We start from the raw sequence: 72,089 nt of genomic DNA, 5'->3' as shown, positions 1-72,089 counted from the left end.
TTTTTCGTGGTTTTGCCGCCGCCACGAGGCGGAACTTGAGAAGATCCAATCTAGAGCTCCGGCAGGACGATCCTGCCGGGGAAACTTCCCTCCCGGAGGGGGAAATCGTTGCCATCGTCATAACCAACTCTCCTCTCGTCGAAGGGGAGGCATCTTCATCAACATCTTCATCATCACCATCTCCTCTCCAATCCCTAGTTCATCTCTTGTAACCAATCTTTGTCTCACGACTCCGATTGGTACTTGTAAGGTTACTAGTAGTGTTGATTACTCTTTGTAGTTGATGCTAATTGGATTACTTGGTGGAAGAGTTTATGTTCAGATCCTTGATGCTATTCATTACACCTATGATCATGATTATGATTATGCTTTGTGAGTAGTTACTTTTGTTCCTGAGGACATGGCATAAGTCTTGCTGATAATAGTCATGTGAATTTGATATCCGTTCGGTATTTTGATATATTGTATGTTGTGTTTTCCTCTAGTGGTGTTATGTGAACGTCGACTACATAACACTTCAACATATTTGGGCCTAGAGGAAGGAATTGGGGAGTAGTAAGTAGATGATGGGTTGCTGGAGTGACAGAAGCTTAAACCCCAGTCTATGCGTTGCTTCGTGAGGGGCTGATTTGGATCCACTAGTTTAATGCTATGGTTAGACTTTGTCTTAATTCTTGTTTTGTAGTTCCGGATGCTTGCGAGAGAGGTTAATCATAAGTGGGATGCTTGTCCAAGTAAGGGCAGTACCCAAGCACCGGTCCACCCACATATCAAACTATCAAAGTAACGAACGCGAATCATATGAACATGATGAAACTAGCATGACAGAAATTCCCGTGTGTCATCGGGAGCGTTTTTCCTCCTATAGGACTTTGTTTAGGCTTGTCCCTTGCTGCAAAAGGGATTGGGCCACTTGCTGCACCGTTGCTACTACTTGTTACTTGTTACTTTTTGCTTGCTACGTTTCACCTCGCTACACAATCACTTGTTACCACTACTTTCAGTGCTTGCAGTTATTACCTTGCTGAAAACCGTTTATCAGAGCCTTCTGCTCCTCGTTGGGTTCGACACTCTTACTTATCGAAAGGACTACGATTGATCCCCTATACTTGTGGGTCATCAAGACTCTTTTCTCGCGCCGTTGCCGGGGAGTGAAGCGCCTTTGGTAAGTGGAAATTGGTAAGGAAACATTTATATACTGTGCTGAAATTTATTTTCACTTGTCACTATGGAAACTGTTCCTTTGAGGAGTTTGTTCGGGGTATCTTCATCACGAACGGAAGCACGAGGAGTTGTTCCTCAACCTGAGGTACCTACTGAAAATATCTTTTATGAAATTCCTTCGGGTATGCTTGAAAACTGCTAGCTAATCTTTTCACAGGAGATGGATCTTCACATCCAGACTTGCATCTGATCTATGTAGATGAAGTTTGTGGTTTATTTAAGCTTGCAGGTTTGCCCGAAGATGAGGTAAATAAGAAAGTCTTTCCTTTATCTTTGAAGGATAAGACGTTGACATGGTATAGGCTATGTGATGATACTGGATCATGGGGCTACAATCGGTTGAAATTGGAATTTCATCAAAAGCTTTATCCTATGCATTTAGTACATCGTGATCGGAACTTTATTTATAACTTTTGGCCTCGTGACAGGGAAAGCATAGCTCAAGCTTGAGGGAGGCTTAAATCAATGCTATATTCATGCCCCAATCATGAGCTCTCGAGAGAAATCATCACTCAAAACTTTTATGCTCGGCTTTCTCATGAAGATCGTACCATGCTTGACACTTCTTGTACCGGTTCTTTTATGAAGAAGGATATTGATCACAAGTGGAATTTATTGGAAAGAATCAGACACAACTCTGAAGATTGGGAGCTGGAGGAAGGTAAGGAGTCAGGTATGAATTTCCAGTTTGATTGCGTTAAATCTTTTGTTGAGACAAACACTTTTAGAGATTTTAGCGCTAAGTATGGACTTGACTCTGAGATAGTAGCTTCTCTATGTGAATCTTTTGCTGCTCATGTTGATCTTCCCAAAGAGAAGTGGTTTAAATATCATCCTCCTATAGAAAGCAATATAGCCAAAACCAATCTAGTTGAGGAGAAAATCATTGATTTTAGTGATCCTGTTGTTCCTTGTGCTTACATTGAGAAACCACCATACCCTGCTAGGATAAAGGATTATTCTAAAGCTCCAACTGTCATTCGTAGGGGTTACATTAGACCACTTGCACCCCCTAAGGAGATTAGAGTTGAACCTAGTGTTGATATTATCAAAGATCTCTTAGCCGAAGACATAGACGGGCATGTTATCAAATTCTGTGAGGACTCTGCTAGAATTGCTAAACCTCACGCCAAAGACAAACACGGACTTGTAGTTGTCCTGCCCGTTGTTTCTGTCAAGATAGGAGATCACTGTTACCATGGTTTATGTGATATGGGAGCCAGTGTTAGTGCAATACCCCATTCCTTATATGATGAAATCAAAGATGAGATTGCACCTGCTGAGTTAGAACCCATTGATGTCACTATTACGCTAGCTAATAGGGACACTATCTGTCCTCTGGGAATTGTGAGAGACGTAGAAGTCCTCTGTGGTAAGACGAAGTATCCTACTGATTTCCTTGTCCTTGGTACTGCGCAAGATAGCTTTTGTCCCATCATATTTGGTAGACCCTTTCTCAACACTGTGAATGCTCACATTGATTGCACTAAGCAGACCGTCACTGTTAGTTTCGAGGGTGTGTCTCATGAATTTAACTTCTCCAAGTTTGGAAGACAACCCCATGAAAAAGAGTCGTCTGGTAGGGATGAAATCATTGCTCTTGCCTCTATTGTCGTACCTCCTACGGATCCTTTAGAGAAATATATGCTTGAGCATGAAAATGATATGCATATGGAGGAGAGAGATGAGATAGATAAAATTCTCTTAGAACAATATCCTATTCTCAAGAATAATCTGCATGTTGAACTGCTTGGGGATCCCCCCCCACCAAAGGGTGATCCTGTGTTCGAGCTTAAACAGTTGCCTGATACTCTTAAGTACGCCTATCTTGACGAGAAGGAGATATATCCTATCATTATTAGTGCTCTCCTCTCAGAGCACGAAGAGAAGAAGTTACTAAGAACTCTGAGGAAGCACTATGCTGCTATCGGATATACTCTTGATGATCTTAAGGTTATTAGTCCTACTCTATGTCAGCACAAGATTAAAACTGATCCTGACTTCAAACCAGTTGCTGATCATCAAAGGAGATTGAATCCTAAGATGAAAGAGGTCGTTAGAAAAGAAATATTAAAGCTTCTGGAAGCAGGAATCATTTATCAAGTTGCTCATAGTGATTGGGTAAGTCCAGTACATTGCGTACCTAAGAAGGGAGGTATCACCGTCGTTCCTAATGATAAGGATGAACTAATCCCACAAAGGATTACTACCAGCTATAGGATGGTGATAGACTTCCGGAAACTGAACAAGGCAACCAGGAAAGATCATTATCCTTTGCCGTTTATTGACCAAATGCTAGAAAGGCTATCAAAACACACACACTTCTGCTTCCTAGACGGTTATTCAGGTTTCTCGCAAATACCTATTGCGCAATCTGATCAGGAGAAAACCACTTTCACCTGCCCCTTCGGTACCTTTGCCTATACACGTATGCCTTTTGGCTTATGCAATGCACCTCCCACCTTTCAAAGATGTATGATGGCTATATTCTCTGACTTTTGTGAAAAGATTGTCGAGGTTTTCATGGATGACTTCTCCGTTTACGGGTCTACCTTTGATGATTGCCTTAGCAACCTTGATCGAGTCTTACAGAGATGCGAAGATACCAACCTCGTCTTGAATTGGGAGAAGTGCCACTTTATGGTTAATGAAGGTATCGTCTTAGGACACAAAATTTCTGAATGAGGCATTGAAGTTGATAAGGCTAAGGTTGATGCAATTGAGAAAATGCCTTGCCCCACAGATATCATATGTATACGAAGTTTCCTAGGTCATGCTGGTTTCTATAGAAGGTTCATTAAAGACTTCTCTAAGATTTCTAGGCCTCTTACCAACCTCTTGCAGAAGGATGTTCCTTTTGTTTTTGATGAGGATTGTGAGGAAGCCTTTGAAATACTTAAGAAGGCTTTGATAACCGCACCTATTGTTCAACCACCTGACTGGAACTTGCCCTTTGAAATCATGTGCGATGCTAGTGATTATGCTGTTGGTGCTGTTCTAGGACAGAGAGTTGACAAGAAGTTGAATGTTATTCACTACACTAGTAAAACTCTAAACAGTGCCCAAGGAAACTATGCCACTACAGAAAAGGAGTTTTTAGCAGTCGTGTTAACATGTGAAAAGTTCAGATCTTACATAGTTGACTCCAAAGTCACTATTCACTCTGATCATGCTGCTATTAAGTACCTCATGGAGAAGAAGGACGCTAAGCCTAGGCTGATCAGATGGGTTCTCGTGCTACAGGAATTTGATTTGCACGTCGTTGACCGAAAGGGTGCTGATAACCCTGTAGCAGATAACTTGTCTAGGCTAGAGAATGTCCTTGATGACCCACTACCTATTGATGACAGCTTTCCTGATGAGCAACTAATGTCATCCGCACTTCACATAGTGCACCATGGTATGCCGATTATGCAAACTATAGCGTAGCCATATACATACCACCCAGTTTCACCTATCAGCAAAAGAAGAAATTCTTCTTTGATTTGAGACACTACTTTTGGGATGATCCTCACCTTTATAAGGAAGGAGTGGATGGTGTTATTAGACGTTGTGTGCCTGAAGATGAACAGGGACAGATCTTGAAGAAGTGTCATTCTGAAGCCTACGGAGGACACCACGCTGGAGATAGAACTGCCCATAAGGTATTGCAATCAGGTTTCTATTGGCCCACTCTCTTCAAGGATGCCCGTAAGTTTGTCTTGTCTTGCGACGAATGCCAAAGAATAGGGAATATCAGCAAGCATCAGGAAATGCCTATGAACTATTCACTTGTCATTGAACCATTTGATGTCTGGGGCTTTGTTTATATGGGACCCTTCCCAAGTTCCAATGGGTACGCTCACATCTTAGTTGCTGTGGATTACGTCACTAAGTGGATAGAAGCTATCCCCACTAAAAATGTTGATCACCACACCTCCATTAAGATGCTTAAAGAAGTCATATTCCCAAGATTTGGAGTCCCTAGATATCTGATGACTGATGGCGGTTCACACTTCATTCATGGTGTTTTCCGCAAGATGCTCGCTAAGTATGATGTCAACCATAGAGTTGCATCTCCTTATCATCCTCAGTCTAGTGGTCAAGTGGAGTTGAGTAATAGGGAGATCAAATTGATCTTACAAAAGACCGTCAATAGATCTCGAAAGAATTGGTCTAGCAAACTTGACGATGCACTATGGGCTTATAGGACTGCTTATAAGAATCCCATGGGCATGTCACCGTATAAAATGGTTTACGGTAAGGCCTGTCATTTACCTCTTGAGCTGGAACACAAAGCTTATTGGGCAATCAAAGAGCTCAACTTTGATTTCAAACATGCCGGTGAGAAGCGGTTGTTTGATATCAGCTCGTTAGATGAATGGAGGGCCCAGGCATATGAGAATGCCAAGTTGTTCAAGGAAAAGGTTAAGAGATGGCACGACAAACGAATACAGAAACGAGAGTTCAATGTAGGTGATTCTGTCTTGCTATACAATTCTCGTTTGAGATTCTTCGCAGGCAAGCTTCTCTCTAAATGGGAAGTTCCTTATGTTATCGAGGAAGTATATCGTTCCGGTGCCATAGAAATCAATAACATGGAAGGAAATTTTCCTAGAGTGGTAAATGGGCAAAGAATGAAGCATTACATCTCTGGTACTCCCATAAATGTTGAGACCAATATCATCAGTGTCATAACTCCAGAGGAGTACATAAGGGATGTTTATCAGCATGTTTCGGACCCTGAAAACGAAGAGGTATCTGTTTCGGCAAGAAATTGCACTCCGATGCTTTTCCAATAGAAAATTTCCTCCGTTTTGGAATTTTTGGAAAATTAGAAAAATAAAAAGCAGTCCGGAGAGCGCACGAGGCGGCCACAAGCTTGGACACTGGCCCTACCCCCCTGGTGGCGGAGGGAGGGCTTGTGGGCACCTCATGTGCCTCCCAGACTCCGTTTTCTTGCGGAGCACTCCTTCAGGTCCAGAAAAAATCAATATATATTCGCCCGAAGGTTTTGATCTCCGTATCGCGCAGTTTTCCTTTGTTTTCGTTTCGAGCTTGTTGTCTGCTGCAAATTTAGAGCAAAGATGTCTCAGGAATCTGTTGGGGAGAATGATCTTCACCAAGTTCATGAAGAAGTAGATGCTGAGCTGAAAAGAGTAGAAGTCACGGAAGCCAGGGACCAAGCTAAGGAGAAAATCCAAGCTAGGGAGGAAGTTCAACCTATGTTCAACGTTGAAGACGTTGAAGGAGTAGATTTTCTCCAACCCTTCCTCAACGTGCTGTCTCCATCCTTGATTGAACTCTTGAGGTTTTGCGAAACAACTCGTGCTCGCAATATTTCCCTTTCTCGTGAAGTTGTTTTGCTTGAAAACCATGTCACAGATCTCAAAGGTATAAATCAAAGATTGATAGCTCTCTTGGAATCAAAGGCAACAACTCCACCACCATCACCACCAAAGGAAGACAACTAAGCATTGGTATGGGCAATCCCCTTGGCTTTTGCCAAGCTTGGGGGAGTTGCCCTGGTATCGTATCACCTTTATATATTTTTCTTTTACCTTTGTTTTAGTTCTTTCCTTTTCAGTTTTTATTTCTTTTCTTAGAGGATTAAGTCTTTAGTGTTTAGTTTGAGTCTTTTGCTTTTGTCTCTCCCCCGATGGATTCGAGCTTACAAGCTATATAATAAAGAGTATCTTAGTCAAGGGCTTTGCTTTGTGTCGTGATCAAAAGTATGAAAATAACGATGGCATGAAAGATCATGAGACGATCTTATGGAAAGTGATAACTTCACATATGACACGTATGATGATTGAAACTTGTTGAGAATAAATCAACATAGACCTCAGTAATTGTTGGAATTAATAAGAAGTAATAAGGAAAGAGAGGTTCACATATAAATATATCATCTTAGACACTTTTTACAATTGTGAGCACTCACCAAACTATTGCATGCTTAGGAGTAGATGTTGGACAAGGAAGACAACATAATGAATTGTGTTTGCTTGGTTCCAAACAATGTTATATGATTAGAGATCCCTTAGCATGTGACGATTGCTTCCACCTCATATTAGCCAAAACTCCCGCACCAAGTAGAGATACTACTTGTGCATGCATAAACCTTCAACCCAGTTTTGCCATGAGAGTCCACCATACCTACCTATGTATTGAATAAGATCCTTCAAGTAAGTTGTCATCGGTGCAAGCAATAAAAAATGCTCTATAATATGTATGATCTATTAGTGTGTGGAAAATAAGCTTTGTACGAACCTGTGATGAGGAAGACATAAAAGCGACAGACCACATAATAAATTTCTTTATCATAGGAGGCAATATAAAGTGACGTTCCTCCGCACTAAGAGGACACGCATTCAAACCTCAAAAGCGCATGACAACCTCTGCTTCCCTCTGCGAAGGGCCTATCTTGTACCTTTACTTTTTGCCCTTGTAAGAGTCATGGTGATCTTCACCAATTCCCTATTTTTGCCTTTGTCTTGGCTACCGTCACATGTTTGGGAAAGATCTATATTCATATATCAACTTGGAGTTGAGTACTTATGCTTTATTATTGTTGACTTTACCCTTGAGATAAATCGTTGGGAGGCAAAACTATAAGCCCCTATCTTCCTCTGTGTCCAGCTGAAACTTTGACATCATGAGTACCACGTGAGTTGTAACAATTGTGGAAAACAAAAGAGATGATTGAGTATGCCGGTTTGCATTACAAGCTCTTATTTGACTCTTTCTGATGTGATGATAAATTGCAATTGCTTCAATGACTATGGACTATTGTTGGTTACTTCTCGGTAAGGTTTTTGCTTCATGCTTTGCTTTGTGAAGGAAGTATTACTTTCCCATAAGAATCTTTATGATGTATTGTTGTTCTATGTGTGATCATGATGCCCTCATGTCCGTATTATGTTTTATCGACACCTTCGTCCCTAAACATGTGGATATGTTTATGGACCTTGGTTTTCGCTTGAGGACAAGCGAGGTCTAAGCTTGGGGGAGTTGATAGGTCCATTTTGCATCATGCTTTCATGCTGATATTTATTGCTTTATGGGCTGTTATATTACTTTGTGGTACCATATTTATGCCTTTTCTCTCTTATTTAGCAAGGTTTATTTGAAGAGGGAGAATTCAGGCAGCTGGAATTCTGGACTGAAAAATGGGCAAATATTAGTCCACTATTCTGCACATCTCCAAATGCCCTGAAAAGTTGCGTGGAATTTTTTGGGATTATATAAAAAATATTGGGCGAAAGAAGTACCAGAGGGGGTCACCAGGGCGCCACAAGCCCTGCCACCGCCCCTTACCCCCTGGTGGCGGAGGGCAAGCTTGTGGGCTGCCTGACGGCCCACTAGCTCCCCTCTTATGCTATATGAAGGGTTTCGTTCCAGAAAAAATCATTCGGGAGCTTTTTCATGGTTTTGCCGCCGCCACGAGGCGGAACTTGAGCAGATCCAATCTAGAGCTCCGGCAGGACGATCCTGCAGGGGAAACTTCCGTCCCGAAGGGGGAAATCGTCGCCATCGTCATCACCAACACTCCTCTCGTCGGTGGGGAGGCATCTTCATCAACATCTTCATCAGCTCCATCTCCTCTCCAATCCCTAGTTCATCTCTTGTAACCAAACTTCGTCTCACGACTCCGATTGGTACTTGTAAGGTTACTAGTAGTGTTGATTACTCTTTGTAGTTGATGCTAGTTGGATTACTTGGTGGAACAATTTATGTTCAGATCCTTGATGCTATTCATTGCACCTCTGATCATGATTATGATTATGCTTTGTGAGTAGTTACTTTTGTTCCCTAGGACATGGGATAAGTCATGCTGATAATAGTCATGTGAATTTGATATCCGTTCGGTATTTTGATATGATGTATGTTGTCTTTTCCTCTAGTGGTGTCATGTGAACGTCGACTACATAACACTTCACCATATTTGGGCCTAGAGGAAGGCATTGGGGAGTAGTAAGTAGATGATGGTTTGCTGGAGTGACAGAAGCTTAAACCCTAGTCTATGTGTTGCTTCGTGAGGGGCTGATTTGGATCCACTAGTTTAATGCTATGGTTAGACTTTGTCTTAATTCTTCTTTTTTAGTTGTGGATGCTTGCGAGAGAGGTTAATCATAAGTGGGATGCTTGCCCAAGTAAGGGCAGTACCCAAGCGCCGGTCCACCCACATATCAAACTATCATAGTAACGAGCGCGAATCATACGAACATGATGTAACTAGCATGACAGAAATTCTCATGTGTCCTCGGGAGTGTTTTTCCTCCTATAAGACTTTGTTCAGGCTTGTCCCTTGCTGCAAAAGGGATTGGGCCACTTGCTGCATAGTTGCTACTACTTGTTACTTGTTACTTTTTGCTTGCTACGTTTCACCTCGCTACACAATCACTTGTTACCGCTACTTTCAGTGCTTGCAGTTATTACCTTGCTGAAAACCGTTTATCAGAGCCTTCTGCTCCTCGCTGGGTTCGACACTCTTACTTATCAAAAGGACTACGATTGATCCCCTATACTTGTGGGTCATCAATGGGCACCAAAGGACAGCAACATAACCACAAGCAAATTAAACCAATCATAGCAATTCATCAATCACCGATAGGACAACGATAATCTACTCAGACATCATAGGATAGCAACACATGATTGGATAATAATATGTAGCATAAATCACCATGTTCAAGTAGAGGGTAAAGCGGGTTGCGGGAGAGTGAACCGCTGAATATAGATGGGGGAAGATGATGGAGATGTTGGTGAAAATGACGGAGGTGTTGGTGTAGATCGCCGTCACACGATGATGTCCCGGGTGGCGTTCCGGCGCCGCCGGCAGAGAGCCCCCCTCCTTCTTCTTCCTCCTTGACCTCCTCCCTAGATGGGAGAAGGGTTTCCTCTCTGTTCCATGGTCTCCATGGTGGTGGAGGGGCGAGAGCCCCTCCGAGATTAGACCTCTCTCTCTCTGTGTCCTTCTGTTTCTGCACTCCCAAATTCTGTGTTTCACCGTTTCTTCAATTCCCGGAGATCCATAACTCCGATTGGGTTGAAATTTTAACACGATTTTCTTCCGGATATTATCTTTCTTGTGGCGAAATAAGGGCTCCAACCGCCTTAAGGAGTGGCCACAAGCCTGCCTGCCGCGGGCCCACCCCCTAGCCGCGGCAACAGGGCTTGTGGGCACTCCATGCATCGCCTCGCGTTGATTCTTCTTCCCAAAAATCAGAAATATTCCAAAAAAAATCCCCATAAGTTTTTATTTCGTTTGGACGTCGTTTGGTATGGATATTCTGCGAAACAAAAAAACATGCAACAAACAGGAACTGGCACTGGGCACTGGATCAATATGTTAGTCCCAAAAATAATATAAAAAGTTGCCAAAAGTATATGAAAGTTGTGGAATATTGGCATGAAACAATAAAAAATTATAGATACGACGGAGACGTATCAGCATCCCCAAGCTTAATTCCTGCTCGTCCTCGAGTAGGTAAATGATAAAAAAGATAATTTTTGATGTGGAATGTTACCTAGCATAATCTTGATCATATAATCTAATCATGGCATGAATACTAAAACATGAGTGATTCGAAGCAATAGTCTATCATTTGACATAAAGACAATAATATTTCAAGCATACTAACAAAGCAATCATGTCTTCTCAAAATATCATGGCCAAAGAAAGTTATCCCTACAAAATCATATAGTCTGACTATGCTCCATCTTCCCCGCACAATGTATTTAAATCATGCACAACCCCGGTTTTAGCCAAGCAATTGTTTCATACTTTAGTGTTCTCAAACCTTTTCAACTTTCACGCAATACATGAGTGTGAGCCATGGACATAGCACTATAGGTGGAATAGAATATGGTGGTCGTGGAGAAGATAAAAAAGGAGGAGATAGTATCACATCAATTAGGCGTATCAACGGGCTATGGAGATGCCCGTCAATAGATATCAATGTGAGTGAGTAGGGATTGCCACGCAACGGATGCACTAGAGCTTATAAGTGTATGAAAGCTCACAAAAGAAACTAGTGGGTGTGCATCCAACTTGCTTGCTCACGAAGACCTAGGGCAATTTTAAGGAAGCCCGTCATTGGAATATACAAGCCAAGTTATATAATGAAAATTTCCCACTAGTATATGGAAGTGACAACATAGGAGACTCTCTGTCATGAAGATCATAGTGCTATTTGAAGCACAAGTGTTGAAAGAGGATAGTAGCAATTGTCCCTTCTCTCTTTTCTCTCATTTTTTTGTGGGCTCTTTGGCCTCTTTATTTATTTATTTATTTATATATATATTTATTTATTTATTTTGGTGGGCATCTTTGGCCTCTTTTTTGTAAATGGGCTTCGCTGGCCTCTTTTATTTTCTCACATGGGACAATGCTCTATTAATGATGATCATCACACTTACAACTCAATACTTAGAGAAATTATGACTCCGTATGAAATGCCTTCGGTAATGTACCGTGACAATGATCTAGCATAGCAATGACATCAAAAATCGGACAAGCCATGGAAACATCATGCTAGCTATCTTCCCGATCATGCAATGGCAATATGGAAGTGGTGGCACATGTCATGAGACGGAACGGTGGTAGTTGCATGGCAATATATCTCGGAATGGCTATGAAAATCCCATAATAGGTAGGTATGGTGTCTATTTTGAGGGAGGCTATATGGTGGGTGTAATGCACCGGCGAAAGTTGCGCGGTACTAGAGAGGCTAGCAATGGTGGAAGGGTGAGAGTGCGTATAATCCATGGATTCAACATTAGTCATAAAGAATTCACACACTTATTGCAAAAGTCTATTAGTCATCGAAACAAGGTACTACACGCATGCTCCTAGGGGAAAGGTTGGTAGGAGTTAACCATCGCGCGATCCCGACCTCCACACAAAGGATGATAATCAATAAATAAGTCATGCTCCGACTTTATCACATAACGGTTCGCCATACGTGCATGCAACGGGAATCACAGACCTTAACACAAGTATTTCTAAAAATACATAATTTCTCACTAGCATGACTCTAACATCACATATTCATGTCGCAAAACTGTTGCAAGGAATCAAACATATCATATTCAGTGATCTACAAGTTTTATGTAGGATTTAATGACTAACCATGTGAATGACCAACTCTTGTTAACTCTCTAAATAGGTATAAGTGAATCAGGAGAGTTTAATTCTTTCTACAAAATATATGCCCTGCTCTAACAAATATAAGTGAAGCAAAAGAGCATTCTACAAATGGCGGTTTTCTATGTGTAGAGAAACAGGCAATCCAAACTTCAAAAGATATAAGTGAAGCACAAGAATCATTCTATAAAGCCAACCAAGGACTATCTCATACCAGCATGGTGCATAAAAGAAAAAGGAAAAATAAACACAAAAGACGCTCCAAGCATTTGCACATATCATGTGACGAATTAAAATATAGCTCCGAGTAAAATTACCGATAGATTGTAGACGAAAGAGCGGATGCCTTATGGGGCATCCCCAAGCTTAGACGCTTGAGTCTTCCTTGAATATTACCTTGGGGTGCCTCGGGCATCCCCAAGCTTAGGCTCTTGTCTCTCCTTATTCCTTCATCCATCGTGCTCCCACCCAAAACTTGAAAACTTCAATCACACAAAACTCAACAAAACTTCGTGAGATCCGTTAGTATAATAAAATAAATCACCACTTCAAGTACTGTTGTGAACTCATTCTAAATTCATATTAGCATTATATCTACTTTAATCCAACTTCACCATGGTTCATACCCCCCGATACTACCCATAGATTCATCAAAAAAAGAGAACAATGCATAGAAAATAGAATCTGTCTAAATAGAACAGTCTGTAGCAATCTGTATATTCCATATACTTCTGATATCTCAAAAACTCTCAAAACTTACGAACGTGTGGAAATTTTGCATATCAATGAGCAGAAAAAAGAATCAACTCAAAAGCTCTTCCAGAATAAAAACGAAAATTAATTTCGCCAGCAAAAAGTTCCTGTCTTTTCTCAGCGTGATCAAACAACTATCACCCAAACTAATCGTAAAGGCTTTACTTGGCACATTATTTTTAAAAACACAAAGGAATTGTACAAGGGTATAATTATTTTTGTGAGAAACTTCCATGAAAAATTCTACATTGTTTCCATGAGCATGAACACAAGTGTTCAAGGTCGACCCTCACTTCCGCAATGCATCACCTTTCAATCGCTTCTCTTTTTGAAAAAGTTTTAAGTTCCCCTCTATATTTTTTTATTTTTAAACTAAATAAAATCACTCAACATAAATAAATGACTCTCTAAAACTTCCGGGTTGTCTCCCATGCATCGCTTTCTTTAAAGCCATTAAGCTAGGCATAAAGTGCTCAAGTAATGGATCCACCCGGATCCCAAGGTATATTAAAGCCAATTTTAATTAGCAATGATTTGAAATTTAGTAGGGTAACATATATCAAGCAATGACGAAGTATAACTCTCTTCCTATGCATTGGCATGTCATAAAAGAACAATTCATGCACACCAAGTAAAGACCAATACATAGCATAAGCAGTTTCTCGCAATTGTATCGTATTGGAAACATAGAGAGGTGGAGATGTAGTTCCTCTCTCATAATAACTGCAAGTAGGAGCAGCAAGCACATGCATATTATATTCATAAAAATCATCATGTTTAACATAAGGGACTATAGCTAGCTCATCTTCATAAGCATCATTCATATTGGCAACATGGCCACAAGCATAGCATGCATCAAGCTCATCAAAAAGGGATATTTCAAACGAATCCAAGGGAGCATAGCATTCATACTTTGGTAAAAACGAAGGGAAATAAAATAATGTATGATTAGAAGAGTTACTCTCATTAGAAGGTGGACACGGGTAGCTAGTCCGCTCTTCCTCCTTTTGTTCTTCGCTCTCCTCTTCATCTTTTTCATCTAATGAGCTCACAATTTCAGCATTTTCTTCTTCCATAGTTTCCTGCAAAATAATAGTCTCTTCTTGGGCAGCATAGGATTTCTCCTTAAATCGTTCAATATGGGCATTATATTCATAATTAGTATAACAATAACGAAGCATAGCCAGATTTTCAGATTGGTAAGGAGCATCATCATTATCATCACACCTTTTAAGCAGAGCCTCAATTTCATAAGCACCCATAAAAGCAACAAACTCTTCTATTTGATCCACATCATAGTAATCATATATACCATTAGCATAAGAAGCCAAGGTTCTATGATCATTAAATTCACAAGAAAAGGGAAGGTGTGGAGCCTTCATCCTAGAGAAACAAGTAACACCATATCTCTTGCATAGTTCCCAAGCATACCATTTCAACAAATGGATTTGATCCCATAAAAGTTTACCTTTTTGCGTCAAGCGATAATCCCTAAAGTATTCACGTTGATCCAACGTGTATCCCATTATATAATTGAATGGGGATTTCTCAGGATTATTAAAGAAGTGCATGATATTTTCCACATAACGAGCCTCGAGGGTTTTAGGAGGTTCCCCATCTCCATGAGTAGCAAGTACACCTAATTGTTTTTTGTATTTTGTGTTCCATATCCATAACTAAAGATAGAGAACAACTTAGAACAGCAAATAAATCTACTTAGTGATAAAGCAAACAAGCACACACGAGGATATTCACGCCATGCTATTGCTCCCCGGCAACGGCGCCAGAAAAAGGTCTTGATAACCCACAAGTATAGGGGATCAATTGTAGCCTTTCTTGATAAGTAAGAGTGTCGAACCCAACGAGGAGCTAAAGGTAGGACAAATATTCCCTCAAGTTCTATCGACCACCGATACAACTCTATGCACACTTTAAGTTCGCTTTACGTAGAACAAGTATGAAACTAGAAGTACTTTGTAGGAGTGATAGGATAGACTTGCAAGAAAGTAAAGAACACGTAAATAAAACTAGGGGCTGGTTAGATAAAGAAACAACTACGAGTGTCTAACGAGTGTGGAAAAGTGGTGGTAGGAGTTGCGGAATTATCCCTAAGCAATTGACTACGTTACTAGATCGATAGCAAGTATCATGTGGGAGAGGCCTCTGCTAGCATGTCATCCCTTACTTGGAATTCTATGCACTTATGATTGGAACTATTAGCAAGCGTCCACAACTACTAACGTTCATTAAGGTAAAACCCAACCATAGCAATAAGATATATTGGTCCCCTTTCAATCCCATATGCATCAATTTCTATGCTAGGTTTGAAGCTTCTGTTACTCTTGCCTGCCAATACATAGTCCTATCAACATACAACTAACCTTATGGTCTGATCCACGCGCGCGATCATATGATGGGCACCAAAGGACAGCAACATAACCACAAGCAAATTAAACCAATCATAGCAATTTATCAATCATCGATAGGACAACGATAATCTACTCAGACATCACAGGATAGCAACACATCATTGGATAATAATATGTAGCATAAAGCACCATGTTCAAGTAGAGGGTATAGTGGGTTGCGGGAGAGTGAACCGCTGAATATAGATGGGGGAAGATGATGGAGATGTTGGTGAAGATGACAGAGGTGTTGGTGTAGACCGCCGTCACACGATGATGTCCCGGGCGGCGTCCCGGCACCGCCGGGAGAGAGGGGGAGAGAGCCCCCTCCTTCTTCTTCTTCCTTGACCTCCTCCCTAGATGGCAGAAGGGTTTCCCCCTCTGGTCCATGGTCTCCATGGCGGCGGAGGGGTGAGAGCCCCTTCGAGATTGGATCTCTCTCTCTCTGTGTCCTTCTGTTTCTGCGCTCCCAGATTCTGCGTTTCACCGTTTCTTAAATTCCCAGAGATCCGTAACTACGATTGGGCTAAAAATTTTAACACGATTTTCTTCTGGATATTATCTTTCTTGCGGCGAAAGAAGGGCTCTTTAAGTGCATCTAGTGCCCCTTAGTGATTTTGGTGGTTTGAAAACTTATAGGTTAAGTATCTAATGTGTTTGTGAGTATACACAAGATCTATAAGTCATTGAGGAGTTTGAGATATTTGAAGAATATCGACCCCTAAAAATATATGTATTCAGTTGAAGAAATTGGTCTGAAGATGAATAAATGAATTGTGAGGAATCTGCGATGAAAATGATAATCCTCATGAAGATTCTGATATTGAGGAGTCCGCTGGTTCCTGAAGAAATTCACTCTGAAGAATTTGAAGCGTGAAGATTTACACTTTCTGTTTTACTTTCTTCGCATTTGAGTAATAGGAACATCGTACTGTTAAAGGGGGTCAAAGTAACACTATGGAATGGATTTCCTCATGATGCTCAACCCAAGCCTAATCCTACCAAAAGCCTCAAGTGAGGAATATGAGTGACATGAGGACTCTCAGAGTTGAGGGTCCCGACCGTTTCGATAACCACGCCAAGTCACTGGTCTTATCCACTCCAACGGTCATATTAGTTAAGGGCATTAGTGTCAAATCATGTCGAGATGCTCCCAGGCTATAAATAGCCACCCCGCACAACCACTAGCTGGTTGGCTGCTCCATTAGAAACTGACACTTGTCATAAGAGCAACCCAAAATCCTCAGAGCATTCTAGAGTAATTCATCAGTGAGGAAATACACCACCCACCGAAACCACAAACTAAACCTAGTGATTGAGCATCACTGAAGAAGTTGTTCCTGTGTGGGACTGAAGCCTTTTACCTTTGAGGACTGTGCATCCTCCAGACGGTTAGGCGTCATGGTCTAGAGTTTTCCAGCAGTCAATTGTGGATCGCCGGGTGACCAAGTTTGTGAGGGTTTGGAAGTTTGCCCTGAAGACTTACCATGAGTGTTGGGCGAGGACTGTGTGTCCTTAGCTCAAGGAGAATATGGTAGGGACTGTGTGTCCCGGGACTGGGTGTCCTTTGGTTTCAATACCAAGCCGCTCCAAACCAGATGTACAACTGTCACAACAGTTGGAACTGGGTCATCAACAACAGTCTTCACTGAGAAACGGGTTCTAATTCCTCAACTCTTTACTTTTCTTGTATTGTGTGTTGATGACTTTCACTGTGACTGTTTGAAGAATTTGCTGAAGACTTTCTCTGAATTTCCTCAACCCCAAATTCTTCACGATAGTTAATCATCATCTGTATTCTGCGTGCCTGCTTACTGTGCAATCTGTTTTCACATTCTTCACTCTGTAATACTGCTGTTGTGAACATTTGCACGTCTGATCCTTTATTGTTTCCGCTGTAAGTTAGTCATCAATGAGGAATTTCCTGAAAAGGAATTTCCTCAGTGATGAAATTCTAAAAATCTCCTATTCAGCCCCCCTCTAGTCGATATAACACACTTTCAATTGGTATCAGAGCAAGGTACTCCCTTGTTCTGTGTGATTTTGGTTTAACCACCTGGAGTTTTAGTTATGTCGACTGCAGGCATGTTTAAGGTGACTGCAGCATGTCCTACCTACGACGAAAAGAACTTTCCCTTCTGGAAGAACAAAATGCAAATGCATTTACAAGCTATTGATAATGATCTCTGGTATATTGTGGAAAATGGAGTCCCCATCATCTCTGCCAGTGTCACTGCGGCTGATGTGAAGAAATTCAAGCAACTCGATTCTCAAGCGAAGAACATCATCTGTGGCCATCTGAGCCCTGGCCAGTTTGGAAGAGTAAGTGCTTTGGGCTCTACAACACTGAGCTGGGAAAGACTGTGCAAGGTAAATGAAGGAGTATCAACCCAGTGTGACTCTTGTGTTGATATTCTTCGTAATCTCTTCAATCGCTTCAAGATACATGACAATGAAAGTTTCCAAGACACCTTTGATCGCCTCACTGACATATCAAATGAACTGCAAGCACTGGGAGCTCGAGAAATCACTAATCACGAAGTTGTGAAGAAACTGCTGAGATCTTTGGATTCTTCATTTGATACTTTAGTTCTCATGATTCAAGAAAGACCGGATTACAAGATGCTTGATCCAGCTGATATACTAGAAAGGCTGAATACTCATGAATTCCAGCTAGAAGAAAAGAGAGATCTATATGGACCAAGCTATTCCAGACCACGTGCACTGAAGGCTAGAGCAATTTCCTCATCTGAAGACGAAGAGACAAATGGCAGCATTTGTGACCCTGAAGAATTTGGACAGGAGCTTGCAATGCTCGTGAGGAAATTCCAGAGATTTACACGACGTGGTCAGTTCGGTAAATATTCAAGAAGAGACATGAGGAAATCAGAATCTTCATCTGAGGACTACAAGAAACGAACCTGTCACAAGTGCAAGAAATCAGGTCATTACATTGCTGATTGTCCCCGTTGGGGAAAGGAATCAAAGAAGAAGAAATACAAGGATGACAGTTCTGATGACTCGAAGAAGAAGAAGAAATCTTCAAAATCCTCATCTTCAAAGCCCTCATCGCACAAGAAGACCAGTTTCAGAAAGGCTCGGGCACTTATTGGCTAGGAAATGGACTCCGAGGCAGAATCAGAGGAATGTGATGAAGAAGAGGGTTCTGATGAAGACTCAGAATCAGGACAGGCTACTCTTGCACTAGCAACCACTTTCGTCAGCAAGCCAATCTTCAATCTCGAAGAAAATGATTGCACCATCCATATTGATGACTATGCTGATGACATCGCTCCAACCTATTGCTTCATGGCAAAAGGTTCAAAGGTATCAAATAATGCCTCCTCCTCTGATTCAAGTGACTGTGAACCTAATTATTATAAGAAACCCAGTTACAGTAAACTTGCTATCATTGCCACTAAACAACAAACTGCTCTGGAAAAGCTTCAGAAACTGCTAGACAAGAGTGATGATCTGTTGAATGATGAAATGAACCTTACCCAAATCCTCACTGATGACATGAAAAGTCTTCAGTCTAGATTTGATAATCTTCAGGATCGTTATGATACACTCCTCACTGATCATGAGAAGCTTTCCTATGAATTTCTTCAAAGGAAGCTTGATCTTGAGAAGCTGAGGATGTCTCATGATGATCTTCGTATAGAAAATGATTCATTACTAGCTCAATAGATCAGCGCTAGTCAAGTTGAATTTATTCCTCCATGTCTTAAATGCATTGAACGTGAAATTGCTAATTCCTCACCAGAATCATCAAATGCTACCATTGCTACAAATTCTTCAACTGCACCTGTTGTGTCTATTTCCTCACTTGAGGAAAACACAAATGTTACTGATGAAAATGCAGGATTGAAGGAATTGTACGTGACAGGCATGTACAAAAGTCTCAAAGGACATCAAACCCTTTGTGATGTGCTCAAAAAGCAGATCTTGAACATGAACCCGAGGAAAGAAGGAATTGCCTTTGAGAGGAAATTAAATGCTGATGGATCTTATTGGAAACCTGAGCAGTATCCCAAAACCTCATGGGTTGCTGCTACTGGGCCTCCTTTTGATCCATCTAATCTAACTGGCTTTGCATGTGAATTATCCTATTCCTCGGATGAGTCATTTGATTCCAACTATAAACTGTTCAAAAATCAATCTGGTGAAGTATTTGCTCGATATGTTGGAACTAACTGCAGGAATAGCCCTCCTCTGAGGAAAATCTGGGTTCCCAAAAGCTGTCTTGAAAATCTTCAGGTGGATGTCCTCATGACACCACCACTGAAGAATCTGAACCCCAAATCAAATTCCTCAGGAGGACCAAAATCTTCAAAAGGATCAAAATCCTCAACTGGTCAAAACTATGCTCGTACCCGTGCTTATGCTTCTAACATGCAGGGAAACTACAAGGAATATGAATATGAGCGCTACTCCTCAAATCATTATGTTCATAAATCCTCAAACCAGTTCTCTGCATATTCATATGAGTACTTTAATCCCCCTACTGTTAAGAGAAGTGCATTAGCTTCAATGCCACCTTTCTCATATGGTGCTCGCAGGATGATGAACGCTTTGCCACCCCTTCAGATGTGGGTGGTGAAGAAATCAAACTAATCACTTCTGCAGGACAGGTCTCCAGATGAAAATCATCATCTGAAGAATTTGCTGGAGACCTGAGGAAATGCTTGATAGGACGCAAGCTAATGATTGATGAAATAGAAATACTTCACACGTCCTTACATTTCTGTTTTGATGAAATTACTGATCTGATGAAATTAGTATCATATTCTTCAAATCTCAAGCATATGAGATGGTAAGCTGTACTAATTCATCTGCAGGGTGACAAACCCAAGAATACTGAGTGGGTTCTTGATAGTGGCTGCACACATCACATGACTAGTGATAAAAGCTTACTGATGAATATGCCACTAACTCCGTCACCTCTGAAGGAAATCACATATGCTGACAAAGGTAAAAGCAAGGTATTGGGACTTAGCAAAGTGGCTACTTCCAAGGATAGGCATATGGACAAAGTGATGCTTGTTGAATCCCTTGGTTTTAACCTTATGTCAGTCTCGATGCTTTGTGATCTTGATATGATTGTTATCTTTGGTAGATATAGATGTGTAGTCATCATGGAATCTGACAGATCCAAAGTCTTCGAAGGTGTAAGAAGAGGGGATTTGTACATTGTTGATTTCTCTACAGGTCCTCAACCAGCCACTTGCTTACTAGCAAAAACCTCAGAAGGATGGCTGTGCACCGAAGACTAGGTCATGCAGGCATGAGGAATTTGCACACGCTCGCGAAGAAGAAGCATGTCATCGGCATCGAATCAGTCAAATTCCTCAAGGATCATCTCCGCGGTGCTTGTGAATCTGGGAAAATGACCAGATCCAAGCATCCCTCCAAAACCATCATGACCACTACACGTCCATTCGAATTGCTTCATATGGATTTATTTGGACCTACTCACTATGCCACACTAACCAATGCAGCATCTCTATATGGCTTCGTCATAGTTGATGATTATTCCAGATACACTTGGGTGCATATTATAGTGTATAAAACTGAAGTGCAGGAAATCTTCAAACGATTTTCTTCAAGGGCCTCGACGAACTTTGGCATCAAGATCAAACATATCAGGAGTGATAATGGAACCGAGTTCAAAAACACTGGTCTTGATGATTATCTTGATGAACTTGGTATTACTCACGAATTGTCTGCTCCTTATACTACTCAGCAGAATGGTGTTGTCGAAAGGAAGAATAGGACTCTGGTTGAAATGGCGAGAACCATGCTTGAAGAATATCAGACTCCTCATCGCTTTTGGCATGAAGCAATCAACACTGCATGTCATATCATCAACAGGGTATATCTTCACAAATTCCTCAAGAAAACCTCATATGAACTCCTCACTGACAAGAAACCCAATGTAAGTTATTTCAAAGTCTTCGGTGCAAAATGCTGGATTAGAGATCCTCACCACAGCTCAAAATTTGCACCTAGCCATATGAAGGTTTTATGCTCGGTTATGGAAAGGACTCGCACACTTACAGAGTCTTCAACAACTATCACAACAAAGTTGTTGAGACTGTAGATGTGCGGTTCGATGAAACTAATGGCTCGCAAAGAGAGCAATTGCCTTCTGATCCAGATAAGGTGTCTCCTGAGGAAGCAATAAAGCTCAAGCCTACTGAAGACATTGTTCCATCTGAGGAAATTGATGAAGAAACGACCCCCTTCGCTGATAAAAACCAAGAAGATGTTCCTGAGGAAATTGCATCAGCACCACTTTCTCAGCCCAGACAAAATCCTCAACCAGCTCATCCGAGGATTGCAAACGAAGTTGAACTTGACAAAATCCTCAACGACATCAACGCACCAGGTCCTCTCACTCGCTCAAAAGCTTCACACTTAGTTAACTTTTGTGGGCATTTCTCCTTTGTATCCATCACAGAACCCTCAAAAGTTGTTGAGGCTTTTCTGGAACCGGAGTGGATCCAAGCTATGCAAGACGAACTTCTTCAATTCAAGCTGAATGATGTATGGGAGCTCGTCAAATGACCAGATCCTTGCAAGCACAACATCATCGGCACCAAGTGGATATTACGAAACAAGCAAGATGAGGACGGTCAAGTGGTGAGGAACAAGGAACCACTTGTAGCCCAAGGCTACACCCAGGTTGAAGGAATAGATTTCGATGAAACTTTTGCACCTGTTGCTAGACTTGAAGCTATTCGAATATTACTTGCTTATGCTAATCATCATAACATCACCTTATATCAAATGGATGTGAAAAGTGCATTCCTCAATGGTAAGCTTGAGGAAGAAGTATATGTTGCTCAGCCCCCAGGTTTTAAGGATCCAAAGAATCCACACAAAGTCTTCAGACTCAAAAAGGCTCTGTATGGCCTCAAGCATGCCCCTTGGGCATGGTATGATACATTGAAGGAATTCCTCATGAAGAAAGGCTTCAAACCTGGTTCACTCGATTCAACTCTTTTCACTAAATCCTATGATAATGAGCTATTTGTGTGTCAAATATATGTCGATGATATTATATTTGGCTGTACTGACAAAAGATACAGTGATGAATTTGCCTACATGATGAGTGAGGAATATCAGATGTCCATGATGGGGGAGCTGGAATTCTTCTTAGGTCTTCAAATTCGTCAACAAAGCAATGGAATCTTCATATCACAGGAGAAATATCTCAAGGATGTTCTGAGGAAATTCGACATGCATGAATGCAAAGGTGCCAAGACTCCAATGCCTACCAACGGCCACCTCGGCACTGATGAAAATGGTAAAGATTTCGATCAGCAGGTATACCGTTCTATGATTGGCTCTTTATTGTATCTATGTGCATCTAGGCCAGATATAATGCTTAGTGTTTGCATGTGTGCACGTTTTCAAGCAAAACCGAGGGAATCACACCATAAGGTTGTGAAACATATTCTTCGATACTTAGCTCACACACCAACACTAGGATTATGGTATCCCAAGGGCTCCAATCTTCATCTGGTAGCGTATTCTGATTCTGACTATGCTGGTGACCATGTGGATCGCAAGTCAACTTCTGGCACATGCCATTTCCTCGGAAGATCACTAGTTTGCTGGTCCTCAAAGAAGCAGAACTGCGTATCACCCTCCACTGCCGAAGTTGAGTACATTGCTGCTGGTTCTTGCTGTGCTCAATTGCTATGGATTAAGCAAACCCTCAAGGATTACGGCATCAACATGAAGAATGTACCTCTCTACCATGACAATGAGAGTGCTATCAAGATTGCATACAACCCAGTACAACACTCAAAGACAAAGCACATCCAGATTCGTCATCATTTTCTTCGGGACCATGTCCTCAAGGGCAATATCCTCATCGACCATGTGAAGACTGATAATCAACTCGCAGATATCTTCACTAAGCCCTTGGATGAGAAAAGATTTTGCAAGTTGCGATGTGAGCTAAATATCTTAGAATCTTCAAATGTTTTGTAAAAACATGCACACATCCTAACACTTCTGCATAATTGATGACTTAGATGTGCAACACATGATGACTCGATTTTCTTCAACTAATGAAGAATGTCACTCTGAATGTGAAGAAATTAACGAAGAAATTGATTCTCAGGGCCCTACGGCAATTGTACGCGGCGTCTGTAATCAACATTCTTATATGGTGGGCAAGCCACCGCCCTATGAGAAATTCCTCAAGTTGTTTTTCATCAAATGATCAATTTCCTCACAATGTGTTTTTCTTCAAAACAGCTGTTCTTCATTGTGATGATTTATTACAAAATCTTCAAAAACACTTGATGACTTTCATTTGACTAGGTAGACTGTGATTTCTAGTCCTCAACATCATTCACTTATGGCTATTTCTTCAAGTTGATGTTTCTGCTAAGTGAATGTGATCGGACCCTACTTTCCCTCTATGCTATACTTATCCAGTCTATTCAATTCTTCATATGCGTTCTATTTGAAACTTTGTTCAAAATCCTCACTGCGTCCTTGTCAGCTGATGATTTTGTAACGAAAATCCTCAAATCTTCAAAAATTGTTTCTTTAAAGACACAGTAACTGAACCCCCACTTCCCACGATCGGATAACCACGATCTCCACTATCTCCAGCGCATCGTACGGGAGCTACACCTGTCCTGCGGAGACGTAGAGGCAGGGGCTATTTGGTCCGACATTTTCGCGCCAAACAGTAACTTTTGGGCTATAAATATGTCCTTATCCCCCTCGGTATCCTCTTCTTTGCCTCATCGCTCTCCTGCCACAGCACACTCCACCGAACCCTAGTGCCACCGCTCGTAGTCTTGTCGCCGGTGAGGAAGAGCTTCACTGCCTCGACCTCTTCGTCGCCAGAACCACGCCGGAGTCGGATCATCTTCGTCCACCGCCGTCGTAGACGTCCTCTGTCGCCGAGTTAGGGTGCATTGGACACTCGAACGAAGAGCCTCTCCAACACTACTTTCTGTGTTCTTCGTACGCACCTTCCAGGGTAAATATATCCCATTTTTATAGCAGATTAGATCTGAAATTTTACATCTTCTATGTGAAATCTGTTTTTCCTCAAGATACGATGCGCACATGATTCCTCGAACACTACATATCACCACAATCATTGATGAACTACGCTAAGCATCTAAGATTATCACGACATTCCTCAATTGTGCGAATTTTCGGATCTGTACAACTCTGGAACCCAAGAACAGTATGCTTAGGCAAATTCCTCAACCACTCGTTATATTCCTCAAACTGTCAAACTTTTTCATTTTCTTCAAATCTTAGAACGCATATGACCTCTCCAAATTCCTCGCAACCATACTCTGTTCACAGGTACACACATGTCAGCTGATGAATCTCTCGGTTCTCATCACATTAACTCATTTGCAGCGTTTCTGGAAGAAACTCTTCAAGGCTCATCAGAATCCTCAAGAGTTCAAAATCATCAGCAAAATCCTCAACTGAAGAAAATGGAGGAAGACAGAAAATAGAAGGGAGGAAAGAAGCTTGAGCTAAACACAACTATTGATATCCCTGAGGACATTTACTTGGACTATTGCACGCCTGATGAACATGAGACAATGGCCAAGAGAAAAATACGGCTGTAGAAGATTGAACGCCGATGGGCGAAGGAATGGAAGGAGTACAGGTTTGTGACTCCCAAATATGCGAAGAAATTCGCTTTGAAGCCTCCTGGCAGAAGGGTCCGACTTGAGGATCATCAAGTAGCACATCCCTCAAGCCTCAAGACCATTGATGACTATCCAGATGAAAAGGAAAAGCATCTGGCCAAGCTCAAGAAGCAGGCAGAAGCTGCAGTGAGGAAATTTAATGAATCCTCAGCTGCTGCCTCCGGTGCTGCTAATTCCTCAGCTACAGAAACCTCAGGCTCAGAAATTCCTCAAATGCAGTCTGTGCCATCAAAGCCAAGGGCTCCAAAGCCTCAAGAGAAGTCTGCCCAGGCTTCTGTCACAAAACCCTCAACACCAAAACCCTCATTACAAAACCTTCAACACCAAAACCATCAACGCCAAAACCCTCAGTACCAATCTCCTCAGCATCAAAATCCTCAGCTCCAACCCCAAAGCCTCAAGAGAAACCAGTACAAAAGCATGTCGTGAAGCCTACGACCACCAGCTCCAGCTCCTCACTCCCAGCTGCAACTAGCTCGGAGACAAAGTCTTCAACACCTCCTGTGAACGCTTTGGCAACTGCTGAACGTGCACCTCTGCCCAACCCGAGCAAAATCATCGCAGTCCCTTCTGCATCGGAGGGAAGTGATGAATATGATGATGAAACCCTGCAAGCCATCATCAGAAACAAGCAAGAAAGGGTAGCAAAAGCATCAGGCAGTGCTATTCCTCTGGCCATGGACCCCAAGGTCCTCCTTGACTACATCAATATCTGGTATGAAGACCCAAACACTCCCATTGATGATTTGAAACTTCCTCCTGGCATCAGCCACATGGTGGTCACCTTCATAAATGAAGCCAAGTGGAAAGAACAGCAGGCCAGGCAAGCAAAGGTTGCGAAGGCCAAAAAGGAGAAATTCCTCAGGCAGAATCTCCTCAAACTGACTCCTGATGCACTGGTGTCAACCCAGGCAGAGCTGCAAGTACTGACTGACAAGTACGCCAAGCTGTCAGATCGCAAAAGCATCAAGAGCAATTTCATCAAGCTAGCCACTAGTGTTGTTGATGACTACAACAAGAGAACCGCACCCCCAGCACCAACTCCTCAGCCCTTGGTTGAGCAGCCAGCAGATGCATCTCCTGATGAGGAGGAAACTCCTCAAGCTGAGGAAGAACACCAAGAGCGCCGTGTTGATGAACCGGCCATTGAAGAAATCATCACGGAAACTGCAACTGATGAAATTGCTGCCGCTGATGAGACTGCTCCTGATCCAACTGCTTTATCAAAGCAGGCTGATGACTCTGTTCCAGCTGGTTCCTCACTACCAGCTGAAGAATCTGAAGAAAGAACACCTTCACCAAAAGCTTCAAAGGTGAAGAAGATAATTCCGTCTGCATCAGACGTAAAGAAAACAAGGGCTGCTGAAAAGGAAGCCAAGAAGAGAAAAGCCTCCTCAGCAGTAGAAGAGACAGAGGCAAAGCGCCTCAAAGAAATTGAAGAAACTGCTCCTTTGGACCCAGTGCCTCTCAATGTCGCCCTTCCTATGAGATGGTCGTCATTGATGACCCAGCTACAAGGGCAGATGAGGAAATGAAGGATGTCGCCTCTGAGGAACACACTGATGAGGAAATTCAGATTGACGACACTCCTCAACCTCCTATTCCTCAGACAGAGACTGCTCAAGCATCAGCTGCACCAACTGATGAAACCGCTTCTGTCACAAAGCCAGCTGAGGAAAAACAAGCTGAACATCCTCAGACTGATGAAATTGTACATTCCGAGAAGACTCCTCAAGATGAGGAACAAGCTGACCCAACTCCTCCAAATGAGAAAGACGTGGGAATTCCTCAGCCTGGGGCTTAGCCAGAGCAAGCATCATATCCTCAGCATGAAGTACCAGCTGATGAAATTCCTCACCTTGAGGAAAATGCTGAAGAAAATGTACCCGCCCAAGACAATGACTTCATTGTGCTCAACCCAGAGACTGCTATTGTTGTCTCCTCCCCTATTCCTCAGCAAAATCTTCAGCCAGTTCAGCGTCAGCCATTCTCCAAGCGTCCAAAGTTTCAGAAGGAAAATTTCTTTGAGGAACGCATGTACTTCATCGGAGAGAACCCTTATGACAAGCCTCAAATGAGGCATCTGAAGTTTTGGACAAGGACCTAGATGAACTACTATTCCTCTGTGCTCTGTGGACGCAACAAGATATTCCAGCACAGGCACATTCCTCATGTTGAGCTTGAAGCAATACCTTGCATGGAACCAGTCCTCAGTGTACTCCACGATGCAGGTTTGCTCCCTATGTGCTCAGACATATCATACTGGAACAGTGAGGTTATTCTTCAGTTCTATGCCACTCTTCATATATCGGGCAACCCTGACGATATCAGCACTTGGGTGTTTGATTGGATGACCCAAAACGCTCACTACAAGGCTCCTGCTTCTGAACTCCTGAGAGAACTGCCCGTACCAATTCCATCAGATGGGGCAGTGAAACTTTATGGTGAGCGTGAGCTGCCAAATGGGATGATGGAAGTCCTCATGAAGCCTTTGGCTGCAGGCACACCCTCAAGAACCACCTTCCTCGTCCACGAGCTCAAGTACACACCCCGGTCTGTCTACAGAATCCTCTGCAGTGTGCTCGCGCTAATCAAAGGCCATGACGATGAAGAAGATGTTGTAGGCCTCATGAAGAATATCCTCTTCAACATCATTCACGGTATTCCTATTAATATCCATGATTTCTTCTTGAGGACTTTGGCCGACAATGCCATGTGCCCCTATGATCACAAGATATATGCCCCGTGGATCATGAGATTCATCAGGACAAGGACATGTATCAACTTTCACGCTGATTGTCAAAACCATGTTGGTTATATGCCTCCTATCCGGGTCAACAAGAAGACTTTTGAGCCCATTGAAGGAAAAGGGAAGTCTGTGATTGAAGAAGGCAGCATGCCCCTTGATGGCCATTTCAGAGAGCCAGAAGCATATTCTTCATGGGACGATACTGAGACTCGTCCAGCAAGCCCAGTTCCTCCTCGCGTGCTGAATACCAGAGAGCCCCTCCTCAGTCTTCACCAGAAGGTGGATCGCAACCACAAATGGGTCAAACGCCAGTTTGGTGCCATTGTGAAAACCCTCACTCAAACACAGAACTCTGTGAAGATTAACCATCACTATCTGCATGAGGTTTTCGATCGCACCTGGGCTACACTTGCACATCTGAAGACTCAGACTGAGCTTGAAGAAATGGATTTTGAGTGAGACTTTGACTGGTCGTGGCCTCCCAAGAAGAAGTTCAGGACCATTCCAGTGCCAGGCCTTCAAGACATCTCCTTTTCTTCATTCCGCACTGCTGAATCTGACGAAGAACAGCTCGGCACTGCAACCGGCCCCAGGAAGAAGACTACTCCCAAGAAGCATCACGGTTCTTCCTCGACCGCCAAGAAACGAAGTCTTCACGGGCGTTAGTCCTCAGTTTGTCCCTTTTTGTCACTTGATGACAAAGGGGGAGAAACTCGAGAGTTAGTCTTCAAGCGGGATATTTTTGGGGCTTATAAACTATATTTAAGTTACAAACTCGTGGCTCTTCTGAAGTTTTTATGTAATGAGTTGTAACTTAATCCCGATGGTACTCTGACGCTTTTGAACGTTTTTCTTCGCATGCCTATTCCTCAAGTTTTAATGCACGCATGCTGAAATTCGTCAGATACCATTTGCCATCATGCATCTTCATTTTCTTCATATGATATGTTATATGTATGCATGATTTACAAGACTAGGAGATCTCCATGATATAAATCATCAATGTGCATTTGCTGTGAAAAGCAAAATCCTCAAGATATGCACATCTTCAGGGGGAGTCTCTCCAAATCTTGTTTTCAAATTCCTCAAATAAGTATTTACACTTCATATTTTTTATCCCTGTTGAAGACTTAACCTAATTGTCATCAACCACCAAAAAGGGGGAGATTGTAAGTGCATCTAGTGCCCCTTAGTGATTTTGGTGGTTTGAAGACTTATATGTTAAGTATCTAATGTGTTTGTGAGTATACACAGGATCTATAAGTCATTGAGGAGTTTGATATATTTGAAGAATATCGACCCCTACAAATATATGTCTTCAGTTGAAGAAATTGGTCTGAAGATGAAGAAATGAATCGTGAGGAATCTGCGATGAAAATGATAATCCTCATGAAGATTCTGATATTGAGGAGCCCGGTGGTTCCTGAAGAAATTCACTCTGAAGAATTTGAAGCGTGAAGATTTACACTTTCTGTTTTACTTTCTTCGCATTTGAGTAATAGGAACACCGTACTGTTAAAGGGGGTCAAAGTAACACTATGGAATGGATTTCCTCATGATGCTCAACCCAAGCCTAATCCTACCAAAAGCCTCAAGTGAGGAATATGAGTGACATGAGGACTCTCACAGTTGAGGGTCCCGACCGTTTCGATAACCACGCCAAGTCACTGGTCTTATCCACTCCAACGGTCATATTAGTTAAGGGCATTAGTGTCAAATCATGTCGGGATGCTCCCAGGCTATAAATAGCCACCCCCCACAACCACTAGCTGGTTGGCTGCTCCGTTAGAAACTGACACTTGTCATAAGAGCAACCCAAAATCCCCAGAGCCTTCTAGAGTAATTCATCAGTGAGGAAATACACCACCCACCGAAACCACAAACCAAACCTAGTGATTGAGCATCACTGAAGAAGTTGTTCCTGTGTGGGACTGAAGCCTTTTACCTTTGAGGACTGTGCATCCTTCAAATAGTTAGGCGTCATGGTCTAGAGCTTTCCAGCAGTCAATTGTGGAACGCCGGGTGACCAAGTTTGTGAGGGTTTGGAAGTCTGCCCTGAAGACTTACCACGAGTGTTGGGCGAGGACTGTGTGTCCTTAGCTCAAGGAGAATACGGTAGGGACTGTGTGTCCCGGGATTGGGTGTCCTTTGGTTTCAATACCAAGCCGCTCCAAACCAGATGTACAACTGTCACAGCAGTTGGAACTGGGTCATCAACATCAGTCTTCACTGAGAAACGAGTTCTAATTCCTCAACTCTTTACTTTTCTTGTATTGTGTGTTGATGACTTTCACTGTGACTGTTTGAAGAATTTGCTGAAGACTTTCTCTGAATTTCCTCAACCCCAAATTCTTCACGATAGTTAATCATCATCTGTATTCTGCGTGCCTGCTTACTGTGCAATCTGTTTTCACATTATTCACTCTGTAATACTGCTGTTGTGAACGTTTGCACGTCTGATCCTTTACTGTTTCTGCTGTAAGTTAGTCATCAGTGAGGAATTTCCTCAAAAGGAATTTCCTCAGTGATGAAATTCTAAAAATCTCCTATTCACCCCCCTCTAGTCGATATAACGCACTTTCAGGCTCCAACCGCCTTAAGGAGTGGCCACAAGCCAGCCTGCCGCGGGCCCACCCCCTGGTCGCGGCGACAGGGCTTGTGGGCACTCCGTGAATCGCCTCGCGTTGATTCTTCTTCCCAAAAATCATAAATGTTACAAAAAAATCTCCGTAAGTTTTTATTACGTTTGGACTTTGTTTGGTATGGATATTCCACGAAACAAAAAACATGCAACAAACAGGAACTGGCACTGGGCACTTGATCAATATGTTAGTCCCAAAAATAGTATAAAAAGTTGCGAAAAGTATATGAAAGTTGTAGAATATTGGCATGAAACAATCAAAAATTATAGATACGACGGAGACGTATCAATTAGCAAGTACATATTTCAGGACTTTCAAACTACCATGATGATACATGATTAAATGGAAGAAATATACAAAATGGTATTTTATAACTTCGTCCATATCCATCTATAAGTGTTGCACTACCTAGTTTTGTGCCACGTCCATGTACCTTTGGGCTAAAAGACTACCTGCAATTTTTTTGGAGTATGTAATAAGGCATGAGAACGACTTTAGGTTGGGTTCACCTCCCTCCATGTGTTGGTTGAACGCACCATCTGTACCTCCTGAAGTAATCCCCTGAGGGTATTGAATCGACAATTTGTTTGACTTGATTTAAACATTGCATACTTGTCGTAGACACGAGAGTCGGCTAGATCTCCAATACTACGCGGTATCATAACCTCATTGTGCCAATTAAGTATTTCATATTATATCTATAATTCATATTTTATATATTTCATTATTGCTTGTTCTTCGGTTGCATACAAAGATTGATCTTGTGATCGGGTTGACCATGTTTCCAACACCGTCAATGGTTATACAAGTGTTGTTTTGGTGATTGCTAAGGCACACTGCCGAGTGTTCAATGTTGTTGTATTGCCAAATAGTCTTGAAAACATAATCCATACCATATCATCGAAAGGTTGGCCCCATTGCACTTATCACTTAACCCCCCCCCCCCCCCTCCACATCTATTTTGTTAAATTTTCATTGTTTGGTCAAATTTGTTTGAAACCCTTTGCAGTAAATAACATGTTATGTTGTTTCAAAAAAAATGAAATCTAGTCACTTTGCTTTATGATTCATTCCAGCTATTCTCGTGCAACTTAAAGTTTCCTCCATTTTACATATCACATTGAAGCATAAAATTTGCATCAATAGAAATTGTATTGGTAAGTGATAAACTATCATTTGCATGTTGACACCTCGCAAATTGGAACCCATGAATTGAATTACACTTTTTCAAAATGATGCCTAGAGATGTGTAAGTTTTGGGTAGTAGACTGAGGTTGTGTTTGGTTGAGTTGCAAACTCTGTAAAAGTTGTTGTGAGCTATGAGCTGTGAAGAAGCTGCTCTGAACTTTCAGCTCTGAAAAAGCTGGAAGCTATTTGACTGAAACGAATGTGAAATTGTTGATTTGACTATGAATATTCTGTAATGACCATGGGCAATGAGTCAATATTTTTATACGCAACTTGACCGTAAAATGCTGATATGTACATTGGTTGGCAATAGAATGACGGTTTTGTACACAAAAATTATGACAATTGAGATGATTCATAGCTAAAACATACAAATTCAACAATTATATAAATAGACATTGAGCCCATAATAATATTACAAAATACATGCACCATAGAGTATACATATGGTTCACATGATGATAACTTCCATCAAAGATAGCTAGCCCATGTTGCTATCGCAAGACAAGCTTCGGCTATCCTACTACGAATAGTATATCCATGGTATATTTGTTCTCCTCCTCTTTACCGGGAACCGCTTGTGTTGGTGATACATCCTATCATACCACTCGAGGTACATACTCATCATCAGCATCACATTTATTTTAAAAAATGTCACTCAACTTGCTATCACGAATGAAGTTGTGCAATGCCATGCAAGCAATGATGATATGCTTTTTTGTACGAGGTGAGAAACTCGGGACCCCTTTCAATATGTGTTATTTCTGCTTGAGCACAAAGCACTCTCAACAACATTGCGAAGGGAGTAATGTGAAAAGTTGAACAACTCATACTTCCTTTGAGGTGGACGGTGATGACAAAGACGAAATTCGGGTAGATGGTACGTACTCCCCTTAAAAGGAGCAAGATAGACTGTTCGGTGTGCATACCCTGAGTCCACAAGATAGTATTTCCCTAAAAATGAAAATAAAATCACCAAGTGTGCGTCTCACATAAGAATATAATGAATGACGACATGTGTTTTGATGTTATACCTTTGGGAGGTACAGGAAATGAAAAAGTGTGCCAATGTATGATTTAGGATCCCCGAGTCATGTGCAAAGCCCGACCAACCCGCAACCACAAAGGTAAACCTCATGTCAAAGTCACATATTGCAAGCACATTCTGTTATGTAAAACCATGACGACATCTATGGTTAACCGCGTCATTTGCATGCACTGTCACTTGCACATGTGATCCATCTATGGCATCAATAGCGCCTTTGAAATGAGGCCAAAAACGTTCTTCTCTAATCTTTTCATGCTCATAGGTAAATGTAGGATCTCTCGGTGAATCGTTTTTCACTCGTGGCTCCTTTTGACCACGGTGAATCATTTTTGACTCGAGGGTGGCTAAGGTGGGTAAATATTTTGCAACTTCTAGGTGGCATACAAAAAATGTTGGATGAGAAGGTGGAAAAGTTGGGGTCGTACAACTACCGGAAATGCACTACGAGAAGCTGCATCTTATTAGGAAGTTGGTTTGCACGAGATCTCCTTTGGTTCGGCTTATAGGTTTTGGACCCAAAAGTTGACAGCTGAAGTTGGACCAAACACAACGTGAATTTTTTATCAAAGGGATCCGAATTTATGATTATCGAATATACCATTCGTTTATTGGATATTAAAATTGAATTTGATTTCTTTTAAAGTTCACCAAAGAATGAGAATCACATATGTGCCACTCTAGTATATTGACCCACCAAGAGAGCAATCATGCATACTTCGGAGGGGGTCTTGGGTTTGAATACCCCCCGGAATTAAACAAATGAGTGAGGGGATACAATTTAGATGTTCCTTCTGATACGGTCTAGGCCCAGTGCTCCCCGCACGTGGTTGCCCCTTCTTGCTCACCTTTCTCCTTTTCTCTCCTCGTTAGGGTCCACATCCACGTGGGCTTTAGTTTTCCTTAGTTTTTTTTCCGTGTGAAGCTCTAAAATTCTTGAAAGTTTAAAAATCTCAAAGTTCAACCTTTTTTGGAAGTTAAAAGTTCAAATTTCAATAGCCAATTTTTAAAAAATGAAAGTTGAAATTTCTGAAGTTTCGGAAATCTGATTTTTTTTCAATTTTTGAAAGCTCGGGCAAGAATTTCCAAAGTTCCGCAATGTAATTTCAAAGAAGAAAGTTTGACTTCCATTTTGGGTTATCAAATAGGCCGATGCTACAAAGTAATCGACTGATAACAAACAAACATAAGCCGCGTCGTTAGCCATCGGATTGCCCGATGTGTAGTCGTTGGATTGGGTCAACGCAGAAATCGCAGGCAACTGCTCGCCCTCAATCCAACCACGCCTCCTCTGCGGCGATGGTGCTCGCTGTAACTCCCACCTCATCGTAGCACCCTCGCCGGCGAGATCGCAGCAAAGGAGCCATCGGCATAGCTACAACTTAGCAGCACCGGAGCCACCGGCAGAGCCCCAAAGGAGCAACAATGGAACCACTGGTAAAGGTCCAACATAACAACACCGAAGTTGACATAAAAGGCTAGCTTCAATGCAACACCGACAACCCCCTAGGGAAGCTCCACTACATCTCCATGGCAGCAACTGGCGTGAAAAAACTCCACGCAGCACCATCGGGGCCCTGGCGAAAGCTCCATTGCAGCCCCCAGCACTCTCCATTGCAGCCACCAGAGCACGGCGTTCCCTGCAAATCTCCATTGTAGCCCCCGTTGTGCTCCATTGTAGCCGCGGTGAGGCTTCATTGCAGCCGCAACGACGTTCAAGCGAAGCTCCATAGCAGCCGCCGCGGGGCTCCATTACATTCCCGGCGTCGTTCAGGCGAAGCTTCACTGCAACCCCAGTCGCGCTCCATTGCAGCCGCCGTGGGGCTCCATTACATCCCCGGCGGCGTTCAGGCGAAGCTTCACTGCGACCCCAGCCGCGCTCCATTGCAGTCGCCGCGGCGTTTAGACAAAGCTCCATTGCAGTCACGACGATGTTACGGCGAAGCTCCGTTGCAGCCACAACCGAGTTCCACTACAGCAGGGCGCGCTCCATTGCAACACAACCGATGACGGCGATTCTACGATGCAACATGTGGCGGACATTGCAGGATTTGCGACGTAACGGTGGTGCCTCTGCACTAGCGTTGAGCGAGAAAATGAGGAAAAGAAGGAGTTGCTGGGTGAAGAAGATACATAGGAGGAAGAAGATAAGGTGGGAGCGGTGGGATGGGCCCACAACGACACATGGTGAGCAGAGAGAGAGGGGTCTACGGCTGTTGAAAGTAAACAATTTCCTATCAATAGCTCTACCCCGGTGCAAACCTGGCCAAACGGCCGTGCCTGCGGGGCCGGCCCGACTGCCCGCAGGCCAGACACGACATGGGCCGGGCCCGGCACGGGCTAATCGTGCTCGGGCCAGGCACGAGCACGCCGTGGGCCGTGCTCGGGCTGCCACCCCGAGCCCGCGTGCCGGCACGGCCCGTCACGATTAGGTGGCCATGAACGCGTTTTGTGCGGGGCCACGGGCGTGCAGCGCGACGCGCTAACTGGCGCGAGCCACGAGACTGGCGAGAGGTGGGAAAGGGCGGGAGCGGGGGCGGGAAAGGGGGGAGCGGGAGCGGGAAAGACCGAAAGAGCGGGATCTGCGGGGCGGGAGCGGGAAAGGGCGGGAGCTGGGGCAGGATTTTGACAGGATCTGGGCCGGAGAGGGGCTGGGATTTATTTTTAATAAAATCGGCCAGCGTGCCGGTCCGATTAGGCCACGTGTCGTGCTTGGGCCTGGTAGGCTGGCACGCGGGCCGGCACGGCACGACCCGTGTATTTATCGGGCCCAGGCGGGCCGTGCCGTGCCTGGCACGATTACGGCGGGCCGGGCCGTGTCGTGCCGGGCCGGCCCGTTTGGCCAGGTATGCCCCGGTGTAACTAGCAAAGATGTCAATGCCATTTTCTCATACCTGCGTTTTTATTTGGTTCTTTCATGAGCTTGGAAATAACAAGTACTCCTAGATAAATTGTCATAAACGTTGATACGGCCTGCCCAACTAATTCTCTGGTGGTACCATCAATAATGCCATTGAAAACATAGAGCCAGATGTAGAACCAGCCTGCTTGCCCCGCCTGAGGCCTGCACTGTCCGTCACCTGCCTATATAACACAAGACAGGCGAACACGTCCCATGCCAGCTTCCAGATACCAACACAGAAGAAGCTCATACACAAAATCCTCTCTTCTTCCTCGTTGGCTCGTTGCTGCAGCACATCATCATTCTCCAGGATGCTTCTGCTCAGGGCAGCGCCGATGTCTTACGCGAAGGTGGACAAGGTGGATGCCGAAGAGGCGCGGCACTGGAAGGCGCAGTTCCTGATCCACAAGGCGCTCGAGACGGGACCGACTAGGCGGCCGCAGCCGGCGGCGGCATTTGCGAGGGTTGGCGGCTGCAGGGTCGTCAGGTCAGTGAGGATCGGCATCCGGCTCAAGAGGCTCAGGATCGCCGTCCGGAGCTTCAGGCTGCGCGTCTGCCGGAGCGTCCTCAAGCACCTCAAGAATCTCAGGAGGCTCGGATCTCCTCGTTCTTGATCCCCTCGATCTCTTCCATCTGAAAGAGTTTTTTATGTGCCAGGGAAACTAAGCTGCCTTCTATTTCATTCGCAATACCTAACAACAACAACTTCTGCCCTTGATTTGCCCAGAAGATTTGGGCGCGCGCGCGTGTGTGTGGATCGATGCATAGTATAGTACTATAGTATGTATGTAATTTGTAAATGGAGCAGATCAGGAATGCTTGCTCCTGTTTCAGGCTTCCTTTTTCTGGATCCTATCCTACCTATCTTGTTGGTCACTGACAGCTAATGAAACTCTTAAGTTATGTATATGCAGCTTATCCGTGTTGAATTGTTGATTGAGTCATTGAGATTCTAAATCCTTTGCTGCACCGATGAGTTTTGGATCTTATGTTTCGAGAAGTAAGTCATGAATCCTTTTTTGTTGTTATTTTTCTTTTCTGCAAGATCTCCGAAGAAAACGGCTACAGTAATTCACGATTAGCTTACCTACTACCTGCTGGGTAGGAGGACATGTGTTTTGCGTCAGCCGGCGGGGGCAAAACGAAAAGAGAGTGACCAAAGGTCATGCATTGTTAATGGTCGATGAGAAAGTAGATTTGGGGCTGAACTCCTCCTGCCTGTGGCTCGTTCAGGTTGTGTCAAGCTGTGCTTATCTGAAAACTAAAACATGGGAAATTGCACTCGAACTAGCCCACTTTACTCAAGAATTTAAGGCAGATGCCGTGGTTATCTTACAAGGAGCCAACCAGTGGTTATCTTACAAGGAGCCAACCACGAACTATGACGGCGCAATAGGGGGAAACCCTAGAAGAAAGACATGCCCTTCCCGAGCTGGATCCATGGCTTTTATAGCCTTACAAAATGAGAGGGACGGTAAAGCTAAGAAAGCTAAACCGAAAAAGACGAGCGTGCCGAAAGAACGACAGTGACGCTCGACGTTGTGATCACTGTTCGATCGAGGATCAACGGTTGCCGGGACCCTACTTAAAGCGAAGCGGTACGGAGGCCTGGGATGCGTTTGATCCTTGATGGACGGTCTTGCTTGCTTCCCGCCTTCTTCTTCCTTTGAAATCCTCGACTTGATCAGGATGCAGACACTTGGGTCCTAACAATTCCCCCCGGTTGACATCAGACCCGTCCTCAGGGCTGAAATACTGGGAAAATCTTTTGAATAAATGAAGCATCCTCCCAGGTAGCATCTTGCTCCTCCAAATTAGTCCACTTGATGAGCCATGTGACTACTGGAATTTGTACATCACCTTGTACTCTTGGAATAAGCTTTCTATCCAACAGTCTCGCAGGTTCCTACAATATTGTGCCATCAGTATGGAGTAGTGGCAGGTTGGGGTTGGGGATAGCTTCTGGTCCCAGGTGCTTTTTGAGTTGACTGGCATGGAATGTAGGATGAAGTTTACAGTGCTCAGGTAACAACAACTTATAAGCTACATGTCCAACTTTTTGGATGATTCTGAAGGGCCCATAGTATTTAGAATGCAACTTGAGGCATCTGTGTAAGCTGAGGGTTGTATGCCTGTAGGGTTGCAATTTTAAGTATACCATATCACCAATTTCCAATGTTCTTTCAGATCTTTTTCTGTCAGCATACATTTTCATCCTCTCCTGAGCTTTGAGAAGGTTTCCTTTTATCTGAGCATTAATTTTCTCTGCATTAAGGATGGAAGAAAATTATGTTGGAAATATGCCCTAGAGGCAATAATAAATTGGTTATTATCATATATTTCCTTCTTCATGATAACCGTCTATTGTTCATGCTATAATTGTATTAACAGGAAACAGTAATACATGTGTGAATAAATAGATCACAATGTGTCCCTAGCAAGCCTCTAGTTGGCTAGCTCGTTGATCAATAGATGATCATGGTTTCCTGATCATGGACATTAGATGTCATTGATAATGGGATCACATCATTAGGAGAATGATGTGATGGACAAGGCCCAATCCTAAGCATAGCACTAGATTGTGTTGTTCGTATGCTAAAGCTTTTACAATGTCAAGTGTCTTTTCCTTCGACCGTGAGATTGTGCAACTCCCGAATACCGTAGCGGTGCTTTGGGTGTATCAAACGTCACAACGTAACTGGGTGACTATAAAGGTGCACTACGGGTATCTCCGAAAGTGTCTGTTGGGTTGGCACGAATCAAGATCGGGATTTGTCACTCCGTGTGACGGAGAGGTATCTCTGGGCCCACTCGGTAGAACATCATCAAAATGATCTCAATGTGACTAAGGAGTTAGTCACGGGATGATGTGCTACAGAACGAGTAAAGAGACTTACCGGTAACGATATTGAACAAGGTATAAGGATACCGGCGATCGAATCTCGGGCAAGTTCTATACCGACACACAAAGGGAATTGTATATGGGATTGATTGAATCCTTGACATCGTGGTTCATCCGATGAGATCATCATGGAACAAGTAGGAGCCACCATGGGTATCCAGACCCCGCTGATGGTTATTGGCCAGAGAGGTGTCTCGGTCATGTCTGCATGCCTTCCGAACCCATAGGGTCTACACACTTAAGGTTCGATGACGCTATGGATATAGGGAATTGCTATACAAGGTTAGCGAAGGTTGTTCGGAGTCCCGGATGAGATCTCGGACATCACAGGAGCTCCAGAATGGTCCGGAGGTAAAGATTGATATATAGGATGGAAGGGTTTGGACGCCGGAAATGTTTTGGGCACCACCTGCAACGTGCCGGGACCACCGGAAGGGTTCCGGAGGCCCACCGGGAGGGTCCACCAGCCCCAGGAGGCTACAAGGGCCAAGTGTGAGAGGGAACCAGCCCCTGGGTGGGCTGGTGTACCCGCACACCTAGCCCAAGGCACCTAGAGAGGGAGGGGGGAACCCTAAGTCAGGTGGGCCTAAGGACCACCAGGGGAGCGCCACGACCCCTCTCCCCTCCTGGCCGCCACTTCTAGCCCCATCTAGGGCTGCCGCACCCCTGAGGGGTGGGAACCCTAGGGGGGGCGCCACCCTCCCCTTTCCCCTATATATAGTGGGGGTTTTGGCCATTGGAGATACGAGAATTTCTCTCTCTCTCGGCGCAGCCCTGTCTCTCTTCTTCCTCCTGTCCCGCGGCGCTTGGCGAAGCCCTGCCGGGAGACCTCGTCCCTCCATCGCCACCACGCCGTCGTGTTGCCGGAGCTCTTCCCCAACATCTCCCTCCTCCTTGCTGGATCAAGGTGCGGGAGACATCACCGAGTTGCACGTGTGTTGAACGCGGAGGTGCCGTGGTTCGGCACTAGATCGGAATCACACCGCGATCTGAATCGCAGCGAGTACGACTCCATCAACCGCGTTCTAGGAAGATCTGAATAGGTATGAAGATGCTCTCACCCCTCTCTCATTGCTGGTCTCTCCATAGGAAGATCTGAATATGGCGTAGGAAAATTTTGAATTTTTGCTACGTTACCAAACAGTGGCATCCGAGCCAGGTTTTCTATGCGTAGATTCTTTGCACGAGTAGAACACAAAAGGTTGTGGGCGCTGATTTTGTCAATTGCTTGCCTCTACTAGTCTTATTGTTTTCCGGCGGTATTGTGGGATGAAGCGGCCCGGACCGACCTTACACGTACGCTTACGTGAGACAGGTTCCACCGGCTAACATGCACATGGTGCATAAGGTGGCTAGCGGTTGTCTGTCTCTCCTACTCTAGTCGGATTGGATTTGATGAAAAAGGTCCTTATGAAGGGTAAATAGCTTTGGCATATCAACGTTGTGGCTGTCACGTAGGTAAGAAGGCGTTCTTGCTAGAAACCCAAATCAACCACGTAAAACTTGCAACAACAATTAGAGGACGTCTAACTTGTTTTTGCAGGGTTTGACATGTGATGTGATATGGCCAAAGGATGTGATGTTACATGTGTGATGTATGAGATGATCATGTTCTTGTAATAGGATTCACGACTTGCATGTCGATGAGTATGACCACCGGCACAAGCCATAGGAGTTGTCTTAATTTATTGTATGAGATGCAACGGCACGTGTTTACTACTTTTACTTCATTGCTAACAGTTAGCTGTAGTAGTAGTAGTAGTAGTAGTAGTAGTAGTAGTAGTAGTAGTAGTAGTAGTTGGCATGACAACTTCACGGAGACACGATGATGGAGATCATGGTGTCACGCCGGTGACGATGATGATCATGCGATGCCCGAAGATGGAGATCGAAGGAGCAAAGATGATAATGGCCATATCATGTCACTATATGATTGCATGTGATGTTTATCATGTTTTTCATCTTATTGCTTAGAACGACGGTAGCATAATAAGATGATCCCTTATAAAAGTTTGAGAACGTATTCCCCTAAGTGTGCACCGTTGCGAAGGATCGTTGTCTCTAAGCACCACATGATGATCGGGTGTGATAGATTCTAACGTTCGCATACAACGTGTGTAAGCCAGATTTACACACGCGAAACACTTAGGTTGACTCGACGATCTTAGCATGTACAGACATGACCTCGAATACAAGAGACCGAAAGGTCAAACATGAGTCGTATGGTTGAATACGATCAGCATGAAGATGCTCACCATCGACGACTAGTCCGTCTCACGTGATGATCGGACACGGGTTAGTCGACATGGATCATGTAACACTTAGATGACTAGAGGGATGTCGATTTAAGTGGGAGTTCATACATAATTTGATTAAATTAACTTAATTATCATGAACTTAGGCTAAAAGTTGTCTTTACAAATATTGTAGATCCAATGGCCAACGCACCTGTCAACCTCAATTTCAACGCGTTCCTAGAGAAAAACAAGCTGAAAGATGATGGTAGCAACTATGCGGACTGGGTCCGCTACTTGAAGCTCATCCTCATTGCATCCAAGAAGGCTTATGTCCTTGATGCGCCGCTAGGTGACCCTCCTGTTCCCGCGGCAGCCCAAGATGTTCAGAACGTCTGGCAGACGCGGAGTGATGACTACTCTCTGGTTAGGTGTGGCATGCTATACAATTTAGAAACGGGGCTCCAAAGGTGTTTTGAGCAACATGGAGCATATGAGATGTTCCAGGAGCTGAAGCTAGTTTTTCAAGCTCATGCCCGGGTCGAGAGATATGAAGTCTCTGACAAGTTCTTTAGCTGTAAGATGGAGGAGAACAGTTCTGTTAGTGAGTATATACTCAGAATATCTGGGTTGCACGGTCATCTGACTCAGCTTGGAGTCGAACTTCCGGATGACGCTGTAATTGACAGAATCCTCCAGTCTCTCCCACCAAGATACAAGGGTTTTGTGCTGAACTACAACATGCAAGGGATGGAGAAGACCATTCCCGAGTTGTACTCGATGCTGAAATCTGCAGAAGTAGAAATCAAGAAAGAGCATCAAGTGTTGTTGGTCAACAAGACCACCAGTTTCAAGAAGGGCAAGGGTAAGAAGAACTTCAAGAAAGACGGCAAAGCCGTTGCCGCACCCGGTAAGCCAGATGCTGGGAAGAAGAAAAAGAATGGACCCAAGCCTCAGACTGAGTGCTTCTATTGCAAGGGAAAAGGTCATAGGAAGCGGAACTGCCCCAAGTACTTAGCGGATAAGAAGGCCGGCAACGTCAAAGGTATATGTGATATACATGTTATTGATGTGTACCTTACCAGCGCTCATAGTAGCTCCTGGGTATTTGATACCAGTGTTGTTGCTCACATTTGCAAATCAAAGCAGGAACTGCGGAATAAACAGAGGCTGGCTAAGGACGAGGTGACGATGCGCGTCGGGAATGGCTCCAAGGTCGATGTGATCGCCGTCGGCACGCTGCCTCTATTTATTGTTATTTAGTACCAGCTTTGAGCATGAACATTGTATCAGGGTCTTGTTTAATGCGAGACGACTACTCATTTAAGTCAGAGAATAATGGTGGTTCTATTTGTATGAGTGATATGTTTTATGGTCATGCTCCGTTGGTGAATGGTTTATTCTTGATGAATCTCGATCGTGATGTTACACATATTCATAGTGTGAATACCAAAAGATGTAAAGTTGATAATGATAGTCCCACATACTTGTGGCACTGCCGCCTTGGTCATATCGGTGTTAAGCGCATGAAGAAACTCCATACTGATGGACTGTTAGAGTCTCTTGACTTTGAATCATTTGACACATGCGAATCATGCCTCATGGGCAAGATTACTAAGACTCCATTCTGAGGAATAATGGAAAGAGCAACCGACTTATTGGAAATAATACATACTGATGTGTGTGGTCCAATGAACGTTGAAGCTCACGGTGGCTATCGTTATGTTCTCACTCTCACCGATGATTTGAGTAGGTATGTGTATATCTACTTAATGAAGCACAAATCTGAAACGTTTGAAAATTTCAAGGAATTTTAGAGTGAGGTTGAGAATCAACGTGACAAGACAATAAAGTATCTACGATTTGATCGTGGAGGAGAATATTTGAGTCACGAGTTTGGCACACACCTAAGGAAATGTGGAATTGTTTCACAACTGATGCCGCCTGGCACACCGCAACGTAACGGAGTGTGTGAACGTCGTAATCGTACTTTATTAGATATGGTACGATCTATGATGTCTCTTATCGACTTACCGCTATCATTTTGGGGATACGCAATGGCAACTGCAACATTCACTTTAAATAGGGCACCGTCTAAATCCATTGAGACGACACCGTATGAATTATGGTTTGACAAGAAACCTAAGCTGTCGTTTCCAAAAGTTTGGGGCTGCGATGTTGATGTGAAGAAACTTCAACTAGAAAAGCTCGAACCCAAAGCGGAGAAATGCGTATTCATTGGATACCCTAAGGAAACTATTGGGTATACCTTCTATCTTAGATCCGAAGGTAAAATCTTTGTTGCCAAGAACGGATCCTTTCTAGAGAAAGAGTTTCTCTCGAAAGAAGTAAGTGGGAGGAAAGTAGAACTTGATGAGGTAATTGTACCCCCTCTCGAACCAAAGAGTAGCGCAGCGCGGGAAATTGTTCCTGTGGCGCCTACGCCAACTGAAGAGGAAGTTAATGATGATGATCATGAAGCTTTGGATCAAGTTGCTACTGAACCACGAAGGTCCACAAGGGTACGTTCCACACCAGAGTGCTACGACAACCCTGTGATGGAAATCATGTTGTTAGACAACGGTGAACCTTCGAACTATGAAGAAGCAATGGCGGGCCCGGATTCCAACAAATGGCTTGAGGCCATGAAAGCCGAGATAGGATCCATGTATGAGAACAAAGTATGGACTTTGGTGGACTTGCCCGATGATCGACGAGCCATAGAAAATAAATGGATCCTCAAGAAGAAGACTGACGCAAACGGTAATGTGACCGTTTATAAGGCTCGACTTGTCACAAAAGGTTTTCGACAAATTCAAGGAGTTGACTACGATGAGACTTTCTCCCCCGTAGCGAAGCTGAAGTCAGTCCGAATCATGTTAGCAATTGCCGCTTTTCATGATTATGAAATTTGGCAAACGGATGTCAAAACAGCGTTCCTTAACGGGTATCTTAAGGAAGTGTTGTATATGATGCAACCAGAAGGTTTTGTCGATCCTAAGAGTGTTAACAAAGTATGCAAGCTCCAGCGCTCCATCTATGGGATGGTGCAAGCATCTCATAGTTGGAACATTCGCTTTAATGAGGTGATTAATGCGTTTGGGTTCATACAGGTTTATGGAGAAGCCTGTTTGTACAAGAAAGTGAGTGGGAGCTCTCTAGCTTTTCTCATACTATATGTGGATGACATATTATTGATGGGAAATAATATAGAGTTATTGGAGAGCATAAAGGCCTAGTTGAACAAGATTTTTTCAATGAATGACCTTGGAGCAGCTGCATACATATTAGGCATCAAGATCTATAGAGATAGATCGAGACGCCTCGTAGGTCTTTCACAAAGTACATACCTTGACAAGATATTGAAGAAGTTCAATATGGAAAACTTGAAGAAGGGGTTCTTGCCAGTTTTGCAAGGTAAGAGATTGAGTAAGACTTAGTCACCGACCACGACAACAGGTAGAGAGAAGATGAGTACTGTCCCCTACGCTTCAGCCGTGGGCTCTCTAATGTATGCCATGCTGTGTACCAGATCTGATATAAACCTTGCCATAAGTTTGGTAGGGAGGTAGCAAAGTGATCCCGGTATGGAACACTGGACAGCAGTCAAGAATATCTTTAAGTATCTGAAAAGGACTAAGGAGATGTTTCTCGTTTATGGAGGTGACGAAAAGCTCGTCGTAAAGGGTTACGCCGATGGTAGCTTCTCCACCGATCCGTATGACTCTAAGTCACAAACCGGATACGTGTATGTTTTGAATGACGGGGCAGTGAGCTGGTGCAACAACAAGCAAGACGTCGTGGTAGCATCTACATGTGAAGCGGGGTACATAGCTGCTTCGGAAGCGGCTCATGAAGGGATCTGGATGAAGGAGTTCATCACCGACCTTGGAGTGGTTCCAAGCGCGTGAGGTCCGATGACACTCTTCTGTGATCACACTCGAGCCATTGCCATAGCCAAGGAGCCCACATTTCACCGGAAGACCAAGCACATCCAATGCCGCTACAACTCCATCCAGGACCAGGTCCGGAGAGGAGTCATAGATATTTGTAAAGTACACACGGATTTGAATATTGCAGACCCGTTGACTAAACCTCTTCCTCGAGCAAAACATGATCAACACCACAATTCTATGGGTGTTCGATTCATCACAATGTAACTAGATTATTGACTCTAGTGTAAGTGTGAGACTGTTGGAAATAGGCCCTAGAGGCAATAATAAAATGGTTATTATCATATTTCCTTGTTCATGATAATCGTCTATTGTTCATGCTATAATTGCATTAACATGAAACAATAATACATGTGTGAATAAATAGATCACAATGTGTCCCTAGCAAGCCTCTAGTTGGCTAGCTCGTTGATCAATAGATGATCATGGTTTCCTGACCATGGACATTGGATGTCATTGATAACGGGATCACATCATTAGGAGAATGATGTGATGGACAAGACCCAATCCTAAGCATAACACTAGATCGTGTTGTTCGTATGCTAAAGCTTTTATAATGTCAAGTGTCTTTTCCTTCGACCGTGAGATTGTGCAACAACCGGATACCGTAGGAGTGCTTTGGGTGTATCAAACGTGACAACGTAACTAGGTGACTATAAAGGTGCACTACGGGTATCTCCAAAAGTGTCTGTTGGGTTGGAACGAATCAAGATCGGGATTTGTCACTCCATGTGACGGAGAGGTATGTCTGGGCCCACTTGGTAGAACATCATCATAATGAGCTCAATGTGACTAAGGAGTTAGTCACGGGATGATGTGCTACACAACGAGTAAAGAGACTCACCGGTAACGAGATTGAACAAGGTATAAGGATATCGACGATCGAATCTCGGGCAAGTTCTATACCGACAGACAAAGGGAATTGTATATGGGATTGATTGAATCCTTGACATCGTGGTTCATCCGATGAGATCATCGTGGAACATGTAGGATCCACCATGGGTATCCAGACCCCACTGATGGTTATTGGTCGGAGAGGTGTCCCGGTCATGTCTGCATGCCTCCCGAAGCCGTAGGGTCTACACACTTAAGGTTTGATGACGCTAGGGTTATAGGGAATTGTTATACGAGGTTACCGAAGGTTGTTTGGAGTCCTGAATGAGATCCCGGACGTCACGAGGAGCTCCGGAATGGTCTGGAGGTAAAGATTGATGTATATGATGGATGGGTTTGGACGCGGGAAATTTTTTGGGCACCACCCGCAACGTGCCTCGACCACCGGAAGGGTTCCGGAGGCCCACCGGGAGGGGCCACCAGCCCCAGGAGGCTACATGGGCCAAGTGTGAGAAGGAACCAGCCCCTGGGTGGGCTGGTGCACCCCCCACACCCAGCCCAAGGCGCCTAGAGAGGGAAGGGGGGAAACCCTAAGTCAGGTGGGCCTAAGGCCCACCAGGGGTGCGCCACCGCCCCTCTCCCCTCCTGGCCACCACTTCCAGCCCCATCTAGGGCTGCCGCACTCCTGAGGGGTGGGAACCCTAGGGGGGTGCCACCCTCCCCTTTCCCCTATATATAGTGGGGGGTTTTGGCCATTGGAGATACGGGAATTTCCCTCTCTCTCGACGCAGCCTTGTCTCTCTTCTTCCTCCTCTCCCGCGGCGCTTGGCGAAGCCCTGCCGGGAGACCTCGTCGCTCCATCGCCACCACGCCGTCGTGCTGCCGGAGCTCTTCCCCAACCTATCCCTCCTCCTTGCTGGATCAACGTGCCGGAGACGTCACCGGGCTGCACGTGTGTTGAACGCGGAGGTGTCGTGGTTCGGCACTAGATCGGAATCACACCGCGATCTGAATCGCAGCGAGTATGACTCCATTAACCGCGTTCTAGCAACGCTTCCGCTTAGAGATCTTCAAAGTTATGAAGATGCTGTCACCCCTCTCTCGTTGCTGGTCTCTCCGTAGGAAGATCTAAATATGGCGTAGGAAAATTTTGAATTTTTGCTACGTTACCCAACAAATTCTTGAGTCAGATCAGCAGGATACAGAGCAGCCTCAGACAACATGTTAGATGGTCTGTTATACAATGCTTGGAAAGGGGTGAGCTTGAGTGAAGAGTGGTAACTAGTGTTGTACCACCATTCAGTTAATGGGAGCCACTGCAGCCACTTTTGAGGTTGTAAGAAACCATGCATCTCAAGTAGTTTTCCAAACATTGGTTTACTCTCTCTGTTTGCCCACCTGACTGAGGGTGGTAGGAAGTACTCATGTGGAGTTTAATGCCCAGTTTCTTGAATAACTCTTGCCAAAGATTGCTTGTGAAGATCCTGTCTCTGTCAGTGACAATGACTGAAGGAAGGCCATGCAACTTGAAGATATTTTCTGTAAAAGCTTTAGCAACAGTACTGACAGTTATTGGATGTTTCATGGCAATGAAGTGACTGTATTTGGTGAATCTGTCTACCACCACAAGAATCATGTCCTTGGCTTGTGAAGTAGGAAGGCCCTCAATGAAGTCCATGCTAATGTGACACCAAGCAAAATCTGGGACTGGAAGAGGTTGCAGTAGACATGGATATTTGCAGTGTGCAGGCTTGTTAATTTGGCAAGTTGGGCACTTCTTAATAAAGTCCACAATAAACTTCTTCATGCCAGGCCAGTGGAAAAGGAGTTTCATCCTCTGATATGTTGCTCTATGCCCAGAATGGCCACCAAGTTCAGAATTGTGCAAAGCTGACACCAGTTTAGTTCTGAGGGCAGTGTCCATCCCAATAACAATTCTGTTTTTGTACCTTATCAACCCCTGTTGGAGAGCATAGTTAAGAACATCATTTGCTGAAATAGCTAGTTGGGACAGTAGATCCTTGCATCTCTGATCTTGAGCATAACTATCAATCACTTCAGTTAACCAAAGGGGCTGAGCCTGACTGGCAATTAGTGACTGTAGTCTGTATTTAACTCTATATAAAGCATCATCAACCTTGTTGTTCTTCCCTTGTTTGTATTCAATTTTGAAATTGTAGCCCAGCAATTTGATGAGAAGTTTATGTTGAATCCCCTCTGTGCGCTTTTGGTCCTGAATATACCTCAAGCTCTGTTGATCAGTTCTGATAACTAGGGCAGAAGTAGCAAAATAGTGTTTCCAGTGTTTAAGTGCTTCAACGATTGCCATGGCTTCTTTATCATAGGTTGACATAGCAGCTGCTTTTGGTCCAATGGTTTTGCTGAAATAGGAAAGGGGTCTGCCCTCTTGCATTAGAACAACACCAATTCCATAGGCACATGCATCTGTCTCGAGGATGAAAGGTTGGGAAAAATCAGGGAGTGCCAGAACTGGGGCTTGGGTCATGTTATGCTTTAGTATGTTAAAAGACATCCATTCGATCAGTACCCCACTTGAAATTGTTCTTCTTTAGGGACTAAAACAAAGGTTTGCAGATTAATCCATAGTGTTGAATAAACCTCTTGTAATAGCTAGTAAGCCCCAAGAAGCTTCTCAGTTGTGTTACATTTCCAGGTGTTGGCCATCGTGTTATTGCCTCAATTTTTGTTGGGTCAGTAGCTACACCATATGCTCTGATGACATGTCCTAAATATTCCACCTGTGGTTGGGCAAAAGAACACTTGTTAAGCTTTGCAAACAGCTGATTGGACCTTAAGGCTTCTAGAACCAGTTGAAGGTGTTCCTTCATGTTTTTGCTATAGATTAGGATGTCATCAAAGAAAACCAGGACAAACTTCCTCATATAAGTAGCTAGAATGGTATTCATTAGTAGCTGGAAGGTAGCAGGAGCATTAGTTAATCCAAAGGGCATCACCAAGTACTCATAGTGGCCACAGTGTGTGCTGAAAGCAGTTTTTCCAATGTCTTCTTCATTCAATCTTATCTGGTGGTAGCCACTTCTGAGATCCAACTTGGAAAAAAATATTGCTCACTTTAATTCATCCAGGAGATCTTCAATAACAGGGATTGGATATTTTTTCTTAATAGTCTGTTCATTAACCTTCCTGTAATCATTGACTGGCCTCCATGTCATGTCCTTCTTTTTCACCAAAAGAGCTGGGGAGGAATAAGGGCTATTACTGTCTCTTATAGCTTTTGATTTGATCATGTCATGCACTATACTTTCCATGGCATCCTTCTAGTGGTGAGGTAATCTATAAGGCCTCTAATTGATGACCTTAGCTTGGGGTGTAAAGGTGATGTCATGACCAATAGCTCTTTTTGGAGGTAATGTAGTTGGTGTGCTGAAAATAGGGGAATAATCATTTAGAATTTTCTGCACTGGTTCAGGCAGAATTTGATCTAGTGGTTCTTGTACAATAATTCTGTTTATTATCAAAACAGCTCCACACACAGGTTCATTTGGGACTGCTTCTGTGCTAGCAATTTCTTTAACTGGAATAGTAGGTAAGCTTTCCTCTTGGAATACTTTCTTTTCTCCTCCTGGTAAAGTGACTTTGACATGCATTTCATCAAAGTCTAGTTCCATAGGATTGAATGAAGCCATCCATTCAGCTCCTAGGATAACATCATATCCTTGTAGTTGAAGCACTCTGAAGTCAGAGGAAAATTGTGTACCTTGTAAGGAGAAGGGACAGTTTAATGCAATAAATTCTGACCAGAGAGTAGCACCATTTGCTACAATCACTTGTCTTCTTTTAGTAGGAGTAAGAGCACAATTTGCTTTCTTAGCTAAGCTTGGGGTGATGAATGTGGCAGTGCTGGCACTATCAATGAGAGCTGTGGCAGGAGTGTTTCCTAACATGATAGTTACAGTGAAGCTGAGCTTCTTAGTAGATCTAATTCCCATCAGTACATGCATGGATATTTGGAGTGGAGGATCATTAGTGTCAACAGGGGGAGGAGTTTCTGCCTCTCCACTCTCAGCAGTGTAATAAACTAACTCTGCATCTTGAGGGTAGCATTCTTGCATTGCTTGGATTTGGATTTGGTTGGCTAGCTTACAAACCTTCTTGTGTCCTCGGAACCATGGATCTTTGCACTTGTAGCATATGCCTTTTAGTTTTGCTTCCTGAATCACAGTAGCATTTGAACTAGGAGGCTGCTTTCCAGGATCAAACTGGATTTGTCTTCTAACTGTTTGATTCAGAAAGGGTTGTGTAGGTTTCTTAGCTGGTTGTGCCTGCTCCATTCTTGTAGCTAACCAAATGGCCTTCTGTAGATCAGGTGGTTCATGACATTGAACATGGTGCTGAATGTTATAACACATGCCAACAATGAAACTAGCTTTATAGTAATCCTGTGGTAATGCTGGGTCACCTCTTCTGATCAAGTTCATGGACTGTTCAAACTTCAACACATAATCATTGACAGTCCCAGTTTGATTTAATGCATGAAATGTTCTGACATTGTCACATACTGAAGCTTCAGAGAATCTATCACCAAGCAGTCTACAGAACCTATACCAAGGCAGGGTGTTAGCTATTATCCCTGTTCCTCTCCACCACTCAATTGCAGGCCCAGTAAGGTAATTCACTGCAATCTCAGTTTTCTGTTCTAAGGGGGTTCTAGCAGCCTCAAAGTACATCTCAATGGTTTGGATCCATGAATCAGTGTTGGTGCCATCACACTCAGGTATATTACACTTGGCAGGTTTCACCAGTGTGTGCACTCTCCTGTTCTCTTGAGCCCAGTCCCTGTTTGCAATACCAAACCTCCTCTCAAGGTGAGCATTAAGTCCATCTCCTTGTTCCTGCTCCACATTAATCACTTGTTGGCCAGGTCCCACTTGATGAGCAATAGCTTGATTTTTGACCTCAACATTAGCTTGTTTGTTCTCAACAAAGTGTGGATGTCTGTAGGGCAGCTTGAGAGTACCATCCAAGTTCAGCTCCTTACCAGAAGTTTTGTTCACTAAAGTAGCAGACCCAACAGTAGCAGGGGATGGTTGTGCTTCCTGGAACTTGTTCACAGTGCCCTGTGGGGTGTGAGCAATGGTGCTGGCTTGGGGAACATCCTGAGGGTTTGGATGCACTTCTCTTGGTTTGGAAAAACCAGAGATGAATGTGGATAAAGAACCTTGCAAGTCACCAAGAGTCTTCTGCACAGACCGAAAGTTTTCATGTACCAGGTCTATGAACTCATCAAACTCTAGCTTATCCTCCTCTCTGTTTTTCAGAAGCAGTTGGACATCAAGTTGGAGTGAGGTAAACTATAGTTGATATGTGGAAGTGGAGTCCGAAGGTCCTACCATCTTTTTCATGAGGGAACGCAGAGAGGGTTTTGACAGAGATAGTCAAGTACCTCGCTGGTGACCAACAAGCACAAAGAGAGGAATTTTACCACAACCGAAACTGCAACCCGAAGTTGGTGTTGTTAGTCCTGCCGCCGCCAACACTGCCGCCGTCGCCGCGGCACCAGAGTACACCGGATCCGGCAGGGTGGTGGGATTTTACTGTGCAAGCCGAGAGCTTTTGCAACCACTAACCTGATCAGACCTATACCGAATGATCGCCGCCACCAGCGCCACCATAGTGTCACCGCTTCCTTGATCGGGAGGGAGGGAGGGATTTCAGTGCTCGTCCCCCAGCATCACCGCTACGAGATCTAGCACTTCACCGAGGAGAGACTAGCTTTGATTACCACTGTCAAGCTCTGCTTATATGAAGAACTAAAACAGGGGAAATTGCACTCGAACTAGCCCACTTTACTCAAGAATTTAAGGGAGATGCCGTGGTTATCTTAGAAGGAGCCAACCAGGAACACTGGCGGCGCAATGGGGGAAACCCTAGAAGAAAGACATGCCCTTCTCGAGCTGGATCCATGGCTTTTATAGACTTACGAAATGAGAGGGACGGTAAAGCTAGGAAAGCTAAACTGAAAAAGACGAGCGTGCCGAAAGAACGACAGTGACGCTCGATGTTGTGATCACCGTTCCATCGAGGATCAACAGTTGCTGGGACCCTACTTAAAGCGAAGCGGTACGGAGGCCTGGGATGCGTTGGATCCTTGATGGACGGTCTTGCTTGCTTCCCGCCTTCTTCTTCCTTTGAATTCCTTGACTTGATCAGGATGTAGGCATTTGGGTCCTGACAGGTTGCGAGGCCGCCTCCCCTTCCCTCCCCTCCCGCAACGGGGAACCCTAGCTACCAAGCGCTCCACTCTCTCCTCCCTCGCCACCGCCGCCGCCCGGTTGGCGCAACGGCGACAGGGCCTCCTCCTCTCCTCTGCTCGGGGGCCCGACGTGAGACGATATCTTCTGGTAGTGGCACGGGGCTACTGTGGGGCCCTACGACGTAGTGGCAGGCGCGTGCGGTGGCGACACGACCGCCTCCTGGCGGCTTGTCCTGTCCTGCGCCTGGTGGTGCGCAGAGGCTGCGGTGCTCCGGTTCTAGGGTGGCGCGCGAGTGAGTTCTTGGCCGGATTCGGTCGGATTTGGGGCGGGTTGTCGACCGACGGCGCGGGCAGGTGCTCTACGGTGGTGGCGTGCTCTGCGGGGGTCGGGCCTTGCGATGGTACGCCATCTCGGGAGGTGGCGCGCAGTCGTCCTCTCTTGGATCCGGTTGGATGTGGTGCTCGGGTTGGTCGGCGCGCCTGGCAAAGGTGGTGCGTGCCCGGCGGCTCCGGGATTTGGAGCTCGTTGGGCAACACGGGAAGGGCAGCGACCGGGCGAGGTCGTTGCTCCGGTCGTGGGCGGCGGCACGGGGAGGTCTGGCATGTTGCCTCCCGGTGTGGTGGGGGCTTCACGATGGCTCGACAGGTCTGCCTTCGATGGCAGCCGGCTTCTCCGACGTCGGCTCATCTGCGTGCAGACCGTTTTGTCCTTCGTCCCATTTCCGCGTAGCCCGAGTGCTATTTTCATCAAAGGGCTGGCCCTCTCCCAGCTGTGGTTCATGGCTCATCTCATGTCCCATGTCGCAGGACCGAGCTCGTCTCACGCATGTGTAGTAGGACCGGCTCGTCTCGCGCAAGGTGCAGCAGGACTAACCCGTCTCGCGCATGGTGCAGAAGGACCGAGCTCGTCTCACACTAGGGGCTGCAGGATGGTTCGATGGAGGCCAGTGTTGGCCGGCCTATCCGGTCTCAGCGCTGGAGGTCTCCCAGGGGGGCGAAAGGTCGGACCTTTTCACTCGTCTCCGTGGTTGGGGTGGGTCAGGTCTCGTGTGTGGTGGTGGCAAGGTATTGTATGTCGGGGCGGCGGCTCTGGTGGTGGTAGCGCGATGCTCTTGGGCGGAGCTGTGGCTTGGTGCTGCAGGTGGACATGACCATGTGGGCGGCGTGGTTGCCGGGTTGTGGCATCCAGTGGTGGTGAGTGTTGGTCGGGGTAAAAACCTGATCCATCTTCGGACGGACCGGCGGCGGCGTAGCTCGCTCCCTTCTTGAAGGCGTCGTCGTGGCTCTCATTGTCCTCATGTTGATCCAGGGGAAACTTTGATCCTCGGGTCGGGCGGTGACGACATTCTGATGTCGTAACCTTCCTGAAGGCACTGCCTTGAAGCACACGGTTCGTCATATGCGGCTTCATATCTTCGCCGGGGCGCGTTCATGGTTGAGAACTCCGGTTGCTCTTGTAGTAATAGGGATAGTGTTGCTGCGCTTAGCGCCTATGTATCATGCCTTGGGTGTGTGTGTTCTGATGGTGTGAGTCTGTACAGGATGGTCGATGTTGGATGCCTTATTTTTAAAACAGGACGAAAGCCTTTTTCGGTAAAAGTAGATTTGGGATCTAACTCATGCTGCTAGTTTGATGGGGTTTAACCTTCTTTTCTAAAAAATAATAATCATGCTGTCAGTTTGTCCTTAGTCGTGTATGAAGATGAACTACATGTGCACGTGAGCTTGCGTCCCTATTCGTGAAAATTCCTTTACAAAACTGCGATACGCTGCTTTACAAACATTAAAATCTGGTTTGGAAAATAATAGCCGGAGCTTCGTTTTCTTTCCTTTGCGGATAGAGGATTGCTAGTGAAAAATGGATTGCAAAAAACTAAAGTATACCAAAGATTTTTTTTGATCTGTAAATCGACGGGGCAAGGAAAATGGACTAACAGACACTGCATGAAAAACTGTCATAGAAACTGTGGACTTAACCCTCATGTGTTCGTTCTTCAGTCTGTCAGTTAATCAGACTGTTCTTTCTTTAGTTTTAAGCAGTGAATAACAGCTAGTTAGCTGAGTAGACAAGTTGGTTAGGATAGTTTGCTTTGTTCCCGTAGAAGTAGTTTAACGCCCGCACGAACGGGATCTTGGGATGGCGCGGTCGTGGTGGTTTGTAGCGGGCGATTTGCCCGGGCCATTGGAGGCTTCAGTTGGAGTTGTAACTGAATAAGAGCAAGAAGCTGAATGCGAAAATGATGTGCACAGTACGCATCGACAAAAAACCATAGAGCCTCAGTGAGCTCGAGAGAGAGTGTGCGTTTGATCGGTGCTTACAATTGGCATCAGAGCCACCTAGTTCGATCCTGGGATCATGGCGGGGAGTGAGGAGTGCAGGAGGGCCGCCGCCTGCGACGGGTCTAGGACGCCGTCACCAAGGCGCGGGCGCACCATGTCGCACTCTCCCATGGGAAGGCCCATACGCACCGGCCGCGGACGTGAGATCGCCGCGCCGGTGGTGCGGAGGCGCGAGGTGGCCCTGCCAACGGTGTTTCCAACCCTGACCCAGAGCAACTATGGCGACTGGTCGCTCCTCATGCGAGCCATCCTGCAGACACGCGGGCTGTGGGACGCCGTGACCGCGGGAACCACCGACTACCACAACGATCACATGGCGTTGGATGCGGTCCTCCGGGCGGTGCCGCCGGAGATGCTTGATGTTCTCTCCATAAAGGAGACGCCGAAGGAAGCCTGGGAGACCGTCAAGACCATGCGGATGGGCTCGGCACCGTGCGTGAGGCCAAGGCGCAGAGTCTCCGAAGGGAATTCGAGGACATCCGCTTCAAGCCTAGTGAGAACATCGACGACTTTGCTATGAGACTCACTGGGCTCGTCAACAACCTCTCGATACACGGTGACCCCATCGGAGATGGGCGCGTGGTGCGCAAGTTTCTTCCCGTCGTGCCCTGCAAGTATGCCCAAGTCGCGCTCTCCATCAAGACCCTGGTCGACCTCGACACCCTGACGGTGGAGGAGCTCACCGGTCGCCTCAAGGTGGCGGAGGAACGCCTTGACCGGGACGGTGACGGTGAAGGCAGTGCCCACCTCCTGCTTTCCCCGGAGGAGTGGCGCCCACGCGAGAAGGGTTTAGCCACCAACGGCGCCACCAGCAGCAACTCGTCAGGCGCACCTGGGCGCCGGCGAAGGCGTGGCCGTTGCAGTGGCCGTGGCGGTGGCCGCGGCAGAAGAGGCAATTCCCAAACCGGCACGGAGTCTGGTGGTGGAAAGGGTGGTGACGCGGATCGTGACAAGTGTCACTACTGCGACATCCTTGGCCACTGGGCTTGCGACTGCTGCAAGAAGAAACGCGAGGAGGAACATGCCCTCCTTGCCCAAGGCCGAGCGGGGGAGGACGACGACCCCGACCTACTGATGATCGAGCAGGTCTCTATGGTGGCAGCGACCACCCAGTCGTCCACCACGGCTGGACATGAGATGATCCTCCTCAATGAGTCGCGTGCCCGCGCTGATTTGCGTCTGGGGATAGCAATGAGTACCCATTACCCACGTACCCTGCGGGTAAAAACCCTATTAGGGTAAGGGTATAGGAAAAAACATACCCATGGGTATATAAATAGGAAAATATGAAACCCATCGGGTAGAGCGGGTACGGGTATGGGATCATATAACCCATACCCATATACCCATATAAAATCTATGTAAACTCAAAATTATCTCTACAATCTACACTATGTCAATAATTTATGAATTGAAAGTGTATGCCTATGCGTTGTTGTTTATGACTACATGATGTTGTTTATAAGTATGTGTTGTAGTTATAATCTATCTTTGTAAACTATATGATACAATGCATTTTATAACTGTAAGTTGTTTAAATTGATGTTTGAAAATATGGGTAATTTTACCCACGGGTACCCGTCTACCCTGTCGGGTAACTGGTATGGTAAAAAAATGTACCCGTTGACGGGTATGGGTAAGGGTGATGGGTAATATCAGACGGCGCTGGTAAGGGTATGGGGAGGCTCCACTCGTACCCATACCTCGCGGGTGCCATCCCTATCTGCGTCGCACCCCCGACGATGTGGACGCGACCTGGTACCTTGACACGGGCGCGTCAAACCACATGACCGGGAACGAAACGGCGTCCGCAGAGCTGGACAAGGGCATCCGTGGCTCGGTCAGATTCGGGGACGGGTCGCTCGTGCCAATCCATGGGCGAGGGACCGTCCTCTTCTCCACGACTGGGGAGGAGGACTGTGCACTCACCAACGTGTACTGGATCCCACGGCTCAGAAGCAACATCGTCTCCATCGGACAGCTCGACGAAAACGGCTGCCCCACGCACGTCGAGGCCGACATCATGACCGTGTGCGGTCGCCAGCACCGTGTCCTGGCCAGAGTGTCGCGCTCCCGCAACCGGCTCTACATTGCGCGACTACGGCTCGCCAACTCTGTATGCCTCACCGCGCACAGCCGACGAGGAAGCATGGTGCTGGCATGCGCGCTTCGGCCATCAACACTTCGACGTCCTCGAGAGGCTGACTCGTCAGAACATGGTCCACGGCATGCCCCTGATCCACCACACCGAGCAGGCTGCGACGCCTGCCTGGTGGGCAAGCAGCAGAGGGCGCCTTTCCCACAACAGGCCAACTACCGTGCCTCCGAGCCCCTTGAGCTCGTGCTCGGCGACCTTTGCGGTCCCATCTCGCCGCCCACGCGAGGCGGCAAGCGCTACTTCCTCCTGGTCATCGATGACCACAACAGATTTATGTGGCTCTACCTGTTTCGCAGCAAGGACGAGGCAGCCGAGGCAATCCAACCCTTCCAAGTGCACGCGAAGCATGAGACAGGGCGGAAGCTCCGCAGCTTTAGCTCTGACCGAGGCGGGGAGTTCAATTCAGGTGAATTCAGCTCGTACCTAGCTGATCTCGGTGTCCAGCGACACCTCACCGCACCGTACACGCCGCAGCAAAACGGCGTGGTGGAGAGGCGGAATCAGACCGTAGTTGGGATGGCCCAGTGCATGCTCAAAGGGATGGGAGTGCCACCGCAGTTCTGGGGCGAGGCCGTGACCACGGCTGTCTTCGTGCTCAACTGAGCGTACTCGAGGAGCATTGCATGCAAGACTCCGTTCGAAGCCTGGCATGGCAGAGAGCCCTCCGTCGACTTCCTGCGCATGTTCGGCTGCGTAGCAGACGTCAAGGACACACGACCACACCTCTCAAAGCTCGAGGATAGGAGCAAAGCCATGGTGCTGCTTGGGTATGAACCAGGGAGCAAGGCGTATCGACTCTTCGACCACGTGGGCAAGCGCGTCCACATCCCTCGCGATGTCGTGTTTGACAATACACGGGCATGGGAATGGGAGAATAAGGACGCCGGAGTAGAAGACACCAGCTTCGTTATAGAGGCCACCTCAACGTTCACTGATGCACCCTCATCTATGGCTCGATCACCTACACTGCCAGAAGCCATGCAGTCACCCACTGCTACGACACCCTCGGCCGAAACGGATACTGCGTCAGCAGGTTCATAGGGCGATGGCCGTAATGCTCCTACAGTGGAATTTGACGCCGTAGCGGGAAGTGCCGCAGGCGCGACAGAAGAACAAGCACCACCTGCGTGCACGGCCGGCAACCTCGTGCCGGTGCATTCGATGACGACGCTAGGCATAAACGACATCTTCCTCCCCAACCCTCGCTACACGGGCATGCCAGAGAAAACAACGCGGAACGGGACGTCGCCTGGACTGGAGGAGCCCTATGGTGCTGATGGAGAAATCGACGACAACGAGCTCGTTGACGAATTGCATCTTGCACTTGGAGAAGAACCAGGCTCCTTCCAAGAAGCTGAAATCAAGGCGTGCTGGCGACAAGCAATGATGGAAGAGATGAAGGCCATCGAAGCAAATCACACCTGGGAGCTCGTCGATCCACCTGCTGGCCATCGCCCAATCGATCTCAAGTGGGTCTACAAGGTCAAAAAGGATGCTAATTGAGCTGTGGTGAAATACAAGGCGAGGTTGGTGGCGAAGGGATATGTGCAGAAGCACGGCGTGGACTACGATGAGGTTTTTGCGCCAGTGGCAAGGCTCGAGTCCATTCACCTCCTGCTTTCTCTAGCTGTGCGAGCCGGCTGGACCGTGCACCATATGGACGTGAAGTCGGCCTTCCTCAACGGCGACCTGGAGGCAGAGGTTTACGTGGCTCAACCACCGGGCTTCACGGCCGCCGGCGAGGACACCAAGGTACTCAAGCTCAAGAAGCCCGTGTACGGCCTGAAACAATCTCCTCGCGCCTGGAACGCCAAGATAGACGCGAGTCTGGTCTCGCTAGGGTTCACCAGGTGCCCCTCTGAACACATCGTGTATGCCAGAGGCGCGACAAGCTCCCGTCTGGTTGTCGGCTGATGTCCCACAAGCGTATGGGATCGCATCAGTTTTCGAGGGTAGAGTATTCAAACCAAATTTATTGATTCGCCAAGATGGGAAGCGGAAGAATATTCGCAAGTATTAGCACCTGAATGTGTCAGATTCAACCACACCTGAAAGATTAGTGTCTGCAAGCAAAGTATCATTAGCAAGGTAGTACGATAGCAATGGTGCCAGAAAAAGCCTTGTTGACGGGATGTTAGTGCCGCTTACCTAGCCTCGGCAACGGCGCCAACAAAGTCTTGCAACAAGTAACAGCGAAGTAGTAAGGAACAATAGTAGCAGCAGCAGCAAAGTGACAAGTAATAGCAGCAGTGACAGTAGCAACAAAGTGGCCCAATCCCTTTTGTAGCAAGGACAAGCCTAGGCAAAGTAACGTAGCTAGGACCAGTAGTGAAAGACTCGTAGGCAGTGGATCGGTGATGGATGAGTATGACGGATGTGATTCATCATGTAACAGCTATAACATGGAGACATAAGTAACTAGCTCCCGTTCGTCAATCTAATGTAGGCATGTATTCCGTATGTAGTCATACGTGCTTAGGGAAAAGAACTTGCATGACATCTATTGTCCATCCCTCTCGTGGCAGCGGGGTCCTAATGGAAACTACGGGATATTAAGGTTCTCCTTTCAATAAAGAGCTGGACCAACGCATTAACACGTGGTGAATACATGAACTCCTCATACTATGGTCATCTCCGGGAGTGGTTCCGGCTATTGTCACTTCGGGGTTGCCGGGTCATAACACATAGTAGGTGACTACAACTTGCAAGATAGGATCTAAAACACACATATATTGGCGACAACATAATAGGTTCAGATCTGAAATCATGGCACTCGGGCCCTAGTGAAAAGCATTAAGCATAGCCAAGTAGTAGCAACATCAATCTAGAACACAGTGGATACTAGGGATCAATCCCCGTCAAGAACTAACTCGATTACATGATTGATCTCATCCAACTCATCACCGTCCAGCAAGCCTATGATGAGATTACTCACGAACGATGAAGAGCATCATGGAATTGTCGATGGAGAAAGATTGATGATGACGATGGCGACGATTTCCCCTCTCCGGAGCCCGAAACGGACTCCAGATCTGCCCTCCAGATGAAGAACAGGATGTGGCGGCGCCTCCGTATCGCAAAACGCGATAAACCTTCTCTCTGATTTTTTTCGAGATGAAACGGAGGATATAGAGCTGAGATTGGGGGCGGTGGTGCCATGTGGGCCCCACAAGCCTGCATGGCGCGACCATAGGGGGTGGCCGCGGCCTGTGGGCTTGTGGCCCACTGGCACGCCCCCTCCGGTGGATCTTTGCACAAGTATTTTTCTTTTATTCCAGAAAAAATCTCCGTAAATTTTCAGGACGTTCCGAGAACATTTATTTCTGCACAAAAACAACACCATGGCAATTCTGCTGAAAACAGCGTCAGTCCGGGTTAGTTCCATTCAAATCATGCAAATTAGAGTCCCAAACAAGGGCAAAAGAGTTCGGAAAAGTAGATACGACGGAGACGTATCAACTCCCCCAAGCTTAAAGCCTTGCTTGTCCTCAAGCAACTCAGTTGACAAACTGAGAGAGACAAAAGAAAAAATTTGACGAACTCTGTTTGATCTTGTTGTTGCAACTATGTCTAACTCACAACCAGAATTTCAGCAAGATCACAATCAAACCACATAAGCAAATGACATCTAGGTCTCGCGGTAAACTCATACCAATGGCATAATCAACTAGCGAGCAAATAATAATAAGTCTCAAACTTCAACACTTCAATCAAAACAACATGAAGCAGTACAAATAGATGGTATCTCGCTAGGTCTTTCTGAGACTGCAAAACATAAATGCAGAGCACCTTAAAAGACCAAGGGCTGACTAAACATTGTAATTCATGGAAATGAAGATCCAGTCATAGTCATACTCAACACAGTTAAAAGCAAAGCATAAAAATGACAGAGGTGCTCTCTAATTGGTGCTTTTGTAAGAGGAGGATGACTCAACAGGAACATAAATAGACAGGCCCTTCGCAGAGGGAAGCATTGATTTGCAGAGGTGCCAGAGCTCAAGCTTTGAAAATAGAGATAATAATTTTGGGTGGCATGCTTTCATTGTCAACACAATGACTAAGAGTTCTCAACATCTTCTACGCTAGACATTCTATAGGCGGTTCCCAAACAGAAAAGTAAAGTTTTGACTCCCTCACCACCAATCAATCACACTCCACGGCTAGCCGAATCCTCGAGTACCGTCCAAACCAACAACAATCGTGGGGGAGTTTTGTTTGCAATTATCTTTTCGATTTGAGCATGGAACTGGGAATCCAATTACCGGCCCCTTGCTCGTGAATGATAGTGAATAAACACATATCAAGGATAACACGCCTAGCATGGAAGATACCAATAGCCCCCTATCACCACATGAGCGGTTCGGGCATGCAAAACAAATTATTTCTTGAAGGTTTAGAGAGTGGCACATGCAAATTTACTTGGAATGGCAGGTAGATACCGCACATAGGTAGGTATGGTGGACTCATATGGCACAACTTTGGGTTTATGGGAGTGGATTCACAAGCAGTATTCCCGCTTAGTACAAGTGAAGGCTCGCAAAAGACTGGGAAGCGACCAACTAGAGAGCGACAACAGTCATCAAAATGCATGAGTAGGATATAAATCACCATGAACATGAACATCATAGAGGCTATGTTGATTTTGTTTCAACTACATGTGTGAACATGCACCAAGTCAAGCCACTTAAATCATTCAAAGGAGGATACCATCCTATCATACTACAACACAGTCATCTCAACATTCGTGTTGGCAACCAAGGCAAACCATTATAAGCTCCTAGCTAAGTAAGCATTGCATAAGCAACTATGATCTCTAAGTTGTCAATGCAAACATGTTTCTCTCACAACAAAGCTGAATCAGGCATGATGAGCTAGTCATATTTACAAAAACAAAATAGATCGAGTTCATACCAGCTTTTCCAGGCTCAGTCACTTCATCATATATCGTCATTATTGCTTTTCACTTGCACGACCGAACGATGTGAACAATAATAAGCGTGCTCGTGCATTGGACTAAAGCTGGAATCTGCAGGCAAACACAAAAGGAGAAGACAAAGTAATATGGCTCTTTGAAAGCTAAACAGGTATGCATGCAAGAGCCACTAAACATTGTAACCAATATCTTCTACCTTGACCCAAAGAAAAAGAAAACTATCTACACGGAAAGCTCCCAACAAGCAAAAGAAGAAAAAAAGAAAATCTTTTTGGGTTTTCTCAAACTAGACAGACACACGAAAAGAAAACGAGAAAAAGAAAATAAAGTAGCATGGATGGTACAGTGAAAGTGTGAACACCGACTAACAAAGTGAAAGCATAAGCAAGAATGTAAAGTCGGTGAGAACACGTACTCCCCCAAGCTTAGGCTTTTGGCCTAACTTGGTCTACTCCCAAGGATGGCCCTGGTGAAACCCAAAATCATAATCGGGGTTATACAGGAGCGTTGCAGCCACTGCCTGAATAGCTGCCTCACGGACACGAGCAGCCTTCGACCCTCTCTCGTACTCCTCTGCCTCTCCTCTGGTTATGTAATATCTCTGTTTTACCTGAAAGTCAAAGATAGCAGGAGCAGGAAGGGTAATATGGAAAACACGCTGCCGGTTAAATATCAATCGGTATAGGAGGGATTCATCATCCCTCTCAAGGAACTGGTAGTGTGTCATAGCGACGCGGTCAAGGAAGGCTGTATGGAGCGGGGGATCTCCTTCGCGGATGGGTACTCCAAGAAAATTTGCTATGCGAGTGGCATAGATCCCACCAAAGAAATCCCCATCAATAGCATTCTTATTCAGCCTCCTTGCTATAATAGCTCCCATGTTGAAGCTTTTGTCACTCGTCACTGCGCTCTTAAGGATACTAAGATCGGGTGCGCAGAGGTGACAATGCTCAATCTTGCCATTAATGCATCTGCCTATGAAGAGGGCAAAATAATGCAAGGCAGGAAAATGAATACTCCCCATGGTAGCTTGCTTAATGTCTCTAGTTTCTCCAACCGTAAGGATCAGGCTCCCGAATCGCAAGACGGGGACCTCTCTTGCTTGAAGAACCACCATGGAAGTTTCTCCTGAACATCTTCCTTTTTCTGAAATTTTCAGTGACCCAAAGGAAAGGTGAACAAGGTTCAACTAAACTTGTAGCAACTACTCCCGCTAGTGCCTAGAGACCATATTACGCATCAAAACTACTTGGGACCAGCCAAAATCAGCATACAAGGCTCAAGAACATGGTCACCAAGGCAGCAAAAATATGCGGAGTATAAGGCACTAGAGAAAAAACTAATTGGACCAATGGAGGAGTCACTTACCAAGGAGTAATTTCCCCAAAACAGTTCGGAGAACGGTGATTTGAGAAAAGAGATCGAAAATCCTAGCAAGAGGAGCAAGACCACGGGTTTGAGCTGCGAAACAATTTTTTTAGAGGTAGGAGAAGTGGATGGGAGAAAGAATGAGTGGAGGGGGTGCCTGTGGGCCCCACAAGCCTGGGTGGCGCAGCGAAGGGGGTGCCCACGCTCCTAGGGCTTGTGTCCCACTGGTGCGGCCTCCAGACAGACTCTTTGTCCCAGTATTTTTCAAATATTCCAGAAAAAATCATACTAGATTTTCACAGCGTTTGGAGAACTTCTATTTTCGGGGTACTTCTCCACCGGACGCTAAGACAGAAAACAGGGAAAACTAAACTAAATCTATCACTTTTGTTCTAAGCAACCTAAAGTGAAAGCTTGGAACAGAGGTTTGTGACTCCTTGATTCATTCATCTCATGGTCATCGAAATCGCAAAAGAGAACGGAGAATTCTTCGAATAGTCACTAGGTCACCTCAATGGGGATGTGTATCTCCCCAACAAGCGAATTATACTTCATCTTGACACGAGGAATAGGGCATTCAAAGCTCCCAATAAGAATCGATGAAGTTTTTTCGATAACATTGATGCAATGTACTCGATATTGTTTCTTCAGAAAGTGCACCGTATGCTCATTACCGTTGACATGGAAAGTGACATTGCCTTTGTTGCAATCTATAACAGCCCCTGCAGTGTTTAAAAAGGGTCTGCCGAGGATGATAGCCATGGCATCGTCCTCGGGAATATCCAAGATAACAAAGTCTGCTAAGATAGTGGTGTTAGCAACCACAACATGCACATCCTCGCAAATGCCAATAGGGAAAGTAGTTGATTTGTCGGCCATTTGCAGAGAGATTTCAGTGGGTGTCAACTTATCCAGTTCAAGTCTACGATAAAGAGAGAGAGGTGATACGTCTCCAACGTATCTATAATTTTTGATCGTTCCATGCTATTATCTTGTCAACTTTGGATGTTTTTATATGCATGAATATGCTATTTTATATCTTTTTTGGGACTAACCTATTAACTCAGTGCCAAGTGCGAGTTTCCATTTTTTTCGTGTTTTTGGCCCATTTTCAGACGGAGTCCAAATGGAATGAAACTTTACGATGATTTTTTTGGACGAAAAGAGACCCCCGAAGCTTTGGGAGAAGGCCAGATGGGCCACGAGGGAGTCACAAGCCCTCACGCCGCCACCACCCCCTCGGTTGTGGCGCACAGGCTTGTGACCTCCTCGTGGGCCCAACTGACGCAATTCCACCGCCATAAATTCCTATAAATTCAGAAACCCCCAGAAAGAAACCTAGATCGGGAGTTCCGCCGCCGCAAGCCTCTGTAGCCACCAAAAACCAATCTGGAGCCCGTTCTGGCACTGTGCCGGAGGGGGAATTCATCTCCGGTGGCCATCTTCATCATCCCGGCGATCTACATGACGAGGAGGGAGTAGTTCTCCCTCGGGGCTAAGGGTATGTACCAGTAGCTATGTGTTTGATCTCTCTCTCTCGTGTTCTTGAGATGTCTTGATCTCGATGTACCATGGGCTTTGCTACTATAGTTGGATCTTATGATGTTCTTCCCCCTCTCCCTCTTGTAATGAATTGAGTTTCCCCTTTGGAGTTATCTTATCGGAATGAGTCTTTGAGAACACTTGATGTATGTCTTGCACGTGTCTATCTGCTGTGATCAACTTGCGGGTTTGTGACAATTGGGAACCTATGCATATGGGTTGGCACACGTGGATTCATGTGAGTACTTGATGTATGTTTTGGTGATCAACTTGCAGGTTCGTGACATTGGGAACCTATGCACAAGGGTTGGCACACGTTTTGACTCTCTGGTAGAAACTTCGGGACACTCTTTGAAGTTCTGTGTGTTGGTTGAATAGATGATTCTGAGATTATGTGATGCATATCGTATAATCATGCCCACGGATACTTGAGGTGACAATGGAGTATCTAGGTGACATTAGGGTCTTGGTTGATATGTATCTTAAGGTGTTATTCTAGTAGGAACTCTCTGATGGATCGAACCGAAATAATAGCTTCGTGTTATTTTACCTTGAATAGATCGATCAGAAAGAATAACTTTGTGGTGGTTTCGTACCCGACAATAATCTCTTCGTTTGTTCCCCGCTATTAGTGACTTTGGAGTGACTCTTTGTTGCATGTTGAGGGCTAGTTATATGATCCAATTATGTTATGAGTGTTGAGAGAACTTCACTAGTGAAAGTATGAACCCTAGGCCTTGTTTCCATGCATTGCAATACCGTTCGTGCTCACTTTTACCATTTGTTACCTTGCTGTTTTTGTAACTTCAGATTACAAAAACCTATATCTACCATCCATATTGCACTTATATCACCATCTCTTCGCCGAACTAGTGCACCTATACAACTTACCATTGTATTAGTTGTGTTGGGGACACAAGATACTCTTTGTTATTTGGTTGCAGGGTTGCTTGAGAGAGACCATCTTCATCCTACGCCTCCCGCGGATTGATAAACCTTAGGTCACCCACTTGAGGGAAAATTGCTACTGTCCTACAACCCTCTGCACTTGGAGGCACAACAACGTCTACAAGGAGAAGGTTGCGTAGTAGACATCAAGCTCTTTTCTGGCGCCGTTGCCGGGGAGGCTAGGTAAGCGGCACTAACATCCCGTCAACTAGCTCTTTTCTGGCGCCGTTGCCGGGGAGGTTAGCGCTTGAAGGTATATCTTTAGATCTTGCAATCGAATCTTTTTGTTTCTTGTTCTTTCGCTAGAAAACTACAAAAAAAATGGAATTGAGGATGCATCATATGCTCCATCTTTTCAATGTCTTTCGTGAGCATGATGGGAAGGAAAATTGTGCTCAAGTGCTGAAAGAAGAATTACATGGAATGCTTGGCATAGAATACGTGAATGATGAGCATGATTGCAATGTTCTTAGCATGAATTCTTTGAATACCCATGATGCTAATGATATGCAAAGCCACAAGCTTGGGGATGCTATGTTTTATGAAGATGATCTTTTTAGTTCTTCCACTTTGAATGATCAAAATTATTTTGATGAAAGCATGCCCCCTATCTATGATGATTATTGTGAGGATACTTATGCTTTGAAGAAGAGGGATGATAAAACTTGTCATACTCTCGAGAACCCTTTTGCTAAACCTTGCTTTTTCATTGTGGACACAATTTGTAGCGCTCAAGTCTTTTACGATACTCCCACTACTATTCTTGAGAATAGATTTCCTTATGTGGAGAGTAGTAAAATTTCTATGCTTGTAGATCATGAAAAGAATGCCTTAGGTGCTGGTTATATTGTTGAATTCATTCATGATGCTACTGAAAATTACTATGAGAGAGGATCATATGCTTCTACTTATTGCAATAGTATCAAGCTTCCTCTCCATATGTTGAAATTTTTGAAGCTATGCTTGTTTTGCCTTCCTATGCTAGTTGATTCTTGCTCCAATAAATTGTTTGATCACAAAATCCCTCTGCATAGGAAGTGGGTTAGACTTAAATGTGCTAGACATTTGCTCCATGATGCTCTCGTTGTGTTTCAATCCTTACCTTTTATGTGAGCATCATTGAAATCAATGCCTAGCTAAGGGCGTTAAACGATAGCGCTTGTTGGGAGTCAACCCAATGAATAAATTTTTCTTTGCTTTTTTCTTACTGTTTTGTTTTCTCCACACCATCATAATCCTGTTATGATTGTGTCTTTTGTGTTTGTGCCAAGCAAAACCGTTATGATTAGTCTTGGTGATGATTGTTTGATCATGCTGGAAAAAGACAGAAACTTTCATCTCACGAAAATAATTTTCGTTTTTATTCTGTAAGAGCTTTTGAGTTGATTCTTTTTGATTCTGATTTCTATGTAATTTCTTCAAACTGTCGTAATTGTTCGGAATTTTTGAAGTACCAGAAGTATACGAAATATACATATTGCTACAGACTGGTCTGCTGTTAACAGATTCTGTTTTTGCTGTGTTGGTTGCTTATTTTGATGAAACTATGGATAGTATCGGGGGGGGGGGGGGGGGTCTTAGCCATGGAAGATTGAAAATACAGTAACCCAACATCAGCATAAGTAGGATTTAAGTTTGCTACAGTACCTAAGGAAGTGGTGGTTTGCTTTCTCATACTAATGTTATCACGAGTTTCTGTTTAAGTTTCGTGTTGTGAAGTTTTCAAGTTTTGAGTGAAGTTCTTATGGACAAAGAGATAGAGAGTTGCAAGAGCTCAAGCTTGGGGATGCCCAAGGAACCCCAAGTTGATTCAAGGATGCCGTAAAATCCTAAGCTTGGGGATGCCCCGGGAAGGCATCCCCTCTTTCGTGTTCGATCCATCGGTAACGTTACTTGGGGCTATATTTTTATTCACCACATGTTATGTATTTTGCTTGGAGCGTCTTGTATCATAGGAATCTTTTTATTTGTGTCACAATCATCCTTGCTGCACACCTAGAGAGAGAGACATGCACTCACTGTGTTTTTGTCGAGCTTCACTTATATCCGTTGGTAGACAATTCAGCTCACATGTGCTTCACTTATATCTTTTGAGCTAGATACTTTTGATCTATGTGCTTCACTTATATCTTTTAGAGCGCAGCGGTGCGTGGCTTGGTAGTTGATTTATGCTTTGAAAGTAGTCTCAAAATGGGTAGTTATCCAAAGGGATACGAAAACTTCCACCTTCATGTGCATTGAATAGTTAGAGAAGTTTGATTCATCTCAATTAGTTTTGAGTTGTGGTGTTGGTAATATTGAAGTCATGCTAGTAAGGTGTTGTGGATCTAGAAATACTTGTGTTCAAGTTAGTGATTCCCGTGGCATGCACGTATGGTGAACCACTATGTGATGAAGTCTGAGCATGATTAGTCTTTTGATTGTCATCCTTTGTGTGGCGGTCGGGATCGCGCGATGGTTTATACCTACCAACCCTTCCCCTAGGAGTATGCGTTGAATGCTTTGTTTCGATTACTAATAAAACTTTTGCAACAAGTATATGAGTTCTTCATGACTAATGTTGAGTCCATGGTTTAGATACACTTTCACCTTCCACCATAACTATCATTTTAGTGCGAGTGCAACTTTTTCCGGTGCACAAAACCCACCATTAGCCTCCCTCAAAACAGCTACCATACCTACCTACTATGGCTTTTTCAAAGTCATTCCGAGATATATTGCCATGCAACTACCACCATGACATGTGCCACTACTTCTACATTGCCATTGCATGATCATAAGATAGCTAGCATGATGTTTCCATTTGATGTCTATGCCATGCTAGATCATTGTCACGGTACACTACTAAAGGCATTCCATACAGAGTCATCATTGCTCTAAGTTTTGAGTTGTAAGTGTGATGATCATCATTGATGGAGCATTGTCCCATGTGAGGAAATAAAAGAGGCCAAAGAAGCCCACCAAAAAAAAGAGGCCAAAGAGCCCACCAAAAAAATAATAAAAAAATGAGAGAAAAAGAGAGAAGGGACAATGTTACCACTTTTCCACACTTGTGCATATTAAGCACCATGATCTTCATGATTGAGAGTCTCTCGTTTTTCCACCACCATATAGCTTGTGGGAAATTTTCATTATATAACTTGGCTTGTATATTCCAATGACAGGCTTCCTCAAAATTGCCTTAGGTCTTCGTGAGCAAGCAAGTTGGATGCACACCCACTAGTTTTCTTTAAGAGCTTTCACATACTCTTAGTTCTAGTGCATCATTTGTATGGCAATCCCTACTCATTCACATTGATATCTATTGATGAGCATCTCCACAGCTTATTGATATGCCTAGTTAATGTGATCATCTTCTCCTTATTTTGTCTTGCAACCTCCACCACACTCCACACCACTTATAGTGCTAAAACCATGGCTCACGCTCATGTATTGCGTGAGAGTTGAAAAGGTTTGAGAAAGTAAAGGTGTGAAACAATTACTTGGCCAATACCGGGGTTGTGCATGATTTAAATTCGTTGTGCAATGATGATAGAGCATAGCCAGACTATATGCTTTTGTAGGGATAACTTTCTTTTGGCCTTGTTATTTTGAAAGTTCATGATTACCTTGCTAGTTTGCTTGAATTATTATTGTTTCCACATCAATAGCAAACTATTGTTTTGAATCTAACGGATCTCAAAATTCATGTCACGTGAGAGGAGTTACAAAGGACATCTATGCTAGGTAGCATGCAACATCAAAAATTCATTCTTTATCACTTCCCTACTCGAGGACGAGTAGGAGTTAAGCTTGGGGATGCTTGATACGTCTCCAATGTATCTATAATTTTTGATAGTTCCATGCTATTATCTTGTCAACTTTGGATGTTTTATATGCATGAATATGCTATTTTATATCTTTTTTGGGACTAACCTATTAACTTAGTGCCAAGTGCCAGGTTATGTTTTTTTCGTGTTTTTGGCCCATTTTCAGACGGAGTCCAAATGGAATGAAACTTTACGATGATTTTTTTGGACGAGAAGAGACCCCCGAAGCTTTGGGAGAAAGCCAGATGGGCCACGAGGGAGTCACAATCCCTCACGCCGCTACCACCCCCCGGTGGTGGCGCGCAGGCTTGTGACCTCCTCGTGGGCCCAACTGACGCAATTCCACCGCCATAAATTCCTATAAATTCAGAAACCCCCAGAAAGAAACCTAGATCGGGAGTTCCGCCGCCGCAAGCCTCTGTAGCCACCAAAATCCAATCTGGAGCCCGTTCTGGCACCCTGCGAGAGGGGGAATTCATCTCCGGTGGCCATCTTCATCATCCCGGCGATCTCCATGATGAGGAGGGAGTAGTTCTCCCTCGGGGCTGAGGGTATGTACCAGTAGCTATGTGTTTGATCTCTCTCTCTCTCTCTCGTGTTCTTGAGATGTCTTGATCTCGATGTACCATGGGCTTTGCTACTATAGTTGGATCTTATGATGTTCTTCCACCTCTCCCTCTTGTAATGAATTGAGTTTCCCCTTTGGAGTTATCTTATCGGAATGAGTCTTTGAGAACACTTGATGTATGTCTTGCACGTGTCTATCTGCTGTGATCAACTTGCGGGTTTGTGACAATTGGGAACCTATGCATATGGGTTGGCACACGTGGATTCATGTGAGTACTTGATGTATGTTTTGGTGATCAACTTGCGGGATCGTGACATTGGGAACCTATGCACAGGGGTTGGCACACGTTTTGACTCTCTGGTAGAAACTTTGGGACACTCTTTGAAGTTCTATGTGTTGGTTGAATAGATGATTCTGAGATTATGTGATACATATCGTATAATCATGCCCGCGGATACTTGAGGTGACAATGGAGTATCTAGGTGACATTAGGGTCTTGGTTGATATGTATCTTAAGGTGTTATTCTAGTACGAACTCTATGATGGTTCGAACGGAAAGAATAGCTTCGTGTTATTTTACTACAGACTCTTGAATATATCGATCAGAAAGAATAACTTTGTGGTGGTTTCGTGCCCGACAATAATCTCTTCGTTTGTTCCCCGCTATTAGTGACTTTGGAGTGACTCTTTGTTGCATGTTGAGGGCTAGTTATATGGTCTAATTATGTTATCATTGTTGAGAGAACTTCACTAGTGAAAGTATGAACCCTAGGCCTTGTTTCCACGCTTTGCAATACCGTTCGTGCTCACTTTTACCATTTTTACCTTGCTGTTTTTGTAATTTCAGATTACAAAAACCTATATCTACCATCCATATTGCACTTGTATCACCATCTCTTCGCCGAACTAGTGCACCTATACAACTTACCATTGTATTAGGTGTGTTGGGGACACATGAGACTCTTTGTTATTTGGTTCTAGGGTTGCTTGAGAGAGACCATCTTCATCCTACGCCTCCCGCGGATTGATAAACCTTAGGTCAACCACTTGAGGGAAAATTGCTACTGTCCTACAACCCTCTGCATTTGGAGGCCCAACAACGTCTACAAGGAGAAGGTTGCGTAGTAGACATCAAGAGGCATAACACTAACACCGTCTCTAAGGTCGCACAACGCAGTTCTAACGTAGTTGCGTTGAATGGAGCAAGGTATAGTGGGCACACCGGGATCACCTAGTTTCTTAGGAGTTCCACCCTTCAAAGTGTAGTTGGCAAGCATGGCGGAGATCTCAAGATGAGGTATCTTCCTCTTATTAGTCAAAATATCTTTCATGTACTTAGCATACGGAGACATTTTGAGCATATCTGTCAAACGCATCTGCAGAAAGACAAGTTTGATCATATCAACGAAGTGCTCAAAATCTTCATCATCCTTTTTCTTGGATGGTTTGGGAGGAAAGGGCATGGGTTTCTGAACCCATGGTTCCCTTTATTTACCATGCTTCCTAACAGCGAAGTCATTCTTGTCGTATCTCTGGTTCTTAGGCTGTGGGTTATCAAGATCAACACTAGATTCAGTCTCCACATCCTTTTCATTGGTCGGTTGAGCATCTTCATGAACATCACTATGGATATTATCATTAGGATCATGTTCATCACCAGATTGTGTTTCAGCATCACAGAAAGAGGCATCGTTTGGACTCTCGGGTGTTGCAGCAACACGGTTGCTAGCGTGCAGGTTCCTATCATCTTTCTTCTTCTTTCTAGGATGACTAGGTGCATCTGTGCTAACTCCTTGAGACTCTTGTTCAATTCTCTTCGGATGACCCTCAGGATACAGAGGTTCCTGGGTCATTCTACCGCCTCTAGTGACGACTTTGACGGAATTGTCATTCAACTCATTGAGCAAGTCATTCTGAGCTTTATGTACTTGTTCTACCTGAGTAGTAACCATAGAGGCATGTTTACTCAGAAGTTTAAGATCATTGACATTTCTGTCCACACAAGCACTTAAATGACTAAGCATACGAGCATTCTTTTCCAATTGTCTGTTACATAATCATTGAAACTTTGTTGTTTGGCAACGAAGTTATCAAACTCATCCATGCATAAGCTAGCAGGTTTATCAAAAGGAATATCACTCTCATCAAACCTACGCAGAGAATTTACTTCTACTACCTGTATCGGGTTATCGAGACCATGGATCTCTTCGATAGGTGGTAGATTTTTTACATCTTCAGATTTTATGCCTTTCTCTCGCATAGATTTCCTGACTTCTTGTATATCTTCAGGACTGAGGAATAGAATACCTCTTTTCTTCGGAGTTGGATTAGGAGGTGGTTCGGGAATAGTCCAAGCATTCTCATTGCACAAGATGTTATTCAATAGAATCTCAGCTTGTTCTACGGTTCGTTCCCTAAAAACACTACCGGCACAACTATCTAAGTGGTCTTTGGAAGCATCGATAAGTCTATTATAGAAGATATCAAGTATCTCATTATTCTCAAGAGGGTGATCAGGC

General features: G+C 44.7%; 1 protein-coding gene across 1 annotated transcript; it reads left to right on the top strand.

Annotated features, from left to right (window-relative positions):
• Positions 1–35,925: 35,925 nt before the first annotated feature.
• LOC123429948 lies at positions 35,926–36,653 on the top strand. The gene has a single exon (XM_045113914.1). It carries the CDS (start codon positions 36,058–36,060, stop codon positions 36,358–36,360), a length of 303 nt encoding a protein of 100 aa, XP_044969849.1. The 5' UTR covers positions 35,926–36,057; the 3' UTR covers positions 36,361–36,653.
• Positions 36,654–72,089: the final 35,436 nt, after the last annotated feature.

Source organism: Hordeum vulgare, chromosome 2H (genome assembly GCF_904849725.1).
Source record: "Hordeum vulgare subsp. vulgare chromosome 2H, MorexV3_pseudomolecules_assembly, whole genome shotgun sequence".
NCBI lineage: Eukaryota > Viridiplantae > Streptophyta > Magnoliopsida > Poales > Poaceae > Hordeum > Hordeum vulgare.
Note: the sequence above shows the minus strand (reverse complement) of the source record. Positions and strands in the feature narration are given on the sequence as shown.

What these genes read in the sequence shown, in the direction of transcription:
- LOC123429948 (XM_045113914.1), top strand. Translation starts at nt 36,058, where the DNA reads ATGCTTCTGCTCAGGGCAGCGCCGATGTCTTACGCGAAGGTGGACAAG.